Source organism: Camellia sinensis, chromosome 4 (assembly GCF_055761805.1).
Source record: "Camellia sinensis isolate YWXY chromosome 4, ASM5576180v1, whole genome shotgun sequence".
Taxonomy (NCBI): domain Eukaryota; kingdom Viridiplantae; phylum Streptophyta; class Magnoliopsida; order Ericales; family Theaceae; genus Camellia; species Camellia sinensis.
Genome location: NC_138964.1, coordinates 187,746,020 through 187,818,108, shown reverse-complemented (window position 1 = coordinate 187,818,108; position 72,089 = coordinate 187,746,020). Strand labels below are relative to the sequence as shown.

The window sequence follows — 72,089 nt, the reverse complement described above, 5'->3', positions numbered from 1 at the left end:
CTTTTAGAACACCACTTTTGGTCTAAAGTATTATTGCTATCCATATTATCACCGCTCATTGTTGGCCACCTCTGGCAACTTTTTTGATGCTAGAGAATTTTTAGACAATCAATTGGCAATTATCCAAAGATCTGGCGACAATATAATAAAAATAGAAAAAAAATTCAAAACAATTTGTCGTTCCCATTAAATAACTTCATTAATCATCTTCTTATCACCAAAACAAACCAATTATTGAATCTAATGCCAAAAACACCTCCAAAAAAAATTTAAAATTTTGACCAAATTTTCCAATTCTTAACTATAAAAAAGTAACTGAATAAAATTATATTCAGAATAGGAGGACCCTCACCACTTACTCTAAGTGATCCTCAATTTTTTCTTAAGTTTGGTCTATTTTTTAAAATTCTAGTTGGAAATGGTTATAAAATTCTAGATAAAATCAGAATTTTTTCCTAAGTTTGGTCTATTTTTTAGGTGGGCCCCGTGCGTCGATTTTCACGGATCAAAATGGTAACGCGTTCTATGTTGCGTTGTGATTCACGTGGTATATTTTGTTACTCAAAACCATTACCGAGTGAATGGACAATTGAAGTCAAAGTGTGCTCCATGGAAATGGAGTTTTGGTGGAAATTCCTTAAGGTTGTAAAATGGCTTGTCCCACATTGATTTGGTGGGAAGTTTTGAATGGGTTTATAAGGCTTGGGTTTGGTACTTGGGGTGTGCCCCAAGGGGTACCCAAGTGTTTTAGAGGGAGAGGTTATGGGCAAAATGGGCTAGACCCATTGGACCCAAAAATCACCATACACGAGCGCGCGTCGCCGCCGTCTGTCCAGTCGGGCGGGCTAGGTTGGGCCTGTGCTTAGGCTTGGGCGCGGGTGCGTGGTGTGAGGTTGGGCTTATTCGGCCCAATGCTAATTTTTTGGGGCCAAAAATATTTGAATTTAATTTAATTTTGTTAAAATAAAATCTAGAATTCAAATTAAACCGGAATAAACTGGTTTGGCTTTACTGTACATTCAAACAGGGCCCTTCCCGAAATAAACTAGTTTGGTTTTTAACGTACATCCACACAGGGCCCTTCCTGTTTTTGTATCTGTTTAAATTATAAACCTACTAATCTTTTTGGGCAAAAAATATTTGAATTTTATTTTATTTTGTTAAAATAAAATCCAGAATTCAAATTAAACCGAAATAAACTGGTTTGGTTTTACTGTACATCCAAACAGGACCCTTCTCGAAATAAACTAGTTTGGTTTTTAATGTACATCCAAACAGGGCCCTTCCCGTTTTTGTATCTGTTTAAATTATGAACCTACTAATCTTTTTGGGCCAAAAACATTTGAATTTTATTTTATTTTGTTAAAATAAAATCTAGAATTCAAATTAAATCGAAATAAACTTGTTTGGTTTTACTGTACATCCAAATAGGGCTCTTCCCGAAATAAACTAGTTTGGTTTTTAACGTATATCCAAACAGGGCCCTTCTCGTTTTTGTATCTGTTTAAATTATGAACTCAACAGATTCAAATCTGTTTGAATTCAAAACCAACAGGTTTCATACATGTTCAATTCAAAACCAATAGCCACCTTTACATCTATAAATAGACTAGCCTCCCATTTGAATTGAACTCCAATTTTCGTATTCCATCCTCTGCTATAAATCTCTACATTTTGCTGCATTTATTTTCTGAAAGAAAGAGTGTAAACACTTAGTGTGTTCATAAGGCAAACAATTTGTAGTGCTGCTATTGTTTGTAGTAGATCATTTCATCCTACGAGATAGACGTCCAAATTCTGAAAGTATCGTGGAGAGGACGAATCTGTCTTAAAGACACAGTGTCAAACACTGGACTTGATCAAATTATAATTCAAACAAATTAAATCAAATAAGTTATTTAATTTATTTTCAGTGTTATTGTTATTTATTTAAATCAGATTAACAAAATAAAATCTGTTTTTTTTTTTTATTTCGAGTTTGATTTTTGTAATCAAACAAATTCTCTCATTTCCTTTATTTCTTTATATTCTGGTTGTTGTTTAGTACACAACAGAATTTAATTTATTCAAATACAGTGAAGATTGTCCAACAATCTTAAGACAAATCCGTTTTTTTTTTTGGTATCTTCATTGTATTTAATTTTCTGATTTCATAAAGACATATTCTGGTTGGAAAAACAAATATTGTTTATGCTATTTGACAGATAGTAGTAATATACTGTCTCTTTTCTTTGACAACTAGTAGTAATATACTGGTGTCATTAACAATTGCAGAATATTAATTGTGTTACAAAAAATTATTGTGATATTTTATTTTTTTAGTTTTAGTAACAAGGGAAACAAAATTATTTTGTTTTATAAATTTATTTTCTGATTTTAGTAACTAGAAAATTAATTTGTATTTTAATTTTTTTTGATTTTTGTAATCAGAGATTATGGCTACTGCAACTGAAACTGCATCTGGTAGTGGTACTCCTATTGTTACACCAACACCGGTCCCTATCCAGAACCATGTACATGTACCAATCAATCATGGAGAAAAACCGGAAAAATTTAATGGTACCGAGTTTAAGAGATGGCAGCAGAAGATGCTGTTCTATCTTACAACTCTTAATTTGGCCCGGTTTCTCCATGAAGAGGCTCCAGCACTTAAAGAGGGTGAAAGTGATCGGCAAGTTGTTGCTGCTGTAGATGCTTGGAAACATTCAGATTTCTTGTGCAGAAACTACATCCTCAATGGCCTTGACAACATGCTGTATAATGTATACAATCCTTTGAAGTCAGAAAAAGAATTGTGGGATTCATTGGAGAAGAAATACAAGACAGAGGATGCCGGCACGAAGAAATTTGTCGTCGGTAAATTTTTGGACTTTGTTATGGTAAACTCCCAAACGGTAATATCTTAAGTTCAAAGTTTTCAGATAATTTTGCATGATATTCATTCAGAAGGTATGTCTCTTAGCGAGTCTTTCCAAGTCGCTGCTTTAGTGGAAAAATTACCACCGGCTCGGAAAGATTTCAAAAATTATTTAAAACATAAACGCATAGAGATGACCATGGATGAGTTGATTATAAGATTAAGAATTAAGAAAGATAACCGAAAGGCTGAAAAGAGGAATGGGAAAAATCCCATTAAGTCCAAGGCTAATGTGGTTGAACAAGTTCATAAACCACATAACAAAAAGAGGAAGTTTACTGGAGATGGTCCTAAACAAGGCGACAACAATGGCAACAAGAAGTTCAAAGGAAAATGCTATAACTGTGGCAAGACTGGACATCGAGCTTCTGACTGCCGCCGCCCTAAGAAGGATCATGGAAGTACAAGTAAGAAGACCACCAATCAGGCCAATGTAACAGAATTGGATTACATCTCTGACGGAGTGAATGACATCAACCTTTCTGCTTTGGTGTCTGAGGCTAACTTGGTTAGAAATCCCAAAGAGTGGTGGGTTGACACTGGAGCAACTCGTCACATTTGTGCGGACAAGAAGATGTTCACTACCTACAATGAGGCTGCAAGTGGTGAACAACTTTTTATGGGAAATTCTTCTACTTCTACTGTGGCTGGACAAGGGAAAGTGATCTTGAAGATGACATCAGGGAAAGAACTGACCCTCAACAACGTACTACATGTACCTGACATCCGGAAGAATTTAGTTTCTGGGTCTTTGTTAAGTAAAAATGGTTTTAGGCTTGTATTTGAGTCTGATAAATTTGTATTAACAAAGAGTGGTATGTGTGTTGGTAAGGGATACATGAGTAATGGTCTCTTTAAGTTGAATGTAATGACAGTTGTACCGAAAGTTGCTATGAATAAGAATAACACATCTTTTGCTTATATTCTTGAGTCAAATTTATGGCATGGTAGATTAGGACATGTAAATTATGATGCTTTGAATAGATTAATTGGTTTGGATTATATACCAAAGTTTGAAATTAATCCTAATCATAAATGTGAAGTTTGTGTAGAAGCGAAACTAACTAAGGCTCTATTTAAATCAGTTGAAAGGAAAATCGAACCTCTAGAATTAATTCATACTGATGTATGTGATTTAAAATTTATTCAAACTAGAGGAGGCAAAAAGTATTTCATAACTTTTATCGATGATTGCACAAGATATTGTTATGTTTATTTACTTAGAAGTAAAGATGAAGCCTTAGAAATGTTTAAACTCTACAAAACAGAAGTTGAAAATCAACTTGGTAAAACCATTAAAATGGTTAGAAGTGATAGGGGTGGTGAATATGATGCACCATTAAATGAATTTTGTGCACAACATGACATTATTCATCAAACTACAGCCCCTTATTTTCCACAGCAAAATGGAATTGCTGAAAGGAAGACTAGAACCCTAAAAGAAATGATGAATGCCATGTTACTAAGTTCAGGCTTACCACAGAACTTGTGGGGGGAAGCAATATTGTCTGCTAATTATGTTCTTAATAGAATACCCCACAAGAAAACCAAAAGCATTCCTTATGAATTGTGGAAAGGTCGACCACCTTCCTACAAATACTTAAAAGTGTGGGGATGTTTGGCAAAAGTTGAAGTTGAAGTTCCTGTTCCTAAAAAGACTAAGATTTGACCAAAAACAGTAGACTGTGTGTTTATTAGTTATGCTCAATATAGTAGTGCATATCGGTTTCTGACTTATAAATCAAAAATACTTGATATAAATGTGAACACTATTATAGAGTCAAGGAATGCTGTGTTTTTTGAACATGTCTTTCCTTACAAGAAAGGACAAGAATTAAGTTCACAGAAAAGAACTTATGATTGTACACAGAGTCAAGAGACTAATGACATTCAAACACAAGAGACTAGTAATAGTCTCGACCAACAGGATTTAACTGATGATGAACCAAGACGAAGTAAGAGAGCGAGAACATTGAAATCATTTGGTCCAGATTTTCTGACATACCTGTTAGAAAATGAACCTCAAAGCTTTAAGGCAGCAATGATAGGTCCTGAAACACCTTTGTGAAAAGAGGCTGTTAATAATGAAATTGAATCTATTATGCAAAACCATACTTGGGATTTGGTGGATCTTCCACCAGGTTCTAAACCTCTTGGATATAAATGGATATTCAAAAGAAAAATGAAAGCAGATGGTTCAATTGACAAGTATAAAGCAAGACTTGTAGTTAAAGGTTACAGACAAAAGGAAGGTCTGGACTATTTTGACACATATTCCCCTGTGACAAGAATAACATTCATTCGCATGCTTATTTCTATAGCAGCGTTGTTTAATTTAGAAATACATCAAATGGATGTTAAGACAGCTTTCTTAAACGGTGATCTAAATAAAGAGATCTATTTGGAGCAACCCGAAGGGTTTGTAGTATCAGGGCAAGAAAAGAAAGTTTATCGACTTGTAAAATCCCTTTATGGATTAAAACAAGCACTTAAGCAATGACATGAAAAATTTGATCATGCAATGCTTACTAATGGGTTTAAGATAAACGAATGTGACAAATGCATCTATGTTAAAAACACTGACCAAGGATATGTCATAGTCGTCTTTATGTGGATGACATGCTTATCATTGGAAGCAGTCAAAATATGATCAAATCAACTAAGCAGATGCTTAACAAAAGATTTGATATGAAAGATATGGGGGCCGCAGATGTTATATTAGGAATGAAAATTACTAAAACATCTGACGGATATGCATTATCTCAATCACATTATATTGAAAAAATTCTTGATAAATTTATCAAGGATGATATGAATTTAGCTAGAACACCTGTAGACGTCAATCTTTATTTATCGAAAAATAAAGGTGATGCAGTGTCTCAGTTAAAATACTCTCAAATTATTGGAAACCTAATGTACCTAATGAATTGTACTCGTCCTGATATAGCTTATGCTGTCAGTAAATTGAGTAGGTACACTAGCAACCCCGGAGAAGACCATTGGAAAGCGATCATTCATGTTCTTAGATATCTAAGATTCACCTGTGATCATGGTTTGAACTTTACTCGATATCCAGTAGTACTTGAAGGTTATTGTGATGCAAATTGGATATCGGATACTAAAGATTCAAGATCCACAAGTGGATATGTCTTTACTCTAGAAGGCACTGCTGTTTCTTGGAAATCCACGAAACAAACATGCATCGCAGGATCCACAATGGAATCCGAGTTCATTGCTTTGGACAAAGCAGGAGAAGAAGCAGAATGGCTTCATCACTTCTTAGAAGACATTCCAATGTGGCCAAAACCTGTGCCAGCTATTTGCATTCATTGTGATAGTCAATCTGCAATAGGTAGGGCACAGAATCATATGTATAACGGTAAGTCACGACATATTCGTCGTCTACATAATACCGTAAGGCAATTATTGTCAAACAGAATAATCTCAATAGAGAATATAAAATCTAAAGAGAATATTGCGGATATGTTAACAAAAGGTTTGACAAAAGAGCTAGTGTATAGTTCATCGAAGGGGATAGGATTAAAGCTTATTACATAAGAGTCGTCATAATGGTAACCCTACTTATATGACTGGAGATCCCAAGAACTAAGTTCAAAGGGACAACTAAGTTATGTATGGCTCGCCAGAAATCACCAAAGGATTAAGTTCCTACCCATTCCTATGGTGAGAGTGATATCTGCAACACATGTTGTATGCAGGGGTATAAGGATACGCTTTGCTTTTAATGATTACTTATATCTTGATTAAGGCATAAAATCAAGACGAGTATAAGGAGATACTCACAATAAGAATCACCTATATGAGTGTTGAACTGTGGCCGGTTCTATGAAAATGAAGAAGCTAAATTCTCTAGAAATACTCATGAAAACCAGGCGCGTTCAAAGCCAAAATGAACACAATAGTGAGAACCACGATGTGTTAGAAGATATTTTGTGTGAAATCTGTTGTCTTGGCTTATACAAACGGCTAAACAATTCAAGGCATCGCGTCCATTGGTTAGCCAGTAAGTCTGACAGGTTATCACTAAGGAAAGTTCAAGGCCGAAAGCTACCTATCCTAATGCAAGATATTTTCGACTTATACTCTTTCGATAAAGTCTGTATATTGTTGCATTTCCATTATCATCAAATTCCATTCATGTGGGGGGATTGTTGGAAATGGTCATAAAATTCTAGGTAAAACCAGAATTTTTTCCTAAGTTTGGTCTACTTTTTAGGTGGGCCCCGTGCGTCGATTTTCACGGGTCAAAGTGGTAACGCATTCTATGTCGCGTTGTGATTTACGTGGTATATTTGGTTACTCAAAACCATTACCGAGTGAATGGGAAATTGAAATCAAAGTGTGCTCCATGGAAATGGAGTTTTGGTGGAAATTCCTTAAAGTTGTAAAATGGCTTGTCCCACATTGATTTGGTGGGAAGTTTTGAATGGGTTTATAAAGCTTGGGTTTGGTACTTAGGGTGTGCCCCAAGGGGTACCCAAGTGTTTTAAAGGGAGAGGTTATGGGCAAAATGGGCTAGACCCATTGGACCTAAAAATCACCACACACGCACGCGTCGCCGTCGTCTGTCCGGTCGGGTCCTGTGCTTAGGCTTGGGCGCGGGTGCGTGGTGTGAGGTTGGGCTTGTTCGGCCCAATACTAATTTTTTTGGGCCAAAAATATTTGAATTTAATTTTATTTTGTTAAAATAAAATCCAGAATTCAAATTAAACTGGAATAAACTGGTTTGGTTTTACTATACATCCAAACAGGGCCCTTCCCAAAATAAACTAGTTTGGTTTTTAACGTACATCCAAACTGGGCCCTTCCCGTTTTTGTATCTGTTTAAATTATGAACCCAATAGATTCAAATCTGTTTGAATTCAAAACCAACAGGTTTCATACCTGTTCAATTCAAAACCAATAGTCACCTTTACATCTATAAATAGACTAGCCTCCCATTTGGATTGAACTCCAATTTTCGTACTCCATCCTCTGCTATAAATCTCTGCATTTTGCTGCATTTATTTTCTGAAAGAAAGAGTGTAAACACTTAGTGTATTCGTAAGGCAAACAATTTGTAGTGCTGCTATTGTTTGTAGTAGATCATTTCATTCTGGGAGATAGACGTCCAAATTCTGAAAGTATCGTGGAGAGGACGAATCTGTCTTAAGGACACAATGTCAAACACTAGACTTGATCAGATTATAATTCGAACAAATTAAGTCAAGTAAGTTATTTAATTTATTTTCAGTGTTATTGTTATTTATTTAAATCAGATTTTAATTTTGTTTTTGTAACAAAATAAAATCTGCTTTTATGTTTTTTTTATTTCGAGTTTGATTTTTGTAATCAAACAAATTCTTTCCTTTCCTTTATTTTTTTATATTCTGGTTGTTGTTTAGTACACAATAAAATTTAATTTATTTAAATACAATAAAAATTGTCCAAAAAGTGCACTGTGGATCGACTCGACTCCGTACAAGATGTTGTCTCTGTGGAGGAGTGAGTTGTTCCAGCATCTTCCTTTGTATTATTTTAATAATTTTTAAATTTTTTATAAAAAAATATATAAAAAAATAAAAAGACTGATACGGTAATTTATAATAAATTTTTAATTCTTTAGTTAAACTATTCAATTTTCAATCAAAAAATAGTAAACCAGTCTGATTTAGACTAAATTATTTTCTCACTACATGGTTCAGTCTTGGTTATTAAAATAAACAAATTATATTTCATAGTTCGGTATGTAGTTATACTTACATACAAATCTATTTTAAAACCAAATCCGGTGTTTATATATATATATATATATATTAAATACCAAAAACTAAAATATCTTATTAGTATTATTAAATATATGCATAAGTTAAATCCTCTATTTGTGCATGTGTATTTTTGTATTCATCTATATAATTTTTAAATTGTGAATAATATTTTGTAATTATATTATAAATAATGACAAGATTTCTAAAACATTTTAAACTGAATTAAATCACATTTTAATGATTTGATTTGATTTGATTCTAAAAATTTTAATTATTTGATTTAATTCTAAATTTCATAGAATCCTAAATGATAATTTAATATTAATTTATTTATAAGCTAAACCATTTCGTACCATACTCGCTCTATTTTTTTTTCCCCCCAATAATGATACATTCTTTTAAAATTAGAGCTCTAATTGAATTCTAAATGTGGTGAAAAGCCAAAAAAACAAAAAACAAGGCCGAAACATCATATGAGATATGTTCTACATACACATTAAAACTATTAGAGCTCATAAATTAAAGTTTCAAAACTTTTTTGTTTGAATAATATTAGAAATCATAAAAAAAATATCATAAAAATTCTCATCTTTTAATTAAAGTATATTATTTTATTATATATATAATCTAAAAATAATTTTTTTTTTTTTTATAATCTCAATAATATTTTTTTCATCCCCTTGCATTTGGATGTCGATCAAAGGAGGCCCAGACACATCACGCCAAATGTCGTAAAAAAGGTGGCATTCCGTAGCCCCACCACCAAATGCGCGTGCGTCAATCACGGCTAAAATTCCTTACCGACACCCAAGGTTATCCAATCCGTAAACCTCAACATCCAACACTTTGTTGGTTGATAATTGAGGAAATTACATTTCAGTCCTAATTTGAGAAAATAATTATAAATTTAATAAAAAAAGTTTATGATTTTAATTATTGTGACTTATGAAGTTTATCACTGATTGGCAATTTTTTTTTAGAAACATTACTGATGTGATATTTTTCTGGATTATTCGTTACTCTCCAAGTATCATATGATATTTTCTTGCTCAAATTATTGACATACTATTTTTTTTTTAAATTATGTTTGAATCATGAATTTAAAGATTGAAAAAAATGAGTGAAATGAACAAGAAAAAATAAATAAGAAAGGCTAGGACAAAGTAATTCACTTTTATTGAGTAATTGGGAGATAATGAATAACCCATATAAATTGCAATTTTCTAAAGATTAATGATTGAGGCCTCAAATTTTTTGGCTCGAATTTTTTTTTTTTTTTTTTTTTTTGCTAGGTTGATGCTTTGCTTGTTATTATTATTATTTTTTTAATTTATTTATTTCTGCAATGTATTAGCCCAGAAACAAAAAAAAAAAAAAATACATTCGAGACAATTTTGAGCCTCATTTTCGAGGCCTCAATCACAGCCGTTTTCTAAATTACTCTTCTTGATGGGTCAAAGTGATCTTATTTCATAGTAATACAAGCAAAATTAGACACTGTAGGTATGTATAAAATTTTCACATAAACATAATAAAATATTTAGAGCATGCCTAGCAGAACCCTTATTTTAGTTTTTTTTGCTAAATTGAGGGATTTATTGTCCCCAATACACAGTTTGACTGAGTCCTTAAACACTTCCCTAAATTTAAGATTGTTATGGTACCTTATCATTTGAAGGGAGTCACTTTATAATTTTTTATTTTTTATTTTTAACTATGTGCGGCTGCACATCTCTGAATTTTAGTTTTTAGGAAAGAATAGATAATTTGTTGTGATAAATAGATAAAAAAGTGACTTCCTAAAATAAGGGTTAGTTTGACAAATTTTTAAAAAAATCAAAAAGTTAACAAGTCACTATCTTATTTAAGATCTCGTTTGGGAACTCTCATTTTTAATCAAAAGTTACTAAATTAGTCAAAAAATCAACAACCTATACCAAAAAGTCAAAGATTCACTTTTCTCTCTACTTTTTGCACATATTTTCGTAAAAACTAAAAAGTCATCACAAACATACTAGTTTTTTTTAGCTCATATTTTAGCCAAATAGCCAAAAAGTTACTAAATTAGTCTGTTCTCAAACGAGGCCTAAGTCACATCATCTTATTTAAGTCACATTATCTCTCTCACACATCACTTCAAACTCAACCCAAATTCAACCCATATTTCATAAAAAGTCAAAAAGTAAACTTATTTAGATCATCCCAAACAACCAGTTACAGATAATTTAAGATAAAAATAGAGTCTTTACATATAAAGTAAAAGGTAAGCTCATGTGGGTCCTATCCTAACCTATCTACTATGCCCCTGTTTGGTAGGGTTCATTTCCAGTTTATTTCAGTTTTTAGCTTAATTTAAGCTATTTTGATGCGTTTGTTTCAGTTTAATAATACAGCTTATAGTTTTTTATAAGTCAAAAATCAACTTATTCTTTGAGTGGGGGAGGAGAAATTAATTTATAAGTCAGAAATCAACTTATGTTTACAGTTATAAACTATAAATTATTAAGTTATAAGTTATAATCACTTTCGCACAACTTTACCAAACGTGATCTACGTAGATCTTACACTGTGGTCTTATATTTGTGTCTACTTTTGACAAGGTGAATGCACATAAAACCCATAAACATATTTATTGGACTAATATATTTAAGCTACTTTCGTCAACCTTAAAATGAGGAATTAAAATAGTAGGTCTACAAATTTAAAAAATAAAATCTAAAATCAAAGATCTAAATTTATTCATGAGGCAAACCAACAACAATAAAACTAAATCAACACTATTCATGCGAAAACTTGGGAGAATTTCTAATAATTTTTTTTAATTCATAGACTTATTTAAAATTAAAATTGCTTTATTGAATTAAAAAAAAAAACATTTGCACATGCGAACACTTCGAAGCTAGTAATCCCACAAATTGCCTTACATGTATGTAAGCCTGTATCAAGAAAGGGCCCACATAGATTTGGATCTTCGCAATAAAAATGTATGTCTGATATAACATTTGCACATGCCTAACGCTGTCTCGCATGACCACTGAGGGTGGTGGTCCAGTGGTGAAAATATTGTTTTTTCAAAATCATGAGTTAAGTTTGGCTTTTAGAAGTATAAAAAATTTTAAATTTTTCAGTGACTCTCTTTAGAGATTTCGCACTGTACTCTGATCGAAACTTGACCATGGCTAGGACGGTTGATGAGTTCTACTGGTGCCTCGGTAGTGGGTCTCTTCTTATGGGTTGGGTTAAGTCAGGCTGGCAACCGACTACCCTGAAGCCTAGACCTACAGATATAGTGATGACACCTCAGAACATCCTTTCTTTCACTTTCCAAAAAAACGTTGTCTCATATGCCCACCTACCCCCACCGTAAATATAAGAGGAAATTTCGATGCAGTGTATATTTAAAAAAAAATATATATATATAAATAATAGATTTTATGTATGTCAATAATTAAAATTATATATTTATTTTTATAAATCTGAAATAATATTTTGACAGAACTATTGTGTGGTAATTTTTTCTACAGCAATTGTATGAGCACGAAATAATGTTCTCGTATAATCCTGTTGATCATGTTTGCGCTCCTCCCAACGTCGTCGCTTTACTCTTTTAAAACACAAACGTGAGCTAGCCGGCGGGTGTGTGCCGGATACCTCTCCGATGCCTAAGTCAGCAAAAATAGACAAACAGACAAAAGCTCTGTGTATTCAAGAATCAAAGTTGTGATACCTGTTCATAGGTTCTGTTATGAGCCTTTATAGTTTCTGCGTGGCACAATCCTAGTAGGACTGTTACTCCTTAATGTAGAGTCCTCCTAGGAATCACACTCTTAAAGATAATGTTTATCCTTCAACACCCTCCTCAATGCTTTAACCAAGTGAAATGGTTTTACTTCGGTAGCATGACAAACAACCGAGGTAACACATACTTAAGAGGCGGGTTTAACTGAGCTTCACCTAGCTCGGTCCTACCTTGCTTTTACAATTCAGTCTTGCTCGTCCACAAGCGACGCTTTAGCTCGGTTACAGCTCAACTATACTTTGAACCGGAGTATATGGACCGAGTTAATTGCAGCCATCCCTTTGACCGAAGTAACTGCCACCATACTTAGACTGAGCTAACAAAGCTAGGTCCAACATATGAAGTCCTTTTTACTACAGCCTACGAATCGATCCACTGCAATGACTGGGCCTAGCTCGGCCCCAAGTACACATAAAAAAACTCCCTCTCAATTACCCCTTAATTCCATCTGTGTAGCATGATTGGGGTTACTTGTTACCAGCCGAGCTAAAAGTTTAAGCCTTCAACCGAGCTAAATCGTTACTGGGTTTCCGATTTGTCCGGTCAAAAAATGTCTTTTTAGTCACGCCGTACATCTGAGTCGCTTTCTATTCCCATGGACACGTGGCTAGCCCCCATTGGTTGAATACAGCTGTCATAGCCGCCTTCGTACCTCGCAAATTTTGAACAATCCTGCCCAAATTCATGCTTTATACAAAAACCCTATCTTTTTGAACCAAACATGCTTTGTTCATCTTCTCCCACTCTTCGTGCTTTTGTGCTTTCATTTTCACGTTCAAAACACCAGAAAAGCTTGTGTTCCTGCTGGCGCCCCTTCAATCTCGACCTTCGTTCCTCCGTATCAAAGCTGTAAGTGACTCAACCCTTTCATTTTCCTTGTTTCTGCTTTGTGAATATATATAGTGTGGAAATATATACACATGTTTTTTTGAACACAGTTTTATAGTTTTCACATAAATGGGCAAGAACCATTTGATCCCCAAAATCCACAAGAAAGTCCCCAATCACACTGTAACCGGATTCACCTACAATCTGTAATGCGGTGTTTTTGATCCAAAATAACACCCTGACCGAACTAGGGTCCTGTTCAAATGACCGAGCTAGAACTTTGAGCCACCCTTTACATTACGGCCGAACTAAGGACCCTCCTGCTTAATGACCGAGTAAAAACTTGCAGTCACATCCTGTGCTACGACCGTACTAAGAATGGGCTGTAACCCTTTTGACCAAACTAGGGTTTTTATTTTTTATCATTCTTTTTTAGCCCGGTCCAGTGATCTGGGCATAACACTTTTTATCTCCACTTTGCAGACTCCGACTAGGTTGGCCAGGTACACCTTTGCACGCTCAACCGAGATACTCAACATCATCTCAACACCGAGCTAGAACTCTGGGCTAAGTTATACATACTTTAAGTTATAAATGGGTAAATACCGGTTCCTAGTAAACTCACCAGGGGCCATTGCTGAATTCCACAAGGACTATAACATCCCTGATGACATCCACCGTTCATTAGCCGAGCTAGATACAACCCCCGGGGGAAAATCGGGCTTCGTTCCCTTCACCGTCATATCCATTGTAAAGGCCAGACTCCGATTCCCCATTCAGCCACTATTATGCGAATTCCTAAGGCAGACTAGACTATGCCCAACCCAACTTAGCATCAATTCTTACAGAATAATAAATGGCATTGTCAAGCTAAATCGCCGGCTCGGCCTCAACTTTGGTTTAGCCGAGCTATTTCACCAATACTCACTTAGCCAGAATGAAGACGGCTAGGTGTATTATTTAAGAATAAGAAGATGCCGAGAGAAAATAATTAAAAACACACCGAACAAAGACATAAACGACGACGACTTTTTCTGGGTTTCTGGCAATTTTGAAAACCAGGAAGCCCAGATACCGAGCTACGGTATTAATTGGAATAAAGGAATAGCTGGCATGAATACCTCGGCTCAGTTTGTCTGATTTTTGCTCTTGTTGCTTATAACTTTTACACCGTGCTAATCGTTGTCTTTCTCCATATGCAGACTTAAACCAACTAAAGTTATAATACCAATACCCTAATTTAGATGCTCTTCGCGTCGCGCTTCGGTACCACGATCGAGGTTGGGCCAAGCTACTCAATTTTGAACCAATATTCAGATATAGTGGAAGGAGGAAGACTAGGGTGACTGACTTCCTTCTGGAACCTTCACCAAAACCAGATCCAACTTGCCCCCAAATCAACCTTATTCCCTTAACTGAAGAACAAAAGATGGCAAAGCGTCGAGCTGTACGTACCCTAATCACCGAGACAACCTTAACTCCAAACAGCGGGATTCATACGAAGACAACTCAAGCCGGTCAAACAACTAATGCAGTGGTGGCCCTCCCCACAGCCCGAGCTTCGTCATCCCGGTCGAGGAAGCGTGTTCGCACTTCCTCAACCAAGCCACAACACCTTGTGGATGAAGATGGCACCTTGCTCCCCCAGTCCACGCAACTGAGCCCAGAGCTCATGCGTTTTGACCGGGCTAGCCCTTCTGAATGGGTACCAAAGATAACATACAAGAACCGGCTTGTTTTCAGAGCCGACTCGGTGGTAGTAAACAAGGACCACTCTCTCGCTTTCAATTTTGCCAAAAGCGTTTGTTTGTCCGCCAACATGGAGCACCACGATCACCTAACCGAGCTCAAGGCCATCCGCTCGGCAACTAAGTCGATGGTGTTGGTAAGTGCTTTTTTGTTTTCCAATTTTGTGCACCTGTTTGCTCGGTTTTACTCAAAATTTATGTCCGCTCTTTTACAGGCTATGCAGAAGAATCACGTTGCTTATAAGTGCGTGCTAAAGCTGCGTAAGACAGCACGACTGGCTATTGCAGACGCCAATACCAAAACGGCCAAACTGAACGAGGCTAAGCAAAAGATGGCCGAGCTTGAATTTGAAATAGTCCGACTGACAGGGCTGGTCAACTCGGCTGAAGCAGATAAACAGAAGGCTTTGGCCGAGCGGAAAGACAAATATCTGCGCGAGCTGGCCAAGCTTGAGAAAAAGAAGGGTATAGAGATCGCCGAGCTACAGAAGAAGATGGAAGATGCAGAAGACCGTGGCTACAAGGAAGGAGAAGCCACCTACATTCTGCAGTGCGAAGCTTCAAAGGATATATTTTTCAAATGCGGATGGAAAGGCGGCTGCCACAAAGCTCGGTTTTGGCCAAGAAATCGAGGTCTTCCAGAACCCTCCTCCTCACTTCATTCCGAGTTACATGGCGGACTCCGCCAATGCTATCTAAGAAAAATTGCTCCAAGTAGGGGAGAAGGATGAGGCATCCCCAGAACCAGAAAATGCTCCAGCTGCTACGAGTGACCACGATTTCCAAACTGCTCAGTCAGCCCGGGTGGATCCACTTGTGCCCATTACGGTTGAAGATGTGGCAGTAACCGACCTACCTGCCAACACCGGGCTACCGAGTGGTGAAGCTCGGGTTGACTTGGATGCCGATTTGGATGACCTATTTTCTTGATCATGTATTTTCTTCTTTTAATGCTAACTTTTTGAAAGAATTTGTAACCGGGCTAAAGCCCCACCTCTTGTACTACAGTTCTAATCTTGAATGAAATCTGCTAGTTTCTATTCTTTTTGCCCGGTTCATATCTTGTTTGTGTTTGTCTCAACTTTAATTGGTATGTCTGGGACTTTTTGAGATAACCATCTCGGTTTATTAGCTTTTTAGTCTGTTTGTCTTCAACCTTTTCTAGCCTAGATCCTTATCTCGGCTGGAGAGACATAAATGTTGGTTATTCTTGCCAACCTCCTCAGCCTAAATCCTTTTCTCGGCTGAAGAGAGATAAATATTGGTTATTCTTGCCAACTTCTTCAACCTAGATCCTTATCTCGGCTGGAGAGACATAAATGTTGGTTATTCCTACCAACCTCCTCAGCCTAGATCTTTATCTCGGCTGAAGAGAGATAAATGTTGGTTATTCCTACCAACCTCTTCAGCCTAGATCCTTATCTCGGCTGAAGAAAGATAAATGTTGGTTATTCTTGCCAACCTCTTCAGCCTAGATCCTTATCTCGGCTGAAGAGAGATAAATGTTGGTTATTCCTGCCAATCTTCTTCAGCCTAGATTCGGATCTTGGCTGAAGAAAGCTCAATGTTGGTTATTCCGGCCAACATTCTTCAGCCTAGATCCTTATCTCGATTGAAGAGAGCTAACAGTTTGGCTAATCCAGCCAATCTTCTTCAGCCAGATCCTGATCTCAGCTGAAGAGAGATAAATGTTGGTTATTCCTGCCAACCTTCTTCAGCTTAGATCCTGATCTTGGCTGAAGAAAGCTCAATATTGGTTATTTTGGCCAACATTCTTCTGCCTAGACCCTTATCTCGGCTGAAGAGAGCTAACTTGTTTGGTTATTCCTGCCAAACTTTTTGATTGCCCCTTGCTAGAAATGACTGAGAACAACTTTTACAGTAGAAAGACTTATGTTGGAAAAGCAAACTACTTGCTTTATTTGAAGAAGGGAAAAAATTACAAATATTCTAAGAGAAAGCTAAAAATAAAATAACTTGAGATTGACAGTGTTCCATGGCTTGGGAATAGCCTTGTTGTCTCCATCTTCCAAGTGATATGCCCCTTTTTCTGCTAAAGCAACCACTTTGTATGGTTTTTCCCAGTTAGGTCCCAACTTGCCATCTCCGGGTACCAAGGTGTTGCCCATTACTTTGCGTAATACCCAATCCCCAATCTTGAATTACCTTAGATGCACCGTTTTGTTATATTTTCTGGATAACTCCTGATGGTACGAAGTAATGTGAATTAGAGCACTTTCTCTTCTCTCTTCTACAAGGTCGAGTTCCAAGGCTATGGCTTTTCCATTTAAGTCTGGATCAAAATTTTCATTTCTAATTGTGGGGAGGCCGACTTCCAATGGGATTACTGCCTCCATGCCATAGGCCAAGGAAAAAGGTGTTTCTCTAGTTGATCGTCGATGTGTGGTACGGTAAGCCCATAAAACATGATGAAGCTCCTCAGCCCACCTGCCTTTTGCTTTCTCTAACCTTTTCTTCAATCCATCTAAGACGACTTCGTTTGATGCTTCTGCCTAGCCATTTACTTGGAGGTGTGCTGGTGTAGAGTTGTAGAATTCTATCTTGTATTCCTCACAAAAGTCTCTAAAAATTTTGCCATCGAACTGAGTGCCATTGTCAGAGATTAGAGCCTTGGGTATGCCGAATCAAGTGATGATATTCTACCAGACAAACTTCTTCACATTTTTCTCCTTTATTGATGCGAGTGCTTCTGCCTCCACCCACTTTGTGAAATAGTCTGTTGCTGCAAGAAAGAACTTTTTGTTACCGGGTACCGTTGGAAGTGGTCCTACTATGTCCAAGCCCCACATTGCGAAGGGCCAAGGGCTAGTTAATGGTAGAAGCTCTCTGGCTGGTTGATGTATTTGGTGTACAAACTTTTGACATTTCTCGCACCTCTTGACATATTTCTCTGAGTCTGCTTGCATGTCGGGTCACCAATATCCTTGTGCAATTGCTCTGTAAGCCAATGACCTTCCCCCTTGGTGGCTGCCGTATACGCCTTCGTGTATCTCGAATAAAAATGCCTCGACCTTGCTGGGATGGACACATTTTAGGTAAGGCCCTGTAAAGGATTTTTTGTACAACGCCAATGACAGAGAGAGCCAAAATCGCTGTGACTTTGCTCTTATTTTGTTGGCCTCTTTCTTCTCTTTAGGTAAGATGCCATCTTTTAAGAATACTATAATGGGATCCATCCATGAGGGGCCTAGTTCGGCACAACATACCTTAGCTACTTTGGGTTCTTCAATGCTTGGTCTTGGTAGGAAGTCGATCAGTAATGGATGTGGGATGGATGTATCTGCTATTGAGGCAAATCCTACTAGTTCGTCTGCTCTACTGTTTTCTTCTTGATCGATTTGCTGTATCCTCACCACTTCGAATTTCATGATCTCCTTTCTGACTAACTCTTGGTACTTAGCCATCCTCTCATCCTTCGCCTCGTAGTCGCCTGAAATCTGGTTTACTACCAGCTAGGAGTCACTGTAGACCATTAGCTCGGTGGCCTTTATGAAAAGTGCTGATTTTAAGCCTGCTAAAAGCACTTCATACTCCGCCTCATTGTTTGATGCTGGGAAGCCAAGGTTGATTGCTTGTTCCATTATCAGGCCGTGTGGTGAGATGAGGACTATGCCGAGTCCTGCACCGTGCCTGTTGGATGCTCCATCCACGAAGAGTTTCCACATCTCTCCAACGAATAGCTTCTAGCAAGTAGATGGATCGGACGATGTTTTAGGATCATGAGTGTTACTGCTATTTTTTTCCAAGTCCATACCCGCTGTAGGTGTTGTATCTTCACTGTCAGACTGCTTCAAGTCTTTGCTTTTTGATAAGTCCTCACTGGGAATAGCATGGTTCATTCCTTCCTTCTGATCCTCAAGCCTGTGTGGCTTGCAATGTGGCTAGGTATCTTGTATCAGGGGTTGCACATTTCTTGTGGCACTTTCCATCCCCATTTCGGTTGTTCCATTCAAGTCAACTGGGCAGATGTGATGACTTCCTGGTGTGAACTCAGCCACAAAGTTTGCCAAAGCTTGGGCTTTTATTGCGGTTCTAGGTTGGAACTTGATATCGAACTGTCCCAATTCCACTGCCCACTTCAAGATTCGCCCTGAAAAATCTGCTCTTTCAAACAAAGCTTTTAAGGGAAAAGCTATTGGGACGTTTATGGTGTGGGCGTGGAAGTAATGCGATAACTTCGTTGAGGCCATCATCAAAGCTAAGGCCAGCTTTTCCAATGGTAGGTACCTGATTTCTGCACCCAACAAGGTTTTGTTAACATAAAAGATAGGCAGGTGTTGGATTCCTTCCACTCTGACCAACACTGCGCTGACTGCATGCTGTGAAACTGCTAAGTACAAGAAGAACTCTTCTCCAGGTACTGGGGTTACTAGCAACGGAGGAGAGGTCATGTAGTCTTTCAGGCTCTCTAGGGCACGGTTGTATTCTTCATCCCATTCAAATTTGGTCTTCAGTGTTTGGAAAAATAGTTGACATCTGTCTGATGACCAGCTTATGAACCGGTTGAGTGCAGCAGCTAGGCCAGTGAGATACTGCACCTCTTTAACTGTGTTAGGCCTCTCAAGATCCTGGATTGCTTTGATCTAAGAGGGGTCTGCTTTTATACCTCGGTTGGTCACCAGAAAACGTAGGAATTTGCCTGATCCTACGCCGAATGCACACTTGGATGCATTTAGACGCAACTTGTTTCTCTTCAGAATTTGGAACATTTCATCTAGGTCCTTGAGATGGTCCTTCTCATTCTTGCTTTTGACCACCATGTCATCTATGTAAGCTTTCATTATTCTGCCTAACAATGGTTCGAACATTTTGGTGACCAACCATTGGAATATCACCCCAGCGTTCTTTAGGCCAAAGGGCATGACCTTGTAACAATACAATCCTCTGGGTGTTGTGAATGAAGTGACCTCCTGATCTGGTTCGTACATAACGATCTGATGGTAACCTCTGTACGCATCAAGGAAGCTAAGTCGATTGTGTCCTGCCGTCAGGTCTACTAGTTGGTCTATCCGTGGGAGGGGAAACCTGTCCTTTGGGCATGCCTTGTTGACTGTTTTGTAGTCCACACAAGCAAGCCATTTTTCATTTTTCTTTGGCACTACCACAGTATTGGAGATCCACCTGGGATAGTGCACTTCTCTGATAGCTCCTACCTCCAATAAGTTTCCCACTTCCTCCGCCACTATCTCTGCGTGGTGGAGTGCCGATCTGTGAGTGCGTTGTATAATTGGTCTGGCAGTTGGGTAGATATTGAGTTGGTGACAGATGAAGTTTGGGTCAATGCCACGCATGTCGTATGGTGTCCAGGCAAACACTTCGATGTTAGAGGTTAAGAATTCCATGACCTCTATTCTCTCAGTGCTGGACAACGACGAGCCGAGCAAAAAGAACTTTTCTGGGTGCTTTTCATCTATCCTTACCTCTACCAAGTCTTCCACTGCCTTATGTTCAGCCGCCTTGCCAATATCCGCAAATAATTCATTGTTCTCTGTCTCTTCCACCATCTGTACAAACCCTTTTGCAGCACGGCTTCCATTTACTGTGACGAAACATTGCTTCGACATGATTTGGTCTCTTAAGACTTCTTCAATCATGCCGGTTTCATTAGGGAATCATAATGCTTGATGGTAGGTTGATGCCACTGAGCGCATGGCATGCAGCCATGTCCTTCCTAAGATTATGTTGTAAGTTGAGGGGACTTTTAACACCCAGAATTCCACTTGTTTTGTCATAGTTCCTGCCTTGATTGGGAGGATTATCTTGCCTACTGGCCACTTTGGCATTGAGTTAAATCTAACAAGGAGAGATGTCGCGGGTGCCAAGTCTTTGTTCTCTAATTTCAGCTGTTTGAAGGTCTCATAGTACATTATCTCACATGAGCTTCCTTGGTCAATCAGAATCCGCTTGATGTCGAAATTTTTGACGCGCAAAGTCACCACCAGTGCGTCATTGTGAGGGCAATGTAGCCTTGCTAAATCCTTGTCTGAAAAGGATATGACGTTCGTAGCCTCTATTTTGCCCTTCTTGATGGTAGTCTATGTACTTAAAACCTCCCTCAAGTGTTCATCCTTTTTTATCATCCCCCTGAGTTCACATACTCGCTCAGGTTCGTTGATCCCATGTATGACGTTAATCACGCCTTAGGGTGGACCGTCGTCTAGCATCCCATTTGGTTTGTTGTGGTCCTGGGGGGCTAGCTGTGTCCCTCATTCTATGTATTGGTCCAAGTGCCCAGCTGCCACTGACTCCTCCAGATGTTGCCTCAATGGCGTGAAATTTTCAGTGCGGTGCCCCTTTTCATCATGGAAGGTGCACCGGGATCTCTCGTCATATCCTTTTTGTGCTTCTCCCAACTTAGCTGGCCACCAGACGAAAGGTTCATTGTGTATCTCATTAAGAATTCGGTAGATAGATTTATTGAATACTGTGGTCATGGCAGTGCGGACTCTTAAGTTCCTTTTTTTTGGGTCCTCTCTGTTGGCTCGCCTGCCGCGTCCATTCTTGCTTGGCTGTTCCACCGTGTTGACTTTCACTATAGTCTTTTTATTTGGCATCGTTGTTGTGCCAGATTTTGCTTTAGCACGGGCGTCATCTTCCTCTACTTGGATTTGTTGATGCACTCTCTCCATTAGGGCCTCCATCGTGAGGGGTGGCATCATTGTTGTTGAGTCCCTTAATTTGTTTCTGACTGGTAAACCCCGCTTGTATTGTGCAATAACGAGATTGGTAGGGCAATCCCCAATCTGATTGAAGGTCTCCCAATAGCGACTGTTGTAAGACCTCAATATTTCTTTTTCGCCCATGTCAATAGAGTGTAACTGGTCGATCTCCACTGGTGTTTTGGTGTTCGTTTTGAATCCAGTTACGAACGCTTCTGCCAATTATGCCCATGAGGCGATGCTACCTTCTGGTAGCCTTTCGAACCAGGTTAAACCAAGGTCGCCAAGGCTAGATGGGAACAGGATACACATTAGGGCCTCGTTTCGCCGGTATACTGCCGTAACCTGGCGAAAATGACTTAAGTGCATGTAGGGATTCGTTTTCTCCTCGTAAGAAGTGAATTTGGGCTGGTGGAAGCCTGTAGGTAGTGGTACGTTCTCTATTGCCGGAACGAACGGCGAGCTCTATAGCCTTGCTAATACCTTATCTATTGGTTCGTAAGCAAGGTGCGACATTGACATCCCTACCTCGACACTCCCATGTGTCCTAGGGGCCAATCGCTGTAGTGTTGAAACTCTGTGTAGATAGCGAGCCCTGGTGTCCTCTTTCCAACGGGCCTTTTCCTCCAGCATTGTTCGCAGGTCAGATAATCTAGGCAACTCCGAGTGTCTAGACGTCGTTTGGTACATGTGTGAAGGGCGATAGTTGTTTCCCTCTGTATATGACCTTTCAGTCCTCATTCTCTCAGACCTGGGGGTAAGTTGAGAATCGGTGCAGTCACGAGTCGAGTCTTTAACCCTTGAAAGGCTGATTCTCTCTGGTCAGTCCAGTCAAATGATGTCCCTTTTTGAGTCAACTGAGTCAACGGTAGGGCAATTTTGGAGAAGTCCTTCAAAAACCTTCTATAGTAACCGGCTAAGCCTAGGAAACTTCGAACTTCAGTAACATTAGTCGGTCTAGGCCAATTCACCACTGCTTTAATTTTCTGTGGGTCAACTGTAATGCCATCCTTATTGATCACGTGACCCAAAAACATTACATTGTCTAGAAAAAATTCACACTTCGTTAGTTTTGCATACAGTTTCTGTTCTCTTAAGGTCTGTAAAGCAATGTTCAAATGATGTTCATCTTCTTCCGTGCTTTTGGAATAAATCAAAATGTCATTTATGAACACAACTACAAATTCATCGAGGAACGGTTCAAAAATTCTGTTCATAAGGTCCATAAATGCGGCAAGTGCATGCATAACAAGGAATTCGTAATGTCCATACCTCGTTCGAAAGGCAGTCTTTTCAATGTTCTCTGGTTTGACTTTTAACTGGTGGTATCCAGATCTAAGGTCAATTTTAGAGAACACCTGGGCACCCTGTAACTGGTCAAACAAATCATCAATTCGAGGTAATGGATATTTATTTTTCATTGTTACCTTGTTCAGCTCACGGTAGTCAATGTAGAGTCTCAAGGAGCCGTCTTTCTTTTTCACAAACAAAACTGAAGTGCCTCACGGTGAAGTACTGGGCCTGATGAACTTTTTATCTAACAGTTCCTGTAGCTAAACTTTTAGTTCTTTCAGTTCGATACGTGCCATTCTGTACGGAGCTTTGGAAACTGGCTGTGTACCCGGAATCACATAATGGTGAACTCAATGTCCCAGTCAATCAAATCTCCTGGCAAATCATCTGGAAAAACATCTGGGAATTCTCTGACTATAGGAATACTGTCCACATTAGCTTTAGTATCAGTAGGTACAGTCAATATACAACATAGATACCCCTTACATCCCTTCTTAATTAGTTTAAAAACTTTCATAGATGAAATCAGATATGGGGGAGGTACTACTCCAACTCCGCTAAACACAAATTCAGATAAACCAGGTGGACGAAAAATAACTTGTTTTGTTACACAGTCTATGGTAGCATGATAGTTTGTTAACCAGTCCATTCCCAATGTCACATCGAAATGATCGATATTCAAAGGCAGTAAATCAACATACAAATGCATATCCCCAACAATAATTTCACATGCAGGGTACATATAAGCACATGTCATGGATCCCCCAACAGGTGAAGATACAGCTAACAAATAATTCATGTGTTCCAACGGTCTATTCAATTTTCGTGAAAAAACATGCAAGACATATGAATGCATAGACCCCAAATCAATCAGAACATAAGCATTTTGAGCACAAATTGAGAGTATACCTAACACAACGGTCTCCGTATTCTGCACATCTCCCGGTACAAGTGCGAACACTCGGCTCTGCCTTAGAGGCTCTTTTTCGGTAGCTTTGGGGTTGGGTTTCGGTGGAGCAGTTGATGCTGTGGCGCTAGCTGCAGCTTTACTATTGCCTTGAGCTGTGGAAGGACAGTCTTTAACCATGTGGCCTACCTTGCCACACCTGTAACAAGCACCAGAAATTTTATAACAAACCCCTTTATATCTTTTCCCACATTCGGAGCAAGGTGGTATGGAACCACTTCCCTGGCTAGCACTGGTCGTTGACCCTGTATTTTGCTTCTTATTCAATAAGTTATTTCGGCATTTCTTAAGCTTAAAACCCCGTCTCTTACCACGCCATTCAGTTGCTGGTGTTTCAGTCTGTTTCAATACTTCGATATTTGACTCGGCCATTATTGCTCGGTCAAGAACATCTACATATTTCAGTAATTTCAGTACATTGATTCTGCCAAGTATCTCTACATTGAGGTTGCCTTCAAACTTTCTGGCCTTTTTGTAGTCATTGTCCACCATATGTGGTGCATATCAGGCAAGTTTAGTGAACTTTGATTCATATTCGGCTACAGACATGGTACCTTGCTTTAACTGTTCAAATTTAGTTACTTTACGATCCCTGACACACTGAGGCAAATATTTCTCAAAAAAGGCTCCCTTAAACTGAGCCCAAGTCATAACATTATCGGTGTCACAGACAAGCATCCACCACCGTCTAGCCTCTTCTTGTAAAGTGAAGGTAGCTAGTAACACTTTGTGTGCCTCAGAACACGGAAACACTTCAAACAACTTCTCCGTTTCTAGCACCCATGCTTCGGCCTTTAGTGGTTCAAGGCCTTCTTGAAAGGATGGTGGTTTCATTTTGCTGAATTTCTGTGTCAGAGTGCTTATATCCTCATTAACATTCTGTTCGGGTTGTACTGGAGGAGGTGAGGGCTGTTGGTTCTGTTGTAGCCTCAAGGCCTCAGTCAACAGTTCAACTGTTCTTTCTAATCTTACCATTCTGGCATCAGATGATTCTGTTTCATCGGCATTCCTTGCATTGTCCATTTCACTATATGCAATACAGTAATAATAAACATAGAAATTGCTTACTTAAACACATTAGCACATATATTTATGTCATGGCCACACACACTTTTTCAATGCTCATGCAATGCCCTAATCGATTTTCTAGGACATCCTATAGCTCATTTGGACACGTTTGTGCGGTATAACTCGTGATTTAATATTGCTCTGATACCACTCTATCACGACCCAAACCCGCCCCTATAGGTTTAGCACCGTAACCGGCCAGTAATTCGTGATTACCAAAAGCCTGCTTAACAGTAAAGACAGTAATACAGAGTAAGGGGCTGGCGGAAACCAAAACAATAAATAAAAGGTATCCAATGAGCTGTGACATTCTAAATGCAAAAAGACTTTTCTAAACATATTCACATTCAAACCAAAACAGTATATATATGCATTATATACAGACATTCAAGTTAGGGACCAAATCCCTAACATAACAGTACAGTGCAAGTCTCAACATTTATTACAGAACAGAGGCAAAAAGGGAAATCTAAAACACCCCAAACCAGCCTTGGCTTTGACGCACTCGAAACCTCGAAGTGAGGCACAATGGTTGGCTTTGACAAAACGGGAGCTTAGCCTGACGCTCCTAGCATCGGTCCGGTGCCTGGACACCTACATATATATATATAAACAGTGAGCTAAAGCCCAGTGAATAACAGTTATGTAAAGAGGTTAAGAATGAATGGCCTTTCAGTAATTAAACAGTCATATCAGTCGTTTAGAAACCATAGCAGTCATATGTGGTACATCTCATAGCAAAACAGTACAGTAGGTCTTAACAGACCGAACAGTCAATTGATGGCCATCATAACAGTAACAGTAGTGGTTCCAAACTTGGGAACCGACAGAGATCTCTGTGACAGTAGCAGTAACAGTACAGTAATAGTAAGTTGCTAAGGATGCCACGAATACAGTTTACAAATAGAACAAACATTCGTTCATTAAACAATAACGTTTCAGTAAACAGAACAGTTGATCATTCAGAAAATATTCATAATTGAACATATCTTTACAACATTGTTACTCACAGAACACTGGGCTATAAGCAGTTAATGAGCGCCCTCGGATGCCAACCATACACAGTTACAAAATGAACACACACTAAGTTACACACTTGGGAATCAACAACTTAGTCCCTATCTTGACTCGGTGTGGTTCTACATCAATATCCTTGTTAAGATGCCTCAAACATGGCCTAGGAATGCCTAGGATGAAAAGAGGATGCAAAGATGCACTTTAAAACATTTATCAAAATTTTCAGAAAACAGGGGTCTCGCTCGAGCGTAGCTTTCTACGCTCAAGCAGACATGCAGACAAAGGATCTCCGCTCGAGCGTGACTTCCTCCGCTCGAGCGCACTGTAAACTTCATGAAAAGTACTGGATGCATGCAATTTACGCTCGACGGACGCTCGACCTCCGCTCGAGCGTGAGACTTAGGTCCTCGCTCGAGCGTGAACTCTCTCGCTCGAGCGGACTATAAAACACAAAAACTTCTGGGTACATGCATTTTACGCTCAAGCGCAACTTTCTACGCTCGAGCGGAAGTGCACGACGCAGAGGGTACGCTCGAGCGTGAAGTCCTACACTCGAGCGTGGGTCCAAAATCTGGAATTTCCAAATTCATCCCTAAGCATAAAACTCAAGCATTTAAGCCTCAAACTCGATCATTTTAGGCTAATTTTTTGGAAAACGCTTAAAAACCCATAATACAACATGTTTCAAAGATCAATTTTGTAAAATCAAGCCCAAAGGTAAACCAATTGAACACCAATTTCAAATAAACTTCAAGAACAAGATGTACATTTAACATGCATGTGCTCAATTGAATTCAAAGCTACTAACACATGACCAAATGCAAGTTTTAGCTCAAGAACATGATGAATTCATGGACTATGACAAAAATGTGGACATGTATGTGGAAATTCATGAAGAACAACCTCAAAATTCAAGAATATGTACATGCATACATGGATTAAGCCTCAATTCAACACTTTAAACCATAATTTGACTCTAACCTCCAATAATCCCATGAACCATGCAAGAACAACTCAAATGTACAAATGAGAGGATGAAATCTCTACCTTAGGTCTTGAATTCAAGGTACACAAGCTCAAATATGCAATATCTCTTCAAGTCTTCTAATTTTCCAAGCCAATTCTAGGTGAACTCAACTTTTCTTCCAACTCTCTAGCTCTCTCTCACGTTTGGCCTAGGAAGTGGCTGAAGAAATGTTATGAAGAGTTAGCCTAGAATCACCCACTCAATGGGATAAATGCAAATAACTCAAGTTGATGTATTTTAACTTTATTTAATCTAATTTAATCATACCAAATCACATTTCAATTAAAACTACCATAAAATCACATAGATTCTAATTATCACAAAATACCAGTCAATTTCAGATTCGACCGCCGATAAGGCCTTCAATTTACAATTCGAACTTAAAACATGAACAGATCAATCAATTGATAAGCAGATAGAAATGCAACCAAACAACATACTCATGCAATCAGTTTAGGATTTCCTCCTAATCAGTTACTTATCATATTCAGTCACAGTTTAGCAGTAATCAGAGGTGAGGGTTGTCACAGGGGCGTGTTGCCTTTGCGCCCCTCTCAAGTCGCCACCTCTTTTCCTTTTATCTAGCGCTTCATTGTCTCCATGTCTGCCGCCACCCTCCTAATTAACTCGTCTTTCTCCCTCACGCAATCTTCCAGAACTTGAGGATCCAGCCTCCGCCTCTGCCTGTCAAGACTTTGAGAGCGACGGGGGCTAGTGCCCTGTCTCTCCTTCGCATCCCTCCGGGAGTTCTGTCGCTGAGGTTCTAAATCCGCCATGGGTGGGATGGAAGGTAAACCTTCGCATCTCCCACCCCCCTCCGGGGTTTGCCCATCAACAACAGGTTGCGGCAAGTCTTCATCGTGCGCCATTGCTTTTAACTAGAGAGAACTTGATCAAGAGGTTTTTTTCTTTGTCTACTTCCCATAGACATCGCCAATTGTACGAGCACGAAATAATGTTCTCGTATAATCCTGTTGATCAAGTCTGCGCTCCTCCCAACGTCGTCGCTTTACTCCCTGAAAACATAAACGTGAGCTAGCCGGTGGGTATGTGCTGGATACCTCTCCGATGCCTAAGTCAGCAAAAATAGACAAATAGACAAAAGCTCTGTGTATTCGAGAATCAAAGTTGTGATACCTGTTCATAGGTTCTGTTATGAGCCTTTATAGTTTCTGCGTGGCACAATCGTAGTAGGACTCTTACTCTTCAATGTAGAGTTCTCTTAGGAATCACACTCTGAAAGATAATGCTTATCCTTCAATACCCTCCTCAATGCTTTAACCAAGTGAAATGGTTTTACCTCGGTAGTACAACAAACAGCCGAGGTAACACATACTTAAGGGGCGAGTTTTACCAAGTTTCACCTAGCTCGGTCCCACCTTGCTTTTACAATTCAGTCTTGCTCGTCCACAAGCGACGCTTTAGCTCGGTTACAGCTCAACTATACTTTGAACCGGAGTATATGGACCGAGTTATTTGCAGCCATCCCTTCGACCGAAGTAACTGCCACCATACTTAGACTGAGCTAACAAAGCTAGGTCCAATCTGTGAAGTCCTTTTTACTACGGCCCAAGAATCAGTCCACTGCAATGACTGGACCTAGCTCGGCCCTAAGTACACATAAAAAAACTCCCTCTCATATACGATGAAAAAGAAATTTATCAACAATAATAAATTTGCAAGCATTATCAAATGAAAAAGGAAAAGAATTTTTTTTTAAAGTAGACTTTACAACATAATATAAAAAAAATTATCGTAAAATAGATATATAAAGGGAAAAAATTATTGGATTATTTAAGATGAAGGAAAAAAATAAAAATATATATTTAAATTTAAAGAAATTTTTTTGAAAAACTATATCATTAATATATATAAATATTGTTTTTGTCCGAGGAGGGGCGTGTGACCGTCAGGCCCTGCTCCCTCCAGCCCTTATAGTGACAAATCAGCTTGTTTGGCTTCAATTTTCATAAAACAGTTTTTAAAAAATTTCTATTTTTTATTTTTCATATTTTAATATTTTCAATGAATTTTTTTAATATTTTAAGTAATTTTTTTAAATTTTTAGACACACCTAACATAAACACACTTAAAAAATATAATATTTGTGAAAAAAATCTCTAAAAAATACACTAAATATCAAAAAATACGAAAATTTAGTACATTTTCATATTTTTGTGTATTTCTTAATTTTTTAAAATATTTTTTCACAAATATTTTACTATTTAGATACATCTAAAAAAGTAAAAAAAATTATTTAAAATTTAAAAAATATTTACTAAAAACAAAAATAAATAAAAAACTCAGTTTTCAAAAAACTGAATTCAGAAAACTGAAACCAAAAACAATAAATAGTGTTATATAAATAAAATTTTTATACAAAATTATATTGATAATGATGTAAAAATAATAATTTTCAATTAAGTAATGATATGTAAATAGAAAAATAAAATACAAAATTTAAATATAGAATATTATAATTGCCTTCGGATATTTTATTTTAAAGAGTTTTTAATTTAAGATCCCTGATTTTAAGATTTTATAAAATAAATAACATATAATATTTTCATACTAGTTGGTGTTCGCACTGCATTTTATTTTTTTTTGTCTATTATGGCCTGTTGATTATGGCCAAGTTCGATTATGATCTGTCGATTAAGACCATAGACTATTTTTAAGAATAACCTTAGCTACATTTTTTTTTTTTTTTTCTGTTGACAGGCATGCTAACATGACGTGATAAATGTGTTAATGACATGGCATGATAACATCTTAAATGGAGAGTCAGAAAGTTAGTAATTGAGCAATTTGAAAGTTAGTTGTTGAGATCAATGAGTTAAGATCAAATCAAGCACTACATCTGCAAAATGGTTCTGATCAAAGATGGGATATGTATCATGCTGAGAAAATCATGGGCTTGTTAAGGAAACTGTGAGCTTAGGTTATTTATTTCTCTATTGTGTCTGAACCTATAAATAAGCCAAGAGAGATACAAAGAGATGGACCTCAATCATCAACTACACTCGCAAAGAATTTATCTAAGAGTAGTTTAACTTAACCTTTTTATGAGTAGATTAAACTAGTAGCTTTTTCTAACCCCCACTTCTCTTCTTTCTGTCGATTGCTGTATTTCTTTAATTTTTTGTTCTAGTTTAAGTTTTTTTAACTAGTGATAAGTGACAATTTATTTGAATTAATACATATTTTGTTTTGTTTCATTTCCTCTTCATTAAATTACCTCTAGAGAAGTCCTTAATCGATTTAAGGCAAATAACTCAACCACAAAATCTAATTTTTATTTGTGTTTACTTGAAATTTATTTGACTCTGTCGATCAAATCATTGTTGATTGGGCTTAAACTAGATTTTTACCAACAGTTGGGGTTCTTTAAAATTTTCACAGAGAAATTTATCACAAAGAGTTGAAATTTCTCTAATAATATTATTGAGATAACTTAACTAATAAGAAAAAACATATCGGATCTCTCCTATTACAAAAAATTAAAAAGAGATATTTTACTAATTTTTCTTATTTTAAAATAAAATATTTATTCAGATGATATTTAATTATAAAAAATATCAATAACACATTATTTTGATCATAAATTTTGTGTGAATAACATTTTTTTATTTTTTTTTATATTTTATTGATGAAAGTATGCGGTGTTTATCTTCATGTCATCACTTGACAAGTCATTCTCAAAAATCTCACTCATGTCTGTGTTGCACATTGTTTGTCGTCGGTGTCCTTACGACATCACGCGCCTATATTATTTACCAATCACTAAATATTATATCTCAACATAAAATCATAAATTTCACATTTTTAGTTATCACTTGAGCGACCATACTGAAATATTATTGAATAATTTCTCCTTTTCCACCTCATATGCCTACACTCAAACTCAAATATTTCGGATTGCAAATACAGTCTTAATCACCCTTCGCCGACACTATTATTCCATATTTTGGAATTGGAAAATGATTTGGAGCCCTAAAAAAGCCTCCTCTAATCCCTCTAATTTCCAAAATGACGTCGTTTTGGGGAGTTTTTTTTTTTTTTTTTGCCTTGGTTTGAAAATTCGGGGGATTAGGGAGGGGATTTTCGGGGGACATAGCACGGCCCTTTGGAATTAATAGGTATAACTGCACAAAAAACCAAACACAAATATTTCATAAAGGGTGGAGTCACATAATTGAGACCCATATATCTGTGGGTTATTTTAAGAAGATAGTTAAAAGTTAATTTTTAATTTTGAACCCATTTTGGATCACATCAGTTTTCACATTTTTTATAAGTTTTTTAAAAAAAGTCAAAAAAAAATTAAAAAATTAATTTTTAACTATCTTCTCAAAATTGTGTCTCACTCTGTTTAATCTTTATATTCTTAACATTGTTATTTTGAAATTTACAAATCGAAACATAAAATTTTGAGGAAATAATGATTCAGTGAAGTTTGAAAAAAAAATCATATTTCATTGTTAAATTTTATAAATATTAATAATTCTATAATTGTTTTGAAAGGATATTACTAAATTGTAATTTCTCCAAACACAATATAAGGATTTTTTTATTATTATTATTTTGTTGTTTTAAAAGATGTTTTTTTTTTAACTTTTTGTGGTCCGAGTGGGACCGTCCCTGCAACAAGCTTTTATGCTTTTCTTAACAACGTTGAATATTGGTCTATATTGGTAATTAATTTTTTTTTTAATTTATTAGTTTATTTAGATTATAAAAACTCTTTATTTTTATATTTTTAGATAAATTATAAATACATCTTTTGAGATTTACTTAAAATATAGATTATTTCTTGTGATTTGAAAAATTATAAATATCACTTTGTTAGAATTTTTTATTTAACAAAATTAACTAAAAAAATAAAATTCATAATTACTCTCCTATACAATAATAAAATTATTTAAATTATTAATTCAAATATATTTCTAATATCATTAAAAACAGTTAATTAACTTGATGATTTATTAATAAAATAGGTGATTTGTTATGAAATTAAAAATCTCAAAGAATAAAATGTAATTTTTAAAACCACAGAAATGATTCATAATTTAATCAAATCTCAAGAATGTATTTATAATTTATCCTATATTTTTTTAAAAAAAAAATTCAAAGAAAGATTAAAAAAATTTAACTTTTTTTTCTATTTCCCAAAATACGCTTTTGTCAGCCTTTTTCTTTGGGGGTAAACTTTTTATTTTTAGGATAAATTACAAATATACTGTTGAAAATATAAATTATTCCTATGATTTGAAAAATTATAAATACCTCCATGTCATAATTTTTTATTTAACAGAATTAATTGAAAAAATGAAATTTCTAACTGTTCATCTATGCAACAATAAAATTATATGAATTATCAATTGAAATAAAATTTTAATATTATTAAAAACTGTTAATTAACTTAATGATTTATTAATAAAAGGACCTATTTATTATGAAATTAGAAAACTTAAGGGGCATCATGTAATTTCTAGAATCACATGGATAATTTGTAATTCAAGTAAATCTCAGAAGGTGTGTTTGTAATTTATCTTTATTTTTATTTTCATTATATATAACTCGATATTTAGGTTTTGTTTGACATGTGCTAAAATAGTACATTATCTTATTTTGATTACAATCATCTTATTTGGATCACATCACTTTTTTATTATATCACTTCAAACCCAATTCATATTTTATATTTTTTATAAAAAGTAAAAAAATATACTAATCTAAGTACTTCCCAAACAACCCCTTAATCTATTAAATCGACTAATTTGGATCTCCCCATTCATTAATAGAGTCTTAATTAAAGTCAGGACATAGTCCCATGTAGATTAATTGACTCGAGGGGGGTGTTTGGGAAGTAGTTTTTTCCACTTTTTTGGCTAAAATAGTATTAAAAGAAAAAATAGGCTAAAATAATCAATAAGACAAAATGTGACATCAAATTCATAATTATTTCACTTTTTTCTCACAAACATCACATCTAACTATAAAAAAATTCAACTATCTTTCCAAATATAAAAATTTTAGCCCTTTAAAATAGTCAAAAACTAAAATAACCATCTAAAATAACAACTTTCAAAACACCCACTAAAACATTATCTCTACCTAGAAGATTTTGAACTTAAGTGAGGCCATAGAAGCGATACACCTTCAAACCTAAGCCAATCCTTCAGAATTCTGTGCGTTAAACATTCTTCTCTCTTCTTGGTGATAGAACTAGAGAAGTGGAGTCCATCTCGAGACTCTTTTAATGAATTGAATTATTTATTTTATAAAAATTAAAAAAATTTATAGAATAGGCATTATATACACCCTATTATATATTAGTACAATTTTATCACAAAATTTCATAATATCAATTATAAAATATATAATCTTGCACAAATTAACCTAACAAATTTTACTGAATAATTTTCTCCATTCGTACCATCTTATAATTTCCCTTATAAAAAAGTATCTCAAGCCAATAATATTCAAGTAACAGGCACCGACACAACGTTTCCTTGGGCCACTAATAAATTTTAGAATAAATTATATTTTTTACTTATATAATTTGATTTTAAATTTATTTTCAATTAAATAATACTAATTCTAAATTTTAAGCCAAATTTCAAATTGATTCAAATTTTATAAGCGAGATAATGTTAACTTATCTTTGTGAAAAAGTATTATTAGTTAATTTAGGAATATCATGTCATTTGTTCATGCCAAAAAAAGTGCATCAACATTGTTACACTTTTTCTATATGCCATTAGTTGGGATTTGTTACGAAGTTGAAAGTCAAAAGAATAAATCACTTTAGTATTTTTTAGGTAAATTTAAATTGTATATTTAAAAGTAAGAACGAAACCATGATCTAATGTACAACTCTCAAGATATGGCATGATTAATTTTTTTTAAAAAATTATTGTCACATCAAGCAAGTATAAAATTCTGTATAAATTTTGCATTCATACATTTTTTTTTCTTTATATTATTTGGTTAACTCAATAAAATGAATCTTATTATTATTATTATTATTATTGTTTGGTGTACATTGGAGACTACAGTTTGAAGAAAATAAAAAATTTACTTGAGGCAAGAGTAAAATCCTTATATAATTAAATTAGTCCTTATGTTATATTTGATTCATTAGACTAGAGTGAAATGAAATGGGATTATTCGTTCGTTAACCTCTATTTGAAATAACAACAACTCCGCTAAGTAGTTCGAAATATTAAAGGCTCGAATGGCTCGAAATCTCAAAACAACGTCGTTTTAAGTTTTTTTTTATTCTCTTACCGGTAAGATAATATTTTCCGTACCATTCGGGCCATTCGAGCTCTACGCATTCGAGCTACGAATCATTTTCGAAATAGCAATTCACTTATAAAGTTATAATGGTGAATGATGATTCTATTTATAATATATATATTTTTTATTATTTTTAATAAATCAAATGTACAAATCAACATTCTAATAATCATTCCATTATAACTTCATTTCATTAAATCAAAAAACTACCCAATTATAAACAAAAGATATAAAATGGGCCTTGATTTCAACTGTGTAGCAGCTTGGGAGCCAATATATCTATCAAATGGTAAGCATATTATCAAGTAACAGGTATTATACACCCAATTGTTTCTCATGAGTGGTGGGCCATGGCCTCTCATGATTTTATTAGGGTGTTTTGGGAATTTAGTAAAAAGTTGATTTTTTAATTTTTTTAGTTTATTTTGTCTTTTGTGGATAAATTATATGAGAGGTGATGTGACTTAAAATGAGTAAAAAATTGAAAGTTGACTTTTTATCAGCTTCTCAAAAAACTCCGTCACTGTTTAAAAAATCAAAAATATTCCCTCAATATTAAAAAATAATAATAATAAAAACAAAAAAACTCATACAGTTATTGAGTTTTAACCAAACAAGGGTGTACAAAATCTACAGTGTGGTTAGGTAGTAATAATGTGGAACCAGGAACGAAAATAGGGCATGGCCAAGGGTGGCCATGGCCGCCTTTAAAATTTTCAAAATTGTGAAGTAATTTCATATTTTATGAACAATTTTCATATTGCATATAGAAGAGTTCCTAATTTTTTGAAAAATTCTTTTATTAGTTCTTTATATTGCATAAATATTCTTATAATGTATATAAGATGACTTTAAATTATTTAATATAATACGTAAATTCTTCCATTAAATATATATATATATATATATATATATATATTTGTAGTGGCGGAGGAAAGAACGGACAGGGGGGTCATGTGCCCTGGATTTTGAGATTTTTTTTTTTTTTCAAATATAAAAAAAATATTTTAAATAAAAAATTATAAAAATATTATTAGAGTGAAATGTGTTAATGACATTTTAAAAATTATGAAAACAATAATGATTGTTTTGATTGAAAATGAAAAGGCTATTATAAACCATATTATCTATGAAAATAAAAATTTCTGAATGTAATGGTAATATCATTATTATTAACATGTATGTATACGTAATCTCACTATAAAGATATGAAATTTATTGGATTGTTAGTTACATTTGACATGTGAGGTTCACTCTCTATGTGTTTATTTATTATTAGTTGGTGATGTCATATACTAATAATGACGTGGTATTACTATTATATTGAGTTTTTAATCAAATTTTGTATGAAAAAATAATTTATCATTATATAATTTATTTTAAGACTTATATCTATATTTTTTTTTATCTTGTCCATGATACACTAGTTATAAATAACATTATTTTTTTAATGTTTCTCGAAATCAATCATAAAAACTTGCGTGGAATATTTTTGTAAAAATTTTTGATATTGTAATTAATAAGTGTCCCTTCTAATTTAATTTTCTGACTCCACCACTATATATTTGCTACACTTATTTCGGCTCCTTTTAAAATAAATTTTTTACTTCGTCGTTGTATCTAACCCAATAATCTATTGTATTTAAAGTAATTATAACAATGTTAAGCACTAAGAATGTTAGTATCTCTGTTACTGTTCACTTCTAGAATTAAATAAGATCGATCAATGTTTTTCTTGAACTCTCTCCTTAATCTAAGTAGTTAATTTTTTTTTTCCTATGCAAGAACCACAACCACAACTAGAGCTGTGCAATTTTTTCATTTTTTATTTTTAGAAGAAAAAAGAGTTTGAATTAAGAAGAAATATTAGATAAAGATAAGGAAAAATCTTAGATGTGCATGCATATTATATGCATGCACTTTTATTATGTAATTTTATAATTTGAGTTATATATTTTTGTGAGATTATTTATGAATTTTTAAATTTTTATAAATATGTTTGTATAAATTTATGTTTAACTTATATATTTTTTATAAAATTATTTATACAAATTTATAAAAATTTAGGTGTGATTACGTGATGTTGTGAATTGTGTGCGCCCAAGATTACACACGCAAACACTTCCTATTAGATAAATCAACAAAAAGAAAGGGAAAGGATACGAAGAAGAGCTAGACTTTCAAGATTTTAACAAAACAAAAGCCATGTTGTCATCTTTTTATCTTTCTCTCTCTTGTGACCGGTTACTGTTCTTTTCCCTTTTTGGCAGTTGTAATAATGAGAGACATGGCATGGTCTCCTTTGTCCTCGTTCCAAAATCACTCCAAATCGGGAGTGCTTGTTTTGGTGCCCGTATATCACGTTTGATTGATAAAATTTTAGTATGCGATTAGAATTATTAATTTGTGAATTTAATAATTTTATATTTATTTTAAAATTTTATTTTAATAGATAATTAATTTAATAGATTTGTAAGATTATTAGTAATAAGATACGGGTATGATTATATATCTTGAGTTGAGAAATAAAATAAAAAAACTTTTTTATCTTTGACTAAAAATTAAAACACTTATTATTTTTATATAATTTTATATTTGAGAAGGCTAAAAATAATTTTTTAAAATTTAAAAATATTTTTTGATATTTATTTTATTAAATAAGTTTATATTTTTTATAAAAAAAAAATTAAAAAACGAACCAAATATGACCTTTGTATTTTATATTTTATTTATTTATTTATAATTTTTTTCAAAACTACGTTTATGAAGAAATTGTAATAAAGTAAATATTGTGAAGAAACATTGATGGAGGATAAGATTGAAAAATAAGATAAATATAATTATAATCTTACATTCATATGCAAATTAAACAATGGATAAGGGGATAATTAATCCTACTAATGTAATTAGATAGTGAATATCACACTAATTTGATGAGATTATTAATACTTTCATTATTAGTTTTGTGAATCAAACAAGACCTTAGATTATTGTTTAACATCATTTATTATTTTTGATAAGTATTCAGTTATTTGGTAAAAGTTTTTAAAAATTTAAATTTCACAATTTTAATTAAAAAAAAAATCAAATTGAATTTGTCATAAAATGATCGCATAATCTTTTCCAAACCGTTAGATTGTGGAAATTATGGAGACAAAATCTATGAAAAAAATATGAGTTTGACTTCTTTTCAATTTACTAGAGATTATTGTTTGAGTTCTCGTGGTCTATTACCATTCTTATTTTGATAATTTTAATAATTTATTTTGTATTAATTTTTATATATATCATCTATAAAAAAAAAATTAAATCGAACTAATAATTATAACATATTTAATTTATTATATTTATTTTAATTAAAAATAGATGATAAATATATATTTTAAAATAAATCATTTATTTTTTTTATAATAAATACAATAAATTAAACTGATTAAATAGACTTAATTTTTACATATAAAAATATTTATTAATGTGAGACCTTTGTGTTTAATAATAAGAGAATTTTGTAATAAATTAATTTATCTATAATATTACTATAGTCTAATATAATAACTGTTATCTGAAATAAGAACTTGAAGAGAGATTAATGGAAGAATTGTTTTCACTTTTCCCATTCCTTTTCTTTTTATAAATTTTTCAGAGAGAGGGAGTAATGAATTTGGGAGGCATCCAATGCTTAACAAGACACACTTCATTTTGCTGAAGGACAAGTGTTGGAAAAGCCCCACCTTCTTTCTTTGCTCAGCTTTTAAACATCTTCTTCTCCTCCTCTCCATTTACCTCTAGATTCCTTCCTGCACTTTGAGAGAGAGAGAGAGAGAGAGAGATGAAGCACTGGGCATTGGCATTTTTCATAGCCATTTTGATCCAAAAACAGTGGCACCATGTTCAAGTTGAGGCAGGGGATAATTTTATCAGAACAAGGGGAGTGCATTTCATGCTGAATGGGAATCCTTACTATGTCAATGGATTCAATGCCTATTGGTTGATGTATGTGGCTTCTGACCCATCTCAAAGAAACAAAGTCTCAGCTGCTTTTAGAGAAGCTTCAAGCCATGGCCTCTCTGTTGCAAGGACTTGGGCTTTCAGTGATGCCGGTTATAGACCTCTCCAATACTCCCCTGGCTCTTACAATGAACAAGTCTTTAAGGTCTCCCTCTTGTTCTCATACTTGTCTTCTTTTTGTCTTTGAAAAAAACGGTTATTCTTCCAAAAAATTCATATAGAAACAATGGCATTTTAAAATTAAAAATTATCTTGATGGAGCTTTTGTTTTGAAGTATCATTTTGTACAAGTTTTATATATTTTATGTTTTATAACATGCTCTTTTCTTTTGGGTACATTAGAGGGGATTGGAAATCATACCCGAGTCCGTGACGTCTTAAGTTGTGTTTGGATGATAAATTTGGGTAGAAAAATGAAGAATTGAGAGAAATTTGGGTACTTGTCTTCTTTATTATTATTTTGGGCAAATTACATATACCTCCCTCGAGGGTGAGCTAAATTATAGATACTCTTGAGATTTCAGAAATTACATCCCGTCCCATGAGGTTTGTATTTTCATAATAATTTGTCCCCTGAGGTTTATATTTTATAACAAATTACCCCCTAATTTCTTATGCAAATATAGCATTTAGGAGGAAATTTATAATTTCTCAAACCTCAGGGATATCTGTAATTTAGCCAAACCTCGAGGGGTATATGTAATTTGCCCTATTATTTTTCTTTCATTTTCTTTGCTTTTTCTTTTTCTTTTTCCAAATTTTTATTCAAATCAATGACCTAAACTGAGCTCTAGTACACGGGTTCTGGTAATGGTTTAACCTGAGTGGTTTTGGTATTTCTTGTAATTATCCTCAATTTTTTTATTTCTTTTTCTTTTTTTTTTCCCTCCTAATTTTTTATTTATTTTGTTGGTTGAAGGGGTTGGATTTTGTTATAGCTGAAGCAAGAAGGTATGGAATTAAGCTGGTATTGAGTTTGGTAAACAACTACGACAGCTTTGGGGGCAAGAAACAGTATGTGAACTGGGCTAGAAGTCAAGGACAGTACTTAACATCTGATGATGATTTCTTTAGAAACCCTGTTGTTAAAGGATATTACAAGAACCATGTTAAGGTAAAGTAATAAAAACACAGATCATTTTTTTTTTAATATGAATTTTTCATTAATTTTTTTTTCATTTTATTTATTATTTTGCAGACTGTTCTTAATAGATATAACACCATGACTGGAATTGTTTACAAGAATGATCCAACAATCATGGCTTGGGAGCTTATGAATGAGCCCAGGTGCACATCAGATCCATCAGGAAGGACCATTCAGGTTTTTAATGATCCTTTAATTTCTTCACCACTGGTTTTTGATTTTGCTTTACTACTTCACATCTAAGTTTGGACTTTTCTACATTCCATCAGAATTTTCTTTGTTTTGTCCTCTTTGAACAATAGATTCATAGAATCCGTTCTATGAAATCACATTTAAGCGAGTTGATGACCCTTTGCATTAAAAATCCAGGATTTGATTTGTTACAATGGTCAAAAATTTATTTAGTAGTCTCAAAGTACCATTGTGGCACGAGCACTACTGTGGTGCTCTCAACTAATGAGGTTGCGTAAAATTAAATGGATGGGATTTGTTGAATTGTATCTCACATCGCCTAGTGTTGCACTATCTATGTTAGTTTTTCTTTCCTTAATACTTGAATTTTAAGGAAAAGTGTGGGCCGGACTTTTTAATTTGGTATCAAAGCTTGGTTGGGCCTGTGATTAATGTACCGTTTGTCTAGCTATTGCATGGACCTGTGATTAGTGTGCCGTTTGTCTAACTTTTATATGTCCTAGTCCAAGAGGGTGTGTTGGCCATTTGTTCAGTTTCTCTCTCCTTATTACCTGGGTTTTAAGGAGCCTTTTCAATTGGACTGACCTTGTCTCACACCTAACTGACTAAAGTCGGTAGTGGACTCCATGTTAACGTGTTGAGTTAATATTTCAAATCTACCTTATTTAGTAGCAGTGGTCCAACCCCACCCCATAAAGGAAAACCCACCTCAATAGTTATTGCAGTTGGGACAAATTATTGACCTATGCTACTCCATAAAAGAGAATTTATTTGCACAGTATCCTTGTACAGGAAGGACCACAAAACAGAGATAAAGAGTAGGACCCGTATGTGGGATACATTCATTATTTTTGTTCTACAATTTTTTTCTGTGAAAAGGATTTGGTAAATGTAGCCCAACTCATTTTTTGTTTGCTTGTCTGATAGGGGTGGGTAATGGAAATGGCTTCATATGTGAAGTCAATAGACAGAAATCACTTGCTGGAAGCTGGGCTTGAAGGATTTTATGGACAAACAACACCTCAGAGGAAGAGACTCAATCCTGGTTATAATATTGGAACTGACTTCATTGCCAATAATCGCATCCCTGGGATCGATTTCGCTACAGTTCACTCCTATCCTGATATATGGTAAACTATATCAATTTTTTATCATACAAAAAAGAAATTTCAAGTTTCATTACAGTAAGAGAAGAATTCAACATTAACACTAGAACTTAACCAACCAAAGTAGTTATTTGCACAGCCTATTAGGAACTGCATTGATGTTCACCTAATCATCAGTTGAATTTAAGACATTCATAGCAAGTTTGGCCAAGCTATTTGATGTGGGTATGTGTTGAATTTAACTTGAATTATGCTTATTACTCGTTGGTGACCTGCAATGTCAGATTAACCATCAAATCTAACCCAGTATTTGTATTTGGGGCTATTTTGACCCGGTTTGTTACCTATTGGATCCTGATATATATATATATATATATTGGGTTATTTCGAGATTTTAGGACTTAAGGCTCTGTGCATCTTGGCCTCCCCAAATGCTGTTTTGGATTGAGCCTTGTACTCTAGGTTTTCCTTTTTTAGAGCTTTTGTAACACAGGATTGTGCATTGTCGAACCATTATGTATATGCCACTTACAGCAAAACTTCTCTCCCTTTTTTTTCCAATTTGGACTTATAGCTGAACCATGTAAATATTTTTACGTGCTTGTGTGTTTGTTCTGTTTTATCTTCTCTCAATATGTTTTACCATAACACTATCAATTTTAGTGAAATAGATTTGAGTTTTCCCCAACATTGTAAATGACACTTTGTTACATGATCAGGTTATCCAATTCAAATGATCAAAGCCAGCTTTCTTTCCTGGAAAATTGGCTCAGCACCCACATTCAAGATGCACAGTACCTTCTCCGGAAACCATTGCTCATCACAGAGTTTGGAAAGTCATGGAAAGATCCCAATTTCAGCACCTACCAGAGGGATCTTCTCTTCAACACTGTCTACTACAAAATATATGCGTCGGCCAAGCGTGGCGGTGCAGCTGCCGGAGGCCTGTTTTGGCAACTCCTGACTGAAGGCATGGACTCATTCAGAGATGGGTACGATGTAGTCCTGAGCCAGAGCCCCTCAACTGCAAATGTGATTGCTCAACAGTCCCACAAGCTTTATCAGATTCGGAAAATATTTGCCAGGATGAGGAATGTTGAGAGGTGGAAGAGGGCGAGAAGGGGTCATTGGTTGGCTAGAAACAAGGGCAAGCCTATTGGAAACTAAAAAGATGAACTAATATATGAAAATTGAAGTGTTAACGAAGTCTTTTCTAAGTGAATTAATATGTGTTGTGAGAGGTTTTTTTGGGAAGTGTTTGCTCTCTTAGAGATGAATGTTGCTTGTCCAAGAGGGTAATTTGGGTAGGGAAAGCTGCATTGTGCAATAGTCAGACTCGAACTTGGAAATCACAATGCATTGCAGTGAAACTCGAATCTATATATCACGCCCGATAGAGTGTAATATATATTTTAGTTGGGAAGGAAGCATGCTTGTTCCTTTGCAACATTCTTGCTTATTACAAATGTAATTGTTGCCTAGTTTTTGCATTTTACTTGAATTGTAATACCTAAATTCATAGTTTGTAAGATGAAGAAATGGCTATAATAGAACAGCTTATGAATTTGATTTACAGCTAATAGATTATTAATCTTACATTGGGCAGAATGCAAATGCTCATAAGCATGGTTGGCATGAGATCCTCTAACCCTAACTCTCTGTCTTTCAAAACATTCACAACTATTGAATTATGTCTTGAAATTTCTGTGCCTTTGGATTCTTACACGATTTAATGGTTGTGACTGTTTTGGGACATGGAGACATGAAGGAATTGACAGCCGCGCGAACTAATTAAGAATGCAATTACCCCCAAAGAATGTGTTCTTAAAGTAGTGAATTTTGCATGCACTGAGAGATTTCAATCCACATTGCTTGGTTCTTGTTTTAACTAGGAAATCAGTCAGAGGCTGTTCCATTCCATCTGCAATTTCTGCAAATCATTGATAATATTATTACTAATTTGTTAGATACTAGTTGACATCAAAGCAAATTGATATAGGACCTGTTGAGAGTCATCACTAACTCTCTTCACTCTCTAGAATCTTCTCTTTAGAATATTTTAGAAGTTTCCACATGAATCTAGAATACTCTGGAAATATTTAGAAGATTTTAAAAAGACCTAGAGAAACTCGGAAGATTCTAAAATATCCTAGAAGATTCTAGAACATTAAAGAAGTTTGGAGAAAACTAGAGAAATTTAGAAAGTTCCGGAAGATTCTAGAATATTTTAGAAAAGAATAAAAAGCTCTAATATGTAATAGAGTAATCTAGATTGTTCTAGAGTGTAGGAAAAATATGAGTGTATTCTAGAAAGTTCTTTAACTAGTACAAATATGAGATGAGTGCATGAATTGGACAATTGAGTGAAAGAAGAGTGAGTCCAAAGTGAGTGGTTAAGCACTATCGAGTGTGAGGTGTCTCAAGGTCTTGAGTGAGGAAGACACAAAGTGTGAGTGCTTGAATGTATGTGTGAGTGGACAAGTGAAGTATATTAGTGTGTGATTGTGTACAAGTGTTTTGTGTACAAGAGTGTTATCAATAAAGGTGTATTTCTGGGTTCACCAGTGTGTCAAACTCAACAATTTGGTATCAGAGTTTGGTCGTTTGGGGACCGACACGAAGAGCAATTAAGATTGATACAAGAGATTGTTGAAGTCAACGAGCACAGTTGTTATGGTGGATTTCGGAAACTTCATTGGTGGTATTGAGAAATTAAATTTTATAATTATGATTATTGGCGAATATGCATTGAGGCATATCTTTAAGAACAGGATCTATGAGAGATTGTTGACGGCTAGGAAACTGCGTCACCTGGACAAGAAAATGCAGAGGCCTTGCGAAAGTGGCGGATTAAGGCTAGAAAAACGATATTCGTGTTAAGGACAACTGTTCAGAAAGAGTTATTGGAGTATGTTTGGGAGGCTATTACTTCAAAAGCAGTCTAGGACACATTTGCAATGTTAAGTATCTAACGGTGACACAAGAATCAATGACTATCAACCAATATTTTCTCAAGGTAAAGACTCTTTGTAATGAAATTTCACAACTTGATTCCGAGTCAAGAATGAGACGCATTATTACTCAAGGTTTAAGACCCGAGTATAGTGGGCTTATGGCCGCTGTTAGAGGATGGTCCACTCAACCATCACTGGTCAAGCTCAATAGTCTATTGGCAAATCAAGAAACTCTAGCAAAGCAAATGGCTAGAGTTACACTGAAGAATGAAAGTGAAGAAGATACGTCATTCAGTAGAAAGAGAAGAAATGAACTGAAGTGGCAAAAATATGGAAAATCGAAGAAAGAAGAAGATGAACAATCACAAGATGATCGAGGTTATCAACGAGGGGGAGTTCGACATGATGAAAATGATCGAAGAGCTACTGGATTTGGACGACGCAACATAAAGTGCTTCAAATGTGGCAAGATTGGCCACTATGCAAAAGATTATCGGTCAAGAAGAAGACCAGTTGAAGGTAATATGGTAACATCTAATGGTTACCAAGATGAGAGTGAAGAAGAATGGGATTTTCAAGCTTCATGTCCAATGTTTGAGACCGTTGAACCCGGTTACTTAGAAGAAGAGCCAGAATTCGAAGAAGAATGGGATTTTGAAATATCTTTTACAATGTTCATGGTTACTGAAGCAGATTCAAAAAAAGAGATAAACTTCGATAAAGGCGTACATGAGTAGTGCAATGCAGTTACCAAGGAAGTGGATGCACACTTTATCACAGATTAGTCGATTCTTGCAATTGAGTTTCAGTCTTCAACATTTAAAGATCCAGAAACTCACTAACAAAGAAGTTGGGGGAGCAAACAGAAGAAGAAGAAGTTAAAGAAATGATAAAGCTGCAACAATCAATATCTGCAAGGCAATGTCAACCCAATTCAAGGTACGTTGATGCAAACTTTGGTAAGAAAGATAGTATAAAGGAACTAATAACATCTCAGGAAACTACAAAAGGATTCAATTGGAGGAAGACAACAAAAGAAGGTATTGATGCATCAACACATATTCAAATGTGACACTCGTTATCTAAATTGAAGGATGAGAATTCTACAACTGGCCAAGGACATGGTGTTCCATGGAAGAATAAATCATTTCAAAAGAGAGAAATCAATATTGGAAGAGATGGAGACAAAGTTTATCGTGGCAAAGGACCACGGTGTAGATATACTCACGAAGAGTTTCTGAAACAATGTGGCATGGTTACATAATCTAGGAATGAGAGTTAGTACTGAGGGGGAGTGTTGAGAGTTATCACTAACTCTCCTCACTCTCTAGAATCTTCTCTCTAGAATATTTTAGAAGTTTTCACTTGAATCTAGAATACTCTGAAAAGATCTAGAAGATTCTGGAAAGACCTAGAGAAACTTGAAAGATTCTAGAATATCCTAGAAGGCTCTACAACATTAAAGAAGTTTGGAGAAAACTAGAGAAATCTAGAAAGTTCTGGGAGGTTCTAGAATATTTTAGAGAAGAATAAAAAGCTCCAATATGTACTAGAATAATCTAAATTGTTTTAGAATGTAGGAAAAGTATGAGTGTATTTAGCTAGTATAAATATGAGATGAGTGTACGAATTAGATAATTGAGTGAAAGAAGAGTGAGTCCAAAGTAAGTGGTCAAGCACTATCTAATGTGAGGTGTCTCAAAGTCATGAGTGAGAAAAACACAAAGTGTGAGTACTTAAATGTATGTGTGAGTGGACAAGTGAAGTGTATTAGTGTGATTGTATATAAGTATTTTGTGTATGAGAGTGTTATCAATAAAGGTGTATTTCTAGATCAATCAGTGTATCAAACTCAACAGGGTCCCATCTTTATCCAAATGTGCTCATGATTTTGCCAAGCATGCACTAGTCGGTGAGGTCTCAGCAATTTTGAAGTTTGATGGAGGAGGATCCTCATGTGTGGGTCTTGTCATTCTTTATGCAAAAATCACACAGATGTGTGATTCCAAATTGATTTGAGTAATCGTACTTGTAATATTAAATAAATGTTCGACTGTCATATCTTCAATTGGAAGCATTGAGCCCAATGCTAACGCAACACTTATGGGTGGCCAAAATGGCATGCAACTCACTCTTAGCCTCTGTTTGGCAAGATGGTTTTGAGGCTTTTTTGGCTATTTTAGCCACAAAAAACAAAATAGGCTATTTTAGCCATAACAAACAAAACATCACATCCAACCTATAATCATTACATTCTTCTCTCACAAAAAAAGCCAAAAAAGCCAAAAAGTCAAAAAGTCCTTCCCAAACCAAGCTTTTTAGCCCAGGCTAAAATAGCCAAAAAAGTCAAAAAGTCAAAAAGCCAACCCACTTCCCAAACGGAGGCTTAATTGGGTGCTTCTATTCCCGCACCAAAAATATTCAGCACACATTTTTTTTTCGAGAAACACAAAATGATTTTAAAAATTGATATTTTATTTGGAATACAATTAAGGATTATTTTGGAAACTAATTATTTCAATTATCTTTTTAAAAGGCGTACAGAAAAATAAAGAGTATAATTAATTTTTTTATAACGACTTTTTGACAATCGCCTGTAATAGTCTAGGTATTAGGATTTTGGATGGATTTGGGGTGGTTGTTGTGCGGAGGTGTACAACAACTATTGTTGTGCAGTCAAATGGGTTTATTTTGGGATCCATTTCGATAATCTGAACCGTTCAAATTTTAGAATATATCAAGTAACTTGATTTTTAGCAAGTATGTTCTACTTGATGTATTCTAAAATGTGAATGGCTTGAATTATCGAAATGGGTTCATTTGACTACACAACAGTAGTTATTGTACATCCCGTACAACAGCCATCCCAAATCTTTTTTGGATTAGAGAGGATAAAGATATTTTCATAGTTTTATTTTAGGATAAATTATAATTAAAAAAATTTCACCAAGTGTATGAACTGAGCAAAAAGTGTATGAAAATAAAGGCTTCCCTCCTTAATTTCCTTATGCATATGAATGAAGAGTTAACCCTAACAATTCTCACTATTTAAAAAAAGAAACAAAGGAGAAAAAAAAAAAAGAGTTTTCAATTTTAGAAAAGTCATTTTTCAAGTTATTTAAACATAACTTATTTATTTGTTAATTTAAAATGTAGGAGCACCATGCTGAAATTTGCAGCAAAATGTTACTGTAGTAACCCCTTAAAATTGGTTATCACATGTGGTGAAGTCTTTTAAAGTTGATTTTTTTTAAAGAAAAATTACAAGTCAGTGAAAAGATTTCAAAAAAATTATAAAACAATTTAGTTATTAAAGTTAATAAGTTTTACCATTTATTTATAATTTTTTTTTGAATCTTTCTACTTATTTGTAATTTCTCTTTTATTTTATTTTATAGGTGGCTCAATCCTTCCTACTCAAAGAGAAATATTTAATTTTAGTTAAAATTTAAAAAAAGTTGTTAACTTGTAGTGTAAAATTACTTCATCTACTATTGGAACAATGTTGAAACTAAAAAGCAACATTTATCGGTTAGATTAGATATTAGTCTTGTATATCAATCTTTTCCAACAAAATTCGAATGTTGTCCTGGTCGATTCAGTTCAGGTATGGAACTGTGTATGGCTTCCAGATTAACATGACCATGGTTTTATCAATCAGGCCTCATATAAGGCGATTATTATATACAGCATCAACCATTGCTCATGATGAACCCAGGGTCCTCCTACCTTTAGATCAAAACAAAGATCACTTACCTCAAAAGATCAACAATGTCACTCAAGTTAATATGCTTGAAGTTAACTCAAAGTTGAAAGAACTGGTCAAAACCGGTTTTTTAAAAGATGCTCGCCAAATGTTCGATAAATTGCCTCACAGAGATGTAGTCTCATGGACCACGATGATTTCTGGCTATGTCAGTGCATCTGATTCCTCCCAAGCATTGTCTTTGTTTTCGAAAATGTGGGCTCAGCCAAATTTCAGACTAGACCCGTTTGTGCTTAGTGTTGCGCTCAAGGCTTGTGGACTCGGCTTGAATGCGAAACATGGAGAATTATTACATGGGTATTGTGTAAAAACTGGTTTTGTGAACTCTGTTTTTGTGGGTAGTGCCCTTCTTGATATGTATACGAAAAACGGAAGAATTTGGGATGGTTGCAGGGTTTTCGATGAAATGCCTCTTAGAAATGTGGTTTCGTGGACTGCCATTATAACGGGGCTTGTTCATGCTGGTTATAATAATGAGGGTTTGAGATACTTTTCTGAAATGTGGAGAGTAGGTGAGGACTATGATTCCTACACATTTGCTATTGCGTTGAAGGCTTGTGCTGATAAAGGTGCTTTGAATTATGGGAGGGAAATCCATACTCAGGCAATGAAGAAAGGCTATGATGTGAGCTTGTTTGTCGCTAATTCTCTTGCTACTATGTACAACAAGTGTGGGAAATTAGAATATGGCTTGTGCTTGTTTGAAAGGATGGGTACTAGAGATGTGGTTTCATGGACCATAATTATAACGACATACTTTCAGATGGGTCAAGAAGATCATGCTGTTCGAGCATTCCTGCGAATGCGAGAATCAGAAGTGTGTCCTAATGAATACACTTTCGCAGCTGTCATCTCTGCTTGTGCTAATCTTGCAAGGATGGAATGGGGAGAACAGCTACATGCCCATGTTTTAGTTGTAGGTCTTTTGGACGCTTTGTCAGTGGCAAATTCTATCATGACCATGTATTCAAGATGTGGACATTTGAATTCAGCTTCAATGGTATTTCATGAAATGATGAGAAGAGACATTGTTTCTTGGAGCACTATAATTGCAGGGTATGCTCAAGGAGGTTATGGTGAGGAAGCTTTTAATTTTCTGTCATGGATGAGAAGGGAGGGACCCAAACCCACTGAGTTTGCTCTTGCTAGCATGTTGAGTGTTTGTGGAAATATGGCCATTCTTGAACAAGGAAAGCAACTCCATGCTCATGTCATGTCCATTGGATTAGAGCACACAGCCATGATACAAAGTGCTTTGATCAATATGTATTCCAAATGCGGGAGTATAGAAGAAGCTTCAAGGATCTTTAGTGGGACGGAAAATGATGATATTGTGTCATGGACGGCTATGATTAATGGGTACGCTGAACATGGCCACAGCAAAGAAGCTATTGATTTGTTTGAGAAAATTCCTGGGGTTGGTCTAAGACCAGACTCTGTGACTTTCATTGGTGTTCTTGCTGCTTGTAGCCACGCAGGACTTGTTGGCCTCGGTTTTCGCTATTTCAATTCAATGGGTGAGAAGTACAGGATTAAACCTTCGAAAGAACACTATGGTTGCATGATTGATTTACTCTGTCGGGCTGGACAATTAAACGATGCTGAGTGTATGATCAGAAGTATGCCACACAACCGGGATGATGTTGTCTGGTCAACTCTGCTAAGAGCATGTAGGGTACACAGTGATGTTGAGCGTGGTAGACGCACTGCAGAGAAGGTTTTGGAATTGGATCCGAATTGTGCCGGGACCCACATTACCCTCGCTAACATCTATTCTGCAAAAGGGAGATGGCGGGAAGCAGCAGACGTGAGAAAGTTGATGAAATCGAAAGGTGTAATAAAGGAGCCTGGGTGGTCTTGGATTAAGGTCAAAGACCAGGTTTCTGCATTTGTCTCTGCTGATCGATCACATCCAGAGGGTGATTATATATATGGAATTTTGGATTTGCTAGCTTCGAGGGAAGAATTAATTGTTGAGGAAACGGGTTCTCTTCTATATGATGCTGAAGATTTGTAGAAGGTTGAGCTTTCCTTTGCTGTACAATAGGTTTCTCCTCTAACAGTGACTACTCATTTGAGAGTTTCCTCAGGAAGAAGTTTATTTTTTGGGTCAATAAAATTATTTGACATCATGGATGATCATAAAAGCAATTTATATGAAAACTCAACTAATCTGAAAACTCGGACACACATGAATCACTAGTATGGTTTTCTCCAAAGATTGTTGTGGACTTCTCCAAAACCGAGCCATGTGGGCATTCACTTTGCCAACTCTAGAGAGTGATCCTTTAGTTCTCGTGTAATTATGTTGGCAACTAAAGCATTTCTCATGCATTGGAACAGGATCTTCGATCTTATGCTCCAACTTCCTCAGTAGAGAATGAAGTTTTTGAGAAGGTGAGTGTGTTCTGTTGATCCTTTTCTCAGGTTCGATGGATAATGGATAATAAAGTGTTCTGGATATCTGAAACCATGCAGTTGGCATGCCATATGCTGAGGCTAAAGGTCTTAGAATAGAGATTGCTACCAACCACTGATGAGGTACAACCACAAAGGAACGAACAGATCACTCGACAAGAAACACAAGAGTTTATTAAGAACACTAAGGATACAAGCTACAGGAGAGATGTCTTCTCTCCTCTAACCCAACATTCTTTATATAGACTAAGTGATGGATCTTCCGATTTAAGTTAAATTTTGAGGAGAAAACTACTCTGATTGCTTTTGCACTGTTCCAAGGAATGTTAGTTTTTTTTTTTTTTGAACTAGCCAATGTTTGTTAGTTGGGAGTCCCATAATTGAATTCAACCAACCACGGTGCAAGGTAGCAGTGAAGCAACATGTTTCCAAGTCAAGTCAAGTTGCTAGTGGTTCAGCAGCATGTTTCTGCTGTATTGAGGACTCAATTGTTTTGTTTTGCAACCACGGTGCAAGGTAGCAGTGAAGCAACATGTTTCCAAGTTTAAGTCAAGTTGCTAGTGGTTCAGCAGCATGTTTCTGCGGTATTGATGACTCAATTGTTTTGTTTTGCTTTTTTATTTTTGTTGGGTTGTTATTGTAACAGAAATGCTTCTTTCATTACTCTCCATGTAATTTACAGCCGACTACTATGCGGTGAACACATTGGAAGCAAACATCCATAAATGGATTTCTGTGATAGAATTCTTGTAAGTTATTAACTGATGAACTGTTCGGTACTACCTTTTTTCTCCTTTTCAAAAAATATAAAATAAAAATGATACAAATCTCGGGTTGTGTTCTACAATCAGATTGTGTTTTCCCATTTCCCTTGGCTCTGGGACCGTAACCAGAGAAATTCAAGAAGCCCTACATGGAACACGGATAACATTAACTGAGTTGCAGTGATGCATTTGTCCATCAAGAAAATCCGATAGGGGGAGCCAGCCAGCATCTTCCATCTGACTGAGTGCCAGCTATCAAATGAATTTTCTGTTGAAGAGTTAAGCACTGGCTGAGACCACAAAACACTTTATTGCTTAGACTATGATATAACGGAAAACTGCTTCTCGGAAGGCGACTGTCTAGTGGCTCAAATTGGGACAACGGTAGAATCACAATCACCAGCCCTACCATGGGATCTTTATTGAGCAGCCCGTGCGGCCATTCAATGACAGAGTCATAGGATCATAACCACTTGCATCAAGGACTTCAGTTCTGCTGCCACCATATAACTTGTGAAGGAAGAGTTAATGTTCATTATCCTATACACACACGACATGCATACACTCGTGCACAATGAAATATTGTGGCAGATTGACTGAGAGAAGAAAACAAAATGGCAAAGAACTGCTGTGTAAACTTGTATTTCATATGTTATTGATCCTCCAAAAGAATTAGGCTCCTGTTGACACTATAACAGAGAGAAAACTGCATGTCAGCTTAAACTATTCTCAATATATTAAAAAAAATGTTTGCTCATATTCAAAACCCAACACCGAATTATGTATATAAGAAATCCCAGGCAAGATCCAATGGCCCCCAAAACAACAACGATTTGAACCCACAAATAGGATATAAACGCCTTCAGCACAATCGCATTCCATAACCAAAACCACAAAATGGAGAAAATTGATCCCAAGACACCACCCACCGCCACTTGGCTGATCGTATGGAGTTGTTGTGAAACTCGTAGCCATGACTGCAAACACAGAGCGCAGATGTAAGCAACCTCACCATTAATATTTTCTTTACTATTTAGTTAAGCAAATACAACATGCCAAAGGGACTGTTTGGTGCAACTTATAGAGCTTCTTATAGCTTTTTTATTTTAGAAATCCATGGCAAAGTATTTGGTGCAGGGGGAAAAGTGCTTTTTGCTTCTGTTTTTTTATTATCAGATTTCAACTTGCTAGAAAAAGGGGCCTGAAATCAAGTTCCATACTCCAAGCTAATTTTCTCCACACAATAGTGTCTTGAAGTGGATCCCAATTTGTTGGTATGAAGTGTCACCCTCATAGCTCTATCGTTGCTGGTCTGATTAAATGATTACGTTGATTGATAAATCCAATTTAATTTTTTTTTCAAGAATATCATATTATTAGTACTAGAATGTTAAGATACTTACCAGATATGCACCAAATGCCAAAGTAAGGACACTAAGAGCTATTGTAAGTTCATTTATCCCAAGGTTCTCAACCACTGTGATAGCAAACATTGAAAATAAGCATTAGAAACCGAAAAGGAGAAAGGTTAACCAGTACATTGGTATTCACTAATAATTGCAGCAGCAAAAAGAAAACAATCATCTATTCTTTTTTGTAATTGACAAAAAATTATCTATAACTAAAACCAAAAACTGAATTCACTCCCTTCCTCACTCTTCTCTCTAAACAAACAAACAAATAAGCAGAAAAACAAAAGCACTTATGAGCATTCTCATCACATTGCAAATTGAATTGTGAATCATAAGAGGAAGGCTAGAATCTTCATCAAATCATAATAATTCATCACTAATTGCAAATATCATTTCTTAGTCCTCACAGAACCCAAGTTGAAAGATCTAATAAAAAATAACCGTCCCTTGATTCCTCAAAAAAGCCAAAAACTAGGATGGGAACATGGTCCTCACAAGATTCTTACTTTGAGCAGCGGAATCACGGTTTTAGAGAGAAAAAAATCACCCCCAATAGGTGATTCCAGCAAATAAGATGCAACCTATGACTTCTTCAGTATCATTGTTGAACCTTTAAAGCTTAGATTCATGATTTTCTAAAATATAAGACCAGCAATTTGAAATTTGCAATCAAGAATTAGAGACACTATTTTTTTTTAGAATTTAATGGTATCAAAAGATCTATTTCTTTCGTCTACCTAGGTTGTCATTAATAATTATTAAAATGCCAAATTTAAATCAAAGTTCAACTTCATTGTACAAGTAAAAGGATCGTGCAAGACAATAACTTGAAAAAACAGCAAATACAAAGGTGAAGAAGATGGATTGTGCATGCGAAGATGGCATTCCAGGGTCAGATCTCAAGTTAGAAACAGGTCGCTCTTGGTTTAGTAACTGTTTCAGTACAGTTGAGAGCCCAACATTTGCAACTGAACCCATAGCAGCCCATAATGCTTCGGCATCATGCCTCCAAAGAAGGATTGCACCAAAAAGTGCAGTAACAATCCACTTGCTCTGCAATCAACAGCAATAAAAGCCTTATAAATCACAAGGAAAGGTATTCTTAGGAGGCAAATCCTATTTTGTAGAGAACTTGGTCAAAATGCTAAACTAACTAATCAGCACAAAGTATCAAAAAATATAAATATGGCTCTGGAATACTGGATGGTGTGTTGAGAAGGGATAACAAAAGAGCATTGAGAGATATAAACCTAAGCCAATCATGGAGACCAAATACAGAATTTTTAACAAAAAAAGAAAAAAGTAAAATACAACACAGAATGTGATTCTACATCTTCTATAAAAACTATTGATAGCATCATATTTGAAAAATTGAAAGTAAATATATAAAAGAATTAACTAAGAATATAATAATCTACTTTGAATTGAAAGAAAAAGAAAGTTCAAGGACTACAACATTAACCCCGGTTACAGAAAATATTAGACACTCCTTCAATCTTTCTTGACATCTACGAGCAATGAATATAGGGAAAGAACACTGATCAGATCATGATTCATGACAGCATAATCAACTGCATTGCACAAGTATATCCTTCTTTCACTAGGTATATAACTATGAAGCATGGGTACTTTGACAAACATGCCGTACCCATACTAGATACTTACCGGCATATGATACTTCGAATGGTACTTCTACATACGTACCGGGTACATGAAATGAAACACGTACTCAAATTTTTTTTTCTTAATTTTTAACGTACCTATTATATACTCAAGCCGTACCATATCTCAGTCGAAATATTTTTTTTTGAACTATAGGGATAAAATTCATTTCACTAGATTTTTTTTTTATATTTTTTTATTTTAGTTTTATGCTTAGTATGATTTTAAAATTAAGTTATGATTTGTAAGTTATTCAATATAATAACATTTAATTTTGGATTTTTTTTTTTGATAAATACATTTAATTTTGGTTTATACCTTTACTTTTGACATTAAATATTAATTGTAGGTTGGATCTTAACAAATTAATCCATTTAATCACTTTTTGCATTACTCCAAATTAAAAAGAAATATTTTTTTATAAACGTACCAAAGCCGTGCCCATATCCTACTTTTTTTGAATTTTACCGTATCGACATACTTGTATCGCACCAGAACCAATACTCATACCCGTACCCGTGCTTCGTAGGTATATAATTAATTAACCGAAAATCCTGAGTTGGGTGGAATAGTTACAGTTGTAACATATATTCTTGTCTTAGCTTTTGTTGTTTTGTTTGTTGTAATAGTTTTTGTTGTTTTGGAATTCTTACAGGGTATCAGTCTCATCTCCAGCGTCGCATGTAAAATGAGACAGTACTATGCATACTGGAGTAAGATATCAAAGACCCTAATATACCTCTTAAAAAGTGAGCATCACACGTGATACGCCTAAGTTATGAAGGCCTCTGGTCTTAATTATAAAGTTTTGTGGTGAACTTGGTTATGAGTCTTTGTAGTGGTTGGTTATGAGTCAAAATGACATTGGTTACGCAATTGTGGTGTTTTTAGTTATGACCCAAATTAGTTTTGGTTATGAAGCATTACGATGTTCGGTTATGAAGCTTTATGGTGTTTTGTTATGAACCGAAGCAACATTAATTATAAAATTTTATAGTATTTTTGTTACCAACTAATTTTAGTAATTGTTATGACCCAAATTGATAGAAATTATCAACCATTGTCACTGAAATTTTGAGTGCACACCATATATACATACAAGTAACACTTGCAAGAATCTATTTATCAAAACAAAAAAACAAAAAAATAATAATAATACTAAAGTAACACTTGCAAGAATCTAAACCTTGAAGACCTTGAAAATGAAAACTGAATATTTTGAGCTGTAAAAAACCCAAATTGAATTTAATTATCCAAATGACTCTTCTCATTCATTGGAAAAATTCCTTTGTTCTATTCAACTAAAAGAGCAATAGATAAAATCTACCATTATTTTATAGTTGCTTCACACTACATAACAGTTTCTCATCTATTTTTCTTCATGCAAATCGTTTCAAACCAAAGAAAAGAAAAGAAAAGAAAAGAAAAGAAAAAAAAAAGAATAAGAAAAAAGAAATCAAAAGCTTTTCGACACTAGAACACTGCACAGCAAGCCAAAATTCAGCTCCTTATGCATATACATGAGTTGGAAAATTCATAAAAACAAATAGATACGAACCAGACGATTGAGGGTGGATTCGAGTCTGACGACAGTGAAATTTGGGGGAAACTCAGAGGACCCATGAATGGAAGAATCTTGTTGAAGAACTCTAACACCTTCATCACTACTACTTCCCCTGTAACCAGAACTTGAAATCGACCCAGTCATGGTGTTCGGACGACTCTGATTCCTGGCTCTTTTACACCCCAAAACAGGTTTCCGGGAAACAAATTCACCAGAGAAAAGCAATCTCGAGGAGGAAAATTCAGGGCTTGAAACGATTTTCAGAGATTTGAGACTGGGGAGAAGAAGGAATGCGTATGAGATGGTGGTTGTTCTTGTGGTGCTGGTGGGTTTGTATAGAATGATGGGGGTTAGTGCTGACATTTTCTTGAAAATTCATTCAATGCCACAACACAACCATAAGCAAGCAAAAGAGACTTTACTTACCCTACCAAATGGTTTGGTTTGGTTGGTTTGGTTTGATTTTTTCACAACCAACCATATAAGTAAATTCAATCTCAATTGCCATTAGTATATCTGATTGGCTAAGAAAGCTACAAAAGTAGCATCTGACCCACAACCATCATCCTGAATTTTGGAATTTTTCCATGCATACCCAACTAAAAGAGGAAATAACATTACACGTCATGCTATCTTTTCTTAAATCAATGAAAAAATTTATATGTATTATAATAATTAAATTTATAATTTTTTTTTTTGTTAATTTGCAAAAACACCTAATTTCTCCCAAAAAAGACCTTTAAAATAGAGTAATGTTTTAGTGTCATTGGTGAATCAACTGGTAATGTTAGAGACTCACACATTTAATTTACAAATTTATCCATAATGATGTGGCAGGAGAATTAGACCCTCAATCATTGAGTGTGTAACAAATTGTGACATCTATCATCACATATCATTGTGGACAGAAGTGTGAGAGTTTTTTGGAGGTGTCAAATATTTTCTTCGATCACTGTGTCATGAATATCCAGAAAAAAAAAAAAAAAAAAACTCTTGTTCTTGTGTGTGTGTGTATGTTTTTTTTTTTGGAGTCAATAAATAGAAGAGTAATTACAAGTATATGAAATATTACATTATCAAAGAGATCACTAATTTACTAGTTAGAAAGTTAACAAAACCTAACAACAATCCCTATAATATGGGAGAAATAAATCATTATAAAAAATATCAAACTCCTCTTTATAATGAATGATTAAACCCGTAATCTCACAATATAAAATATGTTACACAATCAATAGGTCAAATAACTTAGTTCAAGTAGATACTTATTATCAATACAATTTTCACTAAAATGAGATGACATGATGTCACTTCCAATACAAAACAACACTTCTTTATAAATACATTTTAAAATTTTATGTTGAGAATATGTCATTTTTAATTCTAGACATTTAAGACATTTTCTATAAATGCAATTTAAAATTTATCTTTTAGTATAAGTTGAGAATATATGCATTTTAAAATTTATCTTCTAGTGTATGTTGAGAATATGTCGCTTGTAATTCTAGACATTTAAGACATTTTCTCTAATTGCATTTTAAAATTTATCTTCTAGTATATGTTGGGAATATATCATTTGTAATTCTAGACATTGAAGACATTTTAGAGTGCATTTATAAAGAAGTGGGGGGTAGAATAACATTTCCCCATAACATTGGTAAACAAAGATTGAGTGAAGTTGAGATATGTCGTGTGGATACACGTCTTCTTGAACTTGAGATTCACGTGCCAGATTATACATCAACTAATTAGACTTGAAGTGTCTTTGTGCCTCTAGTATCCATCCAGGCTAATAAGACTAACATACAAAAAGTGCCTCAACCCTAGGGATGTAGAATCTGGATTCTCCAGAGTGATTTTCTGTAAAGTAATTTTATAGTGATTTTTTCACTGGTTGTGTAATTTTATAAAAATTGAGAATACAATAGTATTGATAATTATTTTAAAAAAACATATCGAATATAACAAATCATTCTAAGATCACTTTATAAAAAACAACTATAAAGTAATTGAACTCAGACAAATATTAAGATGCTTGATCAACCTTTACCCTATTGTGTCACTTATATACTATTTAGCAATATCGCACTCATGCAAATTTAAGTTGAAAGTCTAAGGCCCCGTTTGGCAAGTGGTAATTTTAGTTAAAAAGTTAAAAAGTTATCAAAAAAATTTAAAAAAAAAAAACAACCACCTATACCAAAAAGTTAAAAAAAAATTTCTTTACTTTTTGCATATCTTTTCGTAAAAAGTCAAAAATCATCTCAAATATACTAATTTTTTTATCTCATATTTTAACTAAAAAATTAAAAAATTACTAAAATAAATTATTCTCAAACGAGACTTAAATACTCTTCGGGGTTGGTGTTGCAGTCCTACGGCCTCCGAGTGATCTTCAGAATGAGTTCAGATCCTCTCCTTGAGGATCCTCTTTGCAACCGCTAAGATCAGTCGTTGCAGATCCAACAGTTAAAAAAAAAATAATAATAATATGAAATTGAATTTTCAGAAAATTCCTGCCCACTGTTATACATACAGAGCTGCAACGACAGAGGCTATTCACACACTTGACCTCACTCTTATTCAGCCTCACCCTCATCCCTTCTCCTCCACTAAACCCGCCCTCATCGGCGGCCAGTGACAGACTCCCTACGGTGACCCATTCCCGATGACGTCCACCCACTTCGAAACCCAGCCCACCACTCCATTCCTCATTTTCTTTGCTTCGCGAACCATAAGTATTTGTTGCTTATAGAAGTTTTAATGGTCAACCAGAACTCTCTGTAATTAATAGGTTTAATTCACTAAAAGCATATGTTAGTTGTATTGTATGAGTTCTAAAATGAAACTGTCCTTGTGTAAAAAGGTAATGAACCCACTTGAATAGTAACTGCATATTCTCACTCTCTTTTATTTCTATTCCACATATGACTAACAAAATATTATAGTTATTAATGGTTCACCAATGGAGTTGATAGCATAATATGTTTCATTACAAGTAGCAAGTGGACCTAGATTGTGGAAAAGTTCAATTTTTTGCATACAAATTATAGTAGAGCTTCCACCACAAAAGGGTATCATTTTGGCATAAATGATTTGAGGTTTGGAGTATGCAAAATGTCCTCCACTTGCAATTTCTTCTTGCAATCTGTAGTAAAACCCATTTAATGTTGGAGATACGGAGCGAATAAGGGTTTAGGAATCACTCTAGATACTGTTCTTGGATAGACCCAGAAATTCCAAGCTAATTAAGTTTCCAAATCATTCTTATCAATAGATAACATAACTAATTCATCATACACTTTGAAGCAAGTTCACCACCAAATTATCACTTATAGAAGTAGTTAAATAGCAAACAACTCTTGAATCAAAACTCGGATGTGATTTAACCCAAAACTTACAAACTTAGAACTTAGTTTATCAGCACGTATTACAGATCAATAAGAAAATAATGAGTACAATTTGCATCAAGAAACCTGAAATTTTTGGGTGTCCATCTTATGCCATAACAGCATCAACAACATTACTAAATGTACATTGTCACCTAAAAACATCTTATGCCATAACAGCATAAAAAAAATAAAAAAATAAAAAAAATAAAAAATAATAAAAAAATTTCAGTTATGAGCAACAATTTTAGCAACCATTTTCAGCATTATTTTCAGCAACTTGAACAACAACAGTTTTAGCAACACTTTTTGAAAACTTTCATTTATGAGCTGCTATGATTGAAGCTACAGAGACTGGTTTGCTCACAAGGAAACTCTGGTTCGCGAAGTGAGGGCAGAGAGAATGAGGGCAAAGCAATGGGTTAGGTTTGGGGAGTGGGTCTCCGTCGAGAGGGTCGCCGGTGAGACGGGTTCGGTAAGATGGAGGAGAAGAGCGTGAGGGCTCTGGTTTGCGAAGCAGATCGGTTAGCTTTCAGGAGCTTTTCGCCGTCGTCAGGAGTGGGTTGCCGGTGAGGGTGGGTTCGATGGAGAAGAAGGGATGAGGGTGAGGTTGAGTAAGAGTGAGGTCAAATGTGTGAAGAGCCTTTGTCGTTGCAGCTCTATATGTATAGCAGCGGGCGAGAATTTTCTGAAACTTTAATTTCATATATATATTTTTTAACCGTTGGATCTACAACGGCTAATCTCAACAAGGAGGAAATGAAAGAGGATCCTCAAGGAGAGGATCTGAACTCCTTCAGAATATATGTGAGTTGACAACTAGAGTTAAAAGTTTGTCTAGGTGCTCATTTTATTCCTTCGAGGACTTACAATTTGATCAATTTTAAAGCCGAAGACCTCCATAAGAATGTTTCTCTTGTATAAACAAAGATATATCATGTCCTCCAAAATTTGCTATACTCGAGGAGCACAATTGACCACATTTGTATTGTAGCCATGAAGTCTTTGAAGATTTGACGTCCTTATCTACCAATATTGACTTTTTTTCCTCATTTTGAGAGTGATTATTTAATAGTTTTAGAACATTATTCCAAATATCATAGACTCAACAGGCTGAGCTAGATGGGTTTAGTCCTCTCGCCAATTGGATTAGAAGTTGGATCTTTAAGAATTTAATGATAAATTTTATTTCTGATAAAAATAGTGATGAAACGGGCAAATGAGATACTTTGGTAGGCACCATCGTCCTGACATAGTGACATTGTAGAATTTTTTTTTATATACTTGTTGGTTTTTTGGCTTTCAAAGGTTATTATTGTAATTGCGAGCGTGACAGCAAGGATCAATCAGTCCTAACAGAAATTTAATTGCCAACCAATTATCAGACGATTGTGTTTTTTAGTTCTCTCAGCCTCAATGAAGAGGACTTTTACTGGTGGCTTGATTTAGGAGACTTAAGCAAAATATCAATCAAATAAAGAACAACTAAAGCATTTCATTAGAATAAAAAACTTACAATGATTCAAACTCAGCCTCGTAGAGGTTTACAACGACAATCTACTTGAAACTACTCTTATGAATGAAGTGCAATGTAGAATTTAAAGTACTGGAATGTAAAGAACAGGAATGTAAAGAACAGGAAATGTAAAACTAAGTAAAGTAGAATAAGACTAGTTTTTTGGATCTGAGTCTGGGGGGCTTTTTCTGGGGCCTTCTCTGCTATTTATACTGCTCAAGGATGACCATCGAACTGTATTTCCAACCGTCGAACTGCTCCTCCATGATCGCTGATCATGTTGCCTCAAGATTAGCTCCATTACACCATCACTTGCAGTTAGGCTTCCCTCATAAATTTGAATTTAAATGTGAGTAACCGTTGATGCCACATCACCTTGTATCTCTTTGTTGATCCACTGCTACTCAGATCTCGTAACAACCAATACTAACTGCCACATATACGATCAGGATCGAAGATTTGAATAGTCTTCCTGTACTACCCTTACTTTGCCACGCGTCGAATTGTAACTGGCTTGTACAAAATATGTAGCCAACATTACCCCCCTGCACTAATATACCCAATACTTGGTGATATTAGTGGATCATGGTCATTTTCCCACGTCTTAGAACGTGCATGGGTCTTGCATTCTCCTAGAAATGCAACTGTCATTCATCATCTGCATTAAACTCTCCTTCAATATTTTGAATAACCCCACTACCTTAGTATTCGAACAGACTGATACATTTTTTATGGCCGAATCAATTTTTCCCCCATTGATCGAGCACACGAAGAGTCATATGATGATACTGTTCTTCCTCGAAAGAACTTCCATGCATTAATTAGCCACCTTTACCCACCTTTCTACATTCAGGTCATGGATGCCTTTGCAAATTATCAACTCTTGGACTTCGAACATATTGCCCTTAATTCTTCGATTCAGAAACTCACAAATATGGATATGGGAAGTTCTTCTTCTGACTCACCCTTGGACTACGAACAAACTACTCTCAATCCATGTGAAGTTCTTCTTCACAACCCTCTGTATGGGATAAGGCTGCAACTTCTTCCTCTTCTAGGGCTCCTGACTGGACAAGCTGGTCAAAACCTGAGGCCTGTGATTTGAGGGAATGAATCAACCATCACTTCGTCGAATTTACTGACCCTTTAGAGTTCCCTTCTTATGCGCAAAGCTCGGTGGTCTATCCCTACGTGCCCATTGACCATCGACGCAGTTTGGAGGAGAATCTACTTGTGGCATGGTATACATCCTCCATACCTACAAAGATAGTGCACGCCGCCCGACGCCTAGAAGAAGCACAAGGGTACAATCCATCATTCTTAGCCCAGAAGGCGAAGATTTGTTCTTCTGACTGGCTCGATTATATTAATGCCCTTGTTCCTTCTGCCCTTGTTCCATCTCCTGAAATAGAAGCATCCACACCTTCCTCTCTGCCAAATCCTTCCTGGACAGAGAAATTGAGGCTTGCCCTCTCCGCAGATAAGATCGTTCCACCTTACAACCCTCCACTTTTCCCTACTCCAGCTGAGTGGAAGCAAGCTCAACTTCTGTTCGCGACTTTCTCTCACTTGCCCTTCAATGTTCTTGAGGACGAAGTCTCTCTCAAGAACCTTCGATGGGCTTGTGATATTCTAACTCAGGGTCATGTCCTCAATCCCCTCGCCCAAATAGAGCTTCACATGTTTTTGGACCAACTTTCATTCCTTCTCTACTGGCATTGGACCTCTATGGCCACCACACAATCTTTAGACCAACTTTCGTCTCTTCGAGTTCATGCCCAGTATGAAACAGAGAACTTCATTGAAGAATTCGATGATTTAGAGATAGACGAATTGGAACAAGGATTGAGATAGACGAATTCGATGATTTCGTCTCTTCGAGTTTCTGCGTACTGGGATGACTTAGAGATAGACGAATTGGAACAAGGATTGAGAGAAACAACATTCAAAATAAAGGCTGAAGAGCTCTTTTACGAAGTGAGAGCACATCAACTCATGAAGCCAATGTTAGAAGAAATAGAGGATATGATAAAGAAAGAACAGAAATTCATTGATCATTGTTGGACTAAATTTTATGATCTTGTTATTTATTCCATTCCCTATTTTTATGAGCTTGAGTTTGTACCCGAATAGGGCCATTCGATGTAATTGCTTTGGTTTTAATACCACTAAGACTTTTTCTTTGTTTGGTATGGTTTGATCTTATCTATATTTGTCTTTAAAAGCAAATTCAGAGCTTCGAAGTGAACAAGCTTATCCTTCGAATTTGGACTCGATCGTTTTAAATGAAACACTAAAAAAACCAACAATGAACCTGTCCAATTTATGGAATATAGTTAACAATTTTTGTTGATTTTCATTTAAAATTGGTGCTTCGAATTTAACAATCTTACCCCTTAAAGCTTGTTTCGATCATAACCAACATATGGTCATGGTCAGTATGATCAATCAGTTTTAAATAGACCATTTTACTTTCAAAAATATGAAAGCTCCTTTTTAGGACTACACTGTTTTAGTCTAGAAAGAGAATCTTTCTTAAATACCAACCAATTATTGGTTCTGATGTTTCGAACAACAATTCCCACCCTTAAGGGATCTCAAGTCTTGCTTCGAAGGACATTACTTTCCTTGAGAAACCTAAAACAGGTTTTTAATTTCTTCGAAGTAAACTAATACTTGAGCATTCTTTCATCTATAAGTATGAAATGTACTTCGAAGCTGGATTTTTAGTTTCGAAGCCGTTTATTATTTGACTTTTGGCGCCAAAATTGGTTTCGAAGCCAAATACTATATTTCGAAGCTAGCTTCGACATCTGGGATATGTTTTTCCCTCCAAAAGTATCAATATTGGAGAAAGCTCTTCTTGTTTGTATTTTTAGCACTTAGCGAATTACGCGACATATCTTCCGGACACAAAGGTTTTTCTTTTAAAACCCTTTTTATTTCGCGCTCTGAAATCATTCGCTCGCTCAACATACAAACCCTTTACCTCTACCGATCTTCCACTTCTCTCTACTCCCCTTCTTAGCTTCATCCTCCGAAAAAGTGTTCTATCAATGGCTTCTTCTTCATTGAAAATGCCAGTCATAGAGCGTACGAGCCCATCTGTAACCCTGAAGAGGATCATCGATGTAGAATATGTGAAGTACAAGACTGGGGAAAAAAGTACCATCGATTGACGTATCTTCATTCCTCGTCGTCATGAGCAACAAGACTATGTGCTTGGGCTAATATTCAAGGAGATTCTTACTGAGCTTCCAGCTCTACATCCTCGTCTAGAAGACCACTGTCTCCTTTACGAGGGTGGCCTTGACTGGAGGAACTGGAGGACGAATCGCCCCCACCGATGTTGGCCCACAGTGAGACCAGAGTGGCAAGAATGGTATGATCAAGTTGTCCCTAATAGGACTCTAGACCTTCAAGAACTCTGCCTTCTCGATGCCCTCCAATTATCCAGGTTAACTATTCCTGAAGACCCTTTCTTGATTCCCGCTGCTCTGTGCTTTTGGAATTCTATTTTTGATTTATTCCAATTTAGATGTGGGATGATGGCTCCTACTATCCTTGACATTTGCCATCTATTAGGATTATCTCCCATTGGAACCCCCATTAGACCAGATTATCCTGACCTAGCAGTCCCCTTTTCCCTTCCTTCTCTTAACTCATCCTATAGTGACTTTATCAAGGCTAAGAATAGAAGGGAGGGTCCTGTGACTGATAGGAAATTCTTTTCTTTCTTATTATATTGGCTTTGCAAGTTCCTTTTCTGCACCTCCTCTCAAAGAATCATGCCCGAATTTGCCCCTCTTGCCAAAACCCTTGTTTTACAGAAGAGGGTGGCTTTAGCTCCATACATTCTAGGTCACGTATATAGAGCTTGTTCTCTTTTCTGTAAGAAACCCTTAGATGCCAATCAAGGGGGGCCATTTTGGATTCTTCAGCTTTGGCTTTTTGCTTATTTCACTGAGTTACAATCCAAATGCCTTAAATTTTTTGAACCCAACCCTCCTACTCATGGCATGAGGCTAGCCAATGCTTCACTTTATCCTTCTACTTTTGCTTTTTACTTCTTTTTCCTCCACCAACTTCCAGTTTCTCCTCCTTCCTATTGCTTTTGTCCTTTCGAACCCATCACCATTGGCCCATCTTGGTTGAAGAATTTCTTAAGTGATAGGCTCTGTGTTCCACCTGCTTATAAAGACATATGGGCCTCTATTTTAATCCCTAGAGAATTATTCATTGGGACCTTCAACCCCAGAGCTTACAAATGCATTGTTGAGCCCTACTGTCCTGCTCAATTTGCTAGACAATTTGGCTTCTCACAAGGGGTCCCAATACCTCTCTGTAGTAACACCAATTTAAGTCTTACCACCAAGGATTTGAAAGTTCGACGGTCTAGGGTAGAAAAGGCAACTTCTAAGTTTATACAAGACCTGATCGATTTTGAGTATACCCCTTTTTCTTCCTCAAGGTAACATATTGAAGAGGTACCACAACTGGTGGGTGACCAATATGGAAGTATACCTGGCCATTTCTCCTCAAGACCTACTAATGGTGTTGGATGTGCCCAAGCCCAAAGGAGCTGGAATTGTTACTTCTTCTACTGCTCTTACCACTTCAGTTCCTGTGCCTACTACTACACAGTCTGCTGCTGCTGCCTCAACCCCTCCTAGAGTTACCTGAGCCGCCTCAAAGAAAGGTATACACCCTTGTCTCTTCTCCTTTTACCTTCTTTATAATGCCCTTAGCCTTATCTTTAGTTCTTCTTTTGCAAAGGTGGTGCGGATGCCTCACAGGGAGATTCTCCTCAGAAGACCCAGGCTCTAAATCTTCTCAAAACCAAACGGTAACAAAAGAAAATGAGACCTTTACTTGAGCTTGAAAAGGAAGTACCTGAGGTTCAATCAGAAGAAGAAGAAGAAGAAACTCAAGAGCAAAAGTCACCCCTGAAAAGAAGGAAAAGAGTGATTGTCCCTTCTTCTGACTTGGTTCAAGATGAGACAACAATATAGAGAAAAAAGAAAAGAAAGATGACTGTCTCTCCTTCTGATTTCGTCGAAGATCCTGTATATGAGGCAGCTGCCAAGGCAGTAGAGCAGGAACACTCTAAGGCCATAATCGTTTTCGAGAGAGCTGAAAAGAGACGACAGTAACAATTTTTGAGAGATGAAGCTGCTGCTACTGATGCATTACAAACGGAAACTGAAAGAAAACAACAAATTGCCGAACATTACTTCCTTCGTAGCTCTCCTATTATTGCCAACACTTCTGAAACAAGTAATTTCTTTTATGCTTTTGCTGTTTTTCCTTGTCAGATTTTTTGATATTAAAACTTGACATTACTTTACATTTCTTCCTTTTGCAGCAATAACTACTGGGCCTATTCTTCCAATGAGGACTCCCTCAGTTTCAGTTTAGGTTGATCAGCTGCAAAACGTGAGGACTATTCAAATCATCCTTCCACTTCCCAAGCCTACATTTGATGTACCCTCCTTGAGACCAAGCATTCCTAAATTTCTTTCTTTTGGTTTGACTCCATATCTTCCCCATCTGACCTTTGACCCACCTCAATTCGGTTCTCTTTCGAACCTTGCTCTTCCTCCTTCTTCCAAGGAGATTCCAACTGCTACTCCATCTCTGATGACAGTTGATTTTCTTATAAAGGGTACTGGCAGCTTTCCAACCCATGGTTTATTACCTCTGTCTTGTTCCAGTCCCTCTTCCCTTGACCTATTGGTGGCTAGGACCATAGAGACTGCTGAAGATGCTCCATCCATTTCTCCTATCCCTATGCAGTCCTCTGTGCCTTCCACCACAGCTCTCTCTGCACCCCTTATGTCTACGGATGAGGTAGATATCTTTGAAGCAAGACTAGCCAGTCTATTCGACATACCTTTTACCTCTCCAATAGCCAATGACGAGGCCGAGCCATTAGTCTTAGCTAACTCCTTGCTAGAAATTCTTGAAAGCTTATCTTCCTCCAGTAGCAAGCTTTCTGAACCTCTAGTGGACTTAGACACCTGCTTGAAATTATTAATCTCTTTTTCGAGGATCCCTTTTGAGGCTTTACAAAGGCCTATAATAAGAAATGGGTTCCTTCATGCTGCAAAGTTGCTGAGCAGTCCGGCATGAATGTCTCGAATCATCTATCTCAGGCAGCAACTACCATCGACTTCTATATCAACATTTGCCATGCTGCCAAGGCTGCAGAGGAGAAATTAGTGAGAGACCAGAGCTTTGTTTCCATAATACATGCTGAAGTCTCAGGGCTAAAGGAACAACATTTCTCTGTCTCCTATTTTCGAACTCAGCTACTGGAGAGAAAAGCTCAACTTGAGGAGGAGTTATCTGCAATGAACCAGGCCTTAATCCGAACTGACACCAAACTGCAAATCACCAACCAAGGATTGGCCGATCAAAAAAAAGAAATGACTGCAGCTATTCAGTTGTTTTCATCATTTAACAATAGGAAATCTGTTGTAAAAGAACAATTAAGACATTGTAATAATTTTTGGGCCAATTTATGGCAAAATGTACTCAACTCTTTATGAAAAAACAAATTCTGATTTATCATTTGAGTACTCTTGTGTTTTTTTGCTTGACATCTTATTCTATTCCTTGTGTTTCCCAAATAGTTGGAAAATAAGGCTTCAAATATCTGCCATTAACCTTTTTAGGATGTATGTATCCATTCGAATTTCTCAAATGGTATGCTCCGAAAGGCAAGACTCTATGAATTTGATATGGTCCTTTCCAGTTAGGTGACCATTTACCAAACTTATGACTTTTAATTCCTATTGGGAGTATTGTCTTCCATACTAAATCACCTTCATCGAAGCCAATGTGTTTGACTTTCTTATTGTAATTTTTGGCTGCTTTCTTCTTTTAAAAGAGAATGCCATTTAATGCCAGGATTCTGGCTTCATCTATTCCTTCTAATTCCAAGAACATACTCTGATGGTATTGTTCAGGATCTAGTTGGTCTTGGCATCTTACCCTTAAAGACTTAACATTAATTTCCACAGGCAACACAGCATCATGCCCATACACCAAGGCATAAGGAGTAACTCATGTGCTTGACCTTGGGAAAGTTCTATAAGCCCACAATACATCCAACAATAAGTTATGCCAATCCCTAGGATTGTCTTCCACAACCTTTTGTATTCCTTTTTTCAAGGACTTATTGGATGATTCAGCCTGGCTGTTGGCTTGTGCATAATAAGGGGTGAAATTAACAAGGCTAATTCCAAACTCTGCCACGAAAGACTTCACAATTTTCCCATCGAACACAGTCTCATTATCAACAGTTATAGTTTGTGGGATGCCAAACCTATGGATTAACTGCTTGATGAATCCAAAGACCTTAGTTTGGTCTATAGCCTTGTATGGCTTAGCTTCGACCCACTTGGTGAAGTAATTAGTAGCCACTAAAATGAAACAATGATACTTCGAAGAGGGTGGGTGTATTTTTCCCATCATATCCATAGCCCATCCTCTGAATGGCCAAGGTTTTACTACTGCACACAGGTCAGTTATGGACACATGCCTTATTGTGCCATGATTTTGACATGCCTGGCAACCCTTTGCATATTTTATGCAATCTTTAAGGATAGTTGGCCAATAGTAGAAATGCGTTCGAAGCAACCATCTCATTTTCACACCAGGCTGATGAGCACCACAGATGCCTTCATAAACCTCAGCCATAGCTGTTAATGCTTCTTTTAGGCCTAAACATTCCAGCAATAAACCATCTCCCCCCCTTTTGTAGAGAGCATTGCTATTTATGATGTATTGCAGATATTGCAATTTAATTTTTCTTCTGGCCTTCGAGGATGGGCCAGCAAAATACTGCATTATTGGATGCCTCCAATCTTGTTCCTGTAAGTCATTATGATTGACTTCCAGAATCACATTCCTTTTATTTAAGGGTTGTATAGATTTCTGGTATATTGTTTGGTTTATGTCCCTTTGAGTATTATCTCTCCTCTTGAAATTCGAAGCTTTCTGAGCCACATCATTAGCTCTATTATTCAAGAATCTTGGGACATGAGTTACATTTGCTATTTGAAATTGAGAAAGCAGATGTAATGTAACAACATAGTATGACAACATGCTTATACTTTGACATTTGAAAATCCCTTTCACGTAATTAACCACCAATTGAAAATCTCCAAATATGTCAACTGCATGAACTTGTAATCCAATAAGAATTTCCAATCCTACTATTAAGGCTTCATATTCAGCTTGATTATTAGAACAAGTAATTTCATCCACCCTGAAACCATGTGTGGTTTCTATTCCTTGTGGTGACTTAATCACTATACCAATTCCAGTTAGGCCATTGGCTTTCGATCCATTGAACCACATTTGCCATGGCTCAACACTAGCCATACCAAGTTCCATTATCTCTTTGCTCTGTTTGAGATGGATGGTCTGCCAAAAAATTGGCTAAAACTTGTCCTTTCACTGCCTTTTGGGGAACATATTCTAAATGAAATTCTGACAAGGCTAATACCGATTTGCCAATTCTCCCCTTCAACATAGGTCTAGATAACATATACTTAACTAAATCTGTGGTTGTAATTACCAAGACAGTTGTAGGCAAAAGATAATATCTTAATTTCATTGCAGCAAAATACAATGCAAGGCACAACTTTTCTACAGCTGAATATTTACATTCACAAGAATTTAAAAATCTACTAAGGTAATAAACAGCTTGCTCCTTACCTTCTTCATTGTCTTGGGCTAAGAAAGCTCCCAATGAATCTTCTGCTGCAGCTATGTACAATTTCAAGGGCTTATCGCCCTTTGGTGGCATTAGCACTGGAGAGTTGGCCAAGTAGGCTTTGATTTGCAATTTGATGCTCTGCTGTCCATACAAATTCCTCTTCATCTTTTAACCTTAACAAGGAAGAAAATATTTTAGTTTTCTCTGCAGTGTTAGAAATGAATTTTTGAAGAAAATTAACCTGTCCAAGGAACTTTTGTAATTCCTTCTTACTTGATGGGGGTCTGGCTTCAATGATGGCTTTGGCTTTATTCTAGTCAATCTGTATTCCTTTCTTGTATACTACATTGCCCAAGAAATTTCCAGATGATACGCCAAAAGCACACTTAAGAGGATTGAGTTTCAACTTGAACTTTCTCATTCTTTCGAAAGCTGCTTCTAAGTGAAACAGATACTCCTCCATGGATTGGGATTTAACTACAATATCATCAATATAACACTCTAAAAACCCTCCAATGAGGTCGTGAAAGATAGTGCTCATAGCCCTCTGATATGTAGCCCCAGCATTCTTCAGACCAAATGGCATTTTAACCCATTCGAAGGTGCCAATATTTCTAAGACATCTGAATGCTGTTTTGTGAACATCCTCCTCTGCAATGCAGATTTGGTTATAACCAGAGTGCCCATCCATCATTGATAAAATTTGATGCCCTGCTAAACTGTCGACCAACAAATCTACTATAGGCATAGGATACTCATCTTTTGGAGTTGCTAGATTTAAGTTTCTAAAATCAATGCATACCCTCATTTTACCATTCTTCTTAACTACAGGCACAATATTAGATAGCCATTCAACATACATGGCTGTCCTAATAAAGCCTGCCTTGAGTAATCTAAGAATTTCCTCCTTAACTTTCTGAATCACTTCTGGACCCATTCTTCTTGGTTTTTGCTTGTATGGCTTGAAGTTAGGCTTCATAGGGAGCCTATGTTCCACTAATGACCTATCCAATCCTGGTAGTTCATTATAAGACCATGCAAAACAATCTTTATATTTCCTCAGAATAACCAATAACTGGTTCCTGTCAAGAGCATTCAACCAAGCACTTATATAAATGGGTTGTTGTACAGAACCTTCCCCTAAATTTATCTCTTCTAAGGGGTCTTGCATTTGAGAACTTACTGAAGCTCCTTCTTTGATTCCTTCTGGCTTCGAAGCAATCTCCTTGCTGTGTTCTGTTTCCAGATTCTTTGATTCAACCTCTTTGCCTTCCTCCTCATGGACAAAGTCTGTCCACAAGGCTTCTTCTTCCTGTATTTCCTGGACTTTTGTTTCAATGTCCAATGCACAGTATTTATCAAAGGCCAAAACTCTAGCTTGTTGCTGCTCCTGCTTGTAGCCAATTATCATGGCTTCTTTCTCTTGCTCTTGCATTTTCTGGACTATTGACTTTACATCCAATATTGAAAACTTAATTAAAGCCAAAGACTTGGCTTCTGGTGCTTCATCTCTTTGCCTACAACCAGGCATCATTGTCATCTTTAACGACAACCTCTTCATCAGCACTCTCCTGGACTAAGTGCTTCAGCTGTGTCACTTCCTCGTCAGCCGTCACTTCGGCTGAGCCATCTAATTTCCTTAGTATACTGAGTGGTGTCACTCCCTCAATATACAACTTGGCCTCTACGAAGTCTGCGCAGGCTATGAAAGGTTGAGGATCTGCTTCAATTTCCTCTGTCTCTCAATTGCCAAAGGCCATCATTATTTTCTGATGCAAAGAGGAAGGCACACATTTGTTAGTGTGGATCCAATCTCTACCAAGTACAGCATTGTACTTAGCGTTACTGTCGATCACGAAGAACGCCGTCATGCAGTCCCTAGTTCCCACACTCAGGTTAATGGCACTACTACAAAAATAGTTAAAGATCACACTTTGACAAAAAAAAAAAAAAAAAAAAAAATCTCACTTTTATTGGAAGTGTGATAAAAAAAATTAGATTGATGTTTTAATCACACTTAATTTGATTGAGTGTAATAATATTTATTTTTTATGTTACTTTTCAATTAAGTGTGATTAGATATATATATATATATATATATTTTAATCACACCTTCTAATTAAAGTGTGATTATATATACACTACTACTTTTTAATCACACTTTTTAACCTTCTAATTAGAGTGTGATTATATATACAATACTACTTTTTAATCACACTTTTTAAACAAGTGTGATTATATATATATATATATATATTTTTTAATCACACCTTCTAATTAAAGTGTGATTATATATACACTACTACTTTTTAAGCACACTTTTTAAATAAGTGTGATTATATATATATATATATATTTAACCACACATTCTAATTAAAGTGTGATTATTTATATATTTTTTAATCACACCTTCTAATTAAAGTGTGATTATATATACACTACTACTTTTTAATCACACTTTTTAAATAAGTGTGATTATATATACATTACTATTTTTTAATCACACTTTTTAAATAAGTGTAATTATATAAAATATTTCAATTTGATTTTTATATAAAATATACAATTCCCAAATCCGCGCCTCTATTCTACCTATGAATGATAGAGACGACTCACTACTAGAAAATGAGGCTTTAGACACGGAATTTTTTGCAACGGTTTGAAAATCGTCACAAAAAGCATGATTTTGTGATGGCAAAAAAAATCGTCGCGAAATTAATTTTTTTGCGACGGCATTTGGCTGTTGCCAAAAAGGCATCAACTAAATACTATTATTAGAGACCGAAAATCTAAGGCCGTAACAAAAAGTAATATTATACGTAACGGTACATTACCTATCTTCTTCTTCTTCTTTTTTTTTTGCAGCGCCTTTTGTTAATCCGTCGCAAAAGATTTTATTTTGCTCATTAATGATGGTCCTTAAACTTGTCGCAAAAACTTAATCCATAATTACCTTCGCTCTCTCTCCCACCCCCTTCTTTTGTCTTGCTCATCCCTAAACTTTCAGACTTCTCTTCGAATTAAAAAAAAAAAAAAACTCATTATTACA

The 72,089-nt window shown here is 35.8% G+C and overlaps 3 protein-coding genes across 5 annotated transcripts; 2 read left to right on the top strand and 1 right to left on the bottom strand.

The window, feature by feature from the left end:
* Positions 1-37,940: 37,940 nt before the first annotated feature.
* On the top strand, positions 37,941-42,442 carry LOC114263314 (mannan endo-1,4-beta-mannosidase 7). The gene is made up of 5 exons (XM_028203815.2): positions 37,941-38,570; positions 39,345-39,539; positions 39,624-39,746; positions 40,689-40,891; positions 41,587-42,442. The coding sequence occupies exons 1-5, from the start codon at positions 38,247-38,249 to the stop codon at positions 42,032-42,034; spliced, it is 1,293 nt and encodes a 430-aa protein (XP_028059616.2). The 5' UTR covers positions 37,941-38,246; the 3' UTR covers positions 42,035-42,442.
* A 4,804-nt stretch (positions 42,443-47,246) lies between these two features.
* On the top strand, positions 47,247-50,746 carry LOC114263311 (Tetratricopeptide repeat (TPR)-like superfamily protein). Its single transcript, XM_082867162.1, has one exon. The coding sequence runs from the start codon at positions 47,403-47,405 to the stop codon at positions 49,602-49,604; it is 2,202 nt and encodes a 733-aa protein (XP_082723288.1). The 5' UTR covers positions 47,247-47,402; the 3' UTR covers positions 49,605-50,746.
* On the bottom strand, positions 50,742-55,976 carry LOC114263312 (lipid phosphate phosphatase epsilon 2, chloroplastic). Of its 3 annotated transcripts, none has more exons than XM_028203813.2 (5): positions 55,402-55,976; positions 53,009-53,234; positions 52,173-52,246; positions 51,613-51,746; positions 50,742-51,458 (listed from the first exon to the last, which is right to left on the bottom strand). In XM_028203813.2, the coding sequence occupies exons 1-5, from the start codon at positions 55,768-55,770 to the stop codon at positions 51,422-51,424; spliced, it is 840 nt and encodes a 279-aa protein (XP_028059614.2). In that variant the 5' UTR covers positions 55,771-55,976; the 3' UTR covers positions 50,742-51,421. The 3 variants fall into 3 exon arrangements, with proteins under 3 accessions (XP_028059614.2, XP_028059615.2, XP_082723290.1); XM_028203814.2 differs by having other exon boundaries at positions 51,699-51,746; XM_082867164.1 differs by having other exon boundaries at positions 50,742-51,746.
* Between the last annotated feature and the right edge of the window lie 16,113 nt (positions 55,977-72,089).

Bases quoted from the DNA above. Each gene is read 5' to 3' on its own strand.
- LOC114263314 (XM_028203815.2), top strand. From the start codon at position 38,247: ATGAAGCACTGGGCATTGGCATTTTTCATAGCCATTTTGATCCAAAAA. The intron at 38,571-39,344 runs GTCTCCCTCTTG...TGTTGGTTGAAG, and splicing joins ACAATGAACAAGTCTTTAAG to GGGTTGGATTTTGTTATAGC. The intron at 39,747-40,688 runs GTTTTTAATGAT...CTTGTCTGATAG, and splicing joins CATCAGGAAGGACCATTCAG to GGGTGGGTAATGGAAATGGC.
- LOC114263312 (XM_028203814.2), bottom strand. From the start codon at position 55,770: ATGTCAGCACTAACCCCCATCATTCTATACAAACCCACCAGCACCACA. The intron at 53,235-55,401 runs GTTCGTATCTAT...TGTTGATTGCAG, and splicing joins AATCCACCCTCAATCGTCTG to AGCAAGTGGATTGTTACTGC. The intron at 51,459-51,698 runs GTGGGTGGTGTC...TCTCTGTTATAG, and splicing joins ATACGATCAGCCAAGTGGCG to TGTCAACAGGAGCCTAATTC.
- LOC114263311 (XM_082867162.1), top strand. From the start codon at position 47,403: ATGTTGTCCTGGTCGATTCAGTTCAGGTATGGAACTGTGTATGGCTTC.